This window comes from Magnolia sinica, chromosome 3, assembly GCF_029962835.1.
Source record: "Magnolia sinica isolate HGM2019 chromosome 3, MsV1, whole genome shotgun sequence".
Lineage (NCBI taxonomy): Eukaryota > Viridiplantae > Streptophyta > Magnoliopsida > Magnoliales > Magnoliaceae > Magnolia > Magnolia sinica.
The window spans coordinates 82,292,849-82,364,937 of NC_080575.1; the positions used below are offsets into that span (position 1 = coordinate 82,292,849).

General features: G+C 38.4%; 1 long non-coding RNA gene across 1 annotated transcript; it reads left to right on the plus strand.

Moving 5' to 3' along the window:
• The first annotated feature begins 22,846 nt into the window (after positions 1 to 22,846).
• LOC131238585 (uncharacterized) lies at positions 22,847 to 27,530 on the plus strand. Its single transcript, XR_009167949.1, has 3 exons — positions 22,847 to 23,445; positions 25,760 to 27,210; positions 27,407 to 27,530. It is a non-coding gene; the product is annotated as an uncharacterized LOC131238585 (long non-coding RNA).
• Positions 27,531 to 72,089: the final 44,559 nt, after the last annotated feature.

Genomic DNA, 72,089 nt, shown 5'->3' on the forward strand with positions numbered 1-72,089 from the left:
AGCTGTTAAATATCCTAAAAAGGATAAGACTAAAAGAAAAGACATGATAGCTACTTGGGATGAATCATCAGAGTCGAAAACTAATTCTGAATCTGATGAATCAGACTAAGAAAATACAAACAATTTGAAAGCCTTTATGACGATAGCAAAAGTCACTTCTTCAGACAACTGTGATATGTCTGATTATGAAACTTTAAGAAGTGACCCTGAAAATGATTAAGATACTTTTATTGCACTATACAGAGACAGTTGTAAGATTGCTGTTAAATTAAAAATTCAAAAATAAAATTATGTTAAACTAAAAGTAGAACTTGAAAAAGTTGTTTTAGAAAAGTCTCATTTTCCCGATTGTTTTGAAAAAACAAAATTAGAATTAAGTTTTAAATCTGCTGAATTGCAAAAACTTAAAAAACAGAAAAATGAGAAACTAAAACTTAAAGTTTCTTCCCTTCAGAGTTCAAGGGATATTTCGAAATATGCCCTTGGTGACCAAAAACTTGAAAAATTGTTGACCTCATTAAGGAGATGTGGTGATAAGTTTGGTTTGGTTTATATTAAAATTAACTCTTTGAAAATCATGGATTCTACTGCTATCTTTGTAAGAGGAGAATCCTCGAACTCTAAAAGAAAGACTTTAAGAGATTCAAATTGTAATGATTTCAAAAACTCAAAAACTTTTCCAGTTTCTAAAATAAATAATAATGCCATCAGCTGTAAACATCAAAGATATGATAAACCTCTCTTAGTTGAAAAAATTGTGAACTTGCTTAAAGAGATATTGAAATCCAACTCGGATAAGATAGGGGTATATAGAAAAGGAGAAATGCTAACTCCCAAATACAGCGAAAAATAAGAGATCCTCCTAAACTGGGAACCGTAATGAAATGGGTTCAAAAGGTTAAGTGTCTTGTTGCCCACACAGCTTTCAAAGCTATTAGCCATTCAAGATGGTACCTGGATAGTGTATGTTCGAGAGACATGACAAGTGATAAGGTGATATTGCAAAGGCCGAGCTTAAAGTCCTAGAGAGGGGGAGAGGTGAATAGGATTATGCCAAATTAAAATAAATGCGAAATACAAAGACAGATAACACAATTAAATAGCAACCTCAGATGCACTAGTCTTGAGAGGTTGATACAAATTGAGTTCTAAGGACAACCTTTCACTAAAAACCAAGGTTTATGATAGGACAACTTGATGTCTAGAATGTTGGTAAGTATAAAAAACTCAAACTGAGAATGAGTTGAAGGAAAATAAACTAAATTATTACAACATTTACCATAAGTGCATAAAGAAAATTACAACATTCAGCACTGCACATACATCACAACCATCATCCAAACTCTGAGAATTATAGTGGTTCATGTGTGTACACCAACTATTTGCAAACGGCCACACAACTACTCCACTCCCAATATCCACACCCACAGGATATTGATTTTCACTAAGAAATAAGGTTTTCCAAGGTTCACCTTAAAACCATCACAATTGTGTTTTTCAAATGAGCTTACACAATCACAAAAACCCCACAATGAGATTTTCCTAGCTGAATCTCACAAACTAAAAGTATAGAAAATGAAATTGTACTTATCTGAAGATTTTTCTTCCGATGTAGGCCGGTAGAACCAATTCCATGGAGACGAGGATGTTCAATGTCCAATCTCACAAATGAAAGGGTTCTAAGTCTAAATGATTTTAAAATTAAATCAACCTAGGGCGAGCTTGATTTGATTTTAATCTCAAAAGGGTAAATCAAAATTCCATTTTTAATAGAATAGAATTGAATAAAGAGATCTCAAAATCAAATATAAACAGCTATAAAAGAATCTAAAATGAATAAGTAATAGCTTCACAATTACAGGAACTTATCTCTTAGAGTGATGGCTTAATTAGGCTTGGAATCAATGAATAATTCTGAGAAATGTCCTCTATTCATAGGCAGAAATCATGTTCCCTCGATTGGTCTAAGGTTCGGATCGATTCATTGAAGCACCAACCAATATTTAAAAATTCAGGTGCAATAGGATAAACCCGTTACTCGACTGATCGAGTGACCTGCTCAACTAGTCTAGTGGCCTGCTCGACTGGTTGAGTGGGACAAGAAAAGATTGTTGGACTTTGTGTTAAGCACTACACGACTGGTCGAGCACTGTTCACTTGACTGGTCGAGCAGTGTGCATGACTGGTCGAGAGTCCAATAAAAAATTCAAAAAATCTTCAGCAAAACTTGGATTGGTTGAAAAAATCCTTAGACTGGTCGATCCAGTGCCTGGACTAGTCGAACAAAAGTTAGGACTAGTTGAACAAAAGCCTATAAACTTATACAATGACCCAAATTTAATATGTAATTAACATAACCTAACCCATGGTCAATCTAGGGTCATTCATACCTTAAATGTGAGTTTGAAATATTGAAACATCGATCGCTTCGGTAACTCGATTATCTTGAAGTATGTGAAGCTTGATGTTGTAGTCTTGAACTTGAGTATGAGCTGATCTTGTGTTCTTAAGACATAAGGTGGTGATCTTGAACTTTAACTTGAGCTTTGAATTTCTGTTCTTGTACTTGAGCTTGTGTTCGATCTTTGGAAATGTTCTTCAACTTGAAAATGTAGAAGAGTTGATGATGGTGATCTTGAACTTTCCATCTTATCATAACATGTATTGACTCCAAGTGTTTTGGCACAACAAAATTTAACAATACCGGGTGCTAAAATTACAACATAGCATTTACAATCTCCCCCTTTGTCAAATTTGTGACAAAACTAAGTAAAGATTCATGCACCAGTTTATAGACATTGTAAGGCAATGTTACTATTACTCCCCCTCAATTCAAGCAAGGTGATTTATAGTGTAAGGCCCGTATCCTAGCCCGTACTATTTCAGAGGCTTCCACGATCCTCTAAGTTGAATTCTGGTGACTCGTGACGTGTAGACTGCATTTGCACACAACCCTGAGTTATGTCCCGTATTCCAGAGTCGGCTCAACTCGAGACTTGTATCCTAGTGACCGTGTCGCCACGGTTTCGATGTCGAGTCTTGCGCGTCGAGGAGATACCTATACTAAAAGATGTGGGCCCACGTTCAGTTCGAGAAAAACACAGTGTGTTTGCAATCCCAAGAGAATCTCTACAATATGTCCCATCAATCAATCAATCAATCAATCACCTTATGTCAAGTACAAGAGCAACCCTAAAGTCAACTCTCTCTCACCCTCTCTCATACACACCCATACATGTCAAATACACCTATTAACTCACATCCATCACTCACATCACTCACCTCTCCCTTACAACCACCATTTCTCTCTCTTTCTCAATAAAAAAAATTTCAAGTAAAAGTGGTTAACGTCCAAGCTCTTCCAAGGTGAGAAAAGGTGTTGTGAGTGGCCCACTTTCTACCCCAAGATCCATTATCCTAACCCTTATTTCTCATTATCTTCCATCAAAGAGGGACATAAGGAGATCAGCGTTCCATCGGACCAAGAAGATCGAACGGTGGGTGATTCTATAGGCCGACCAGTCCAAGAATTCCTTGATCAGTCCTAAGTTTATTACTGTTTTCAGAAATTTTTGTTATAGCCTCGACCAGTCCTGGAGACTACTCGATCGGTCGTGTGAACAGTGCTCGACAAGTCCTGTAGGCTCAACTCAAAGTCTAACAACTAAATTGGGTTCCACATGACTAGTCTTAAACAGGACTTGACCGGTCATGGAGACCACTCGACCGATCGAGCAGACCCTATGACTAGTCATGGAACGGCCTTATCTTATCGCGCCTAAATTTTAAAAGTTTGTTGATCCTACGACCAGTCATGTCGACCTCAGGACCAGTCGAGAGTGTGATTTTTGCAATTATAAATAGAGCATGAATTTCAGAGTTTGATATTGAATTCAAGCAAAATCAATACGCCACTCTGAGAGATAAGTTAGTGATATTCTTAAGCTATTTAGTGCTTATTATATATTCTCATTAATTAGCTTTCTTTGCATTTGATTTTGTATTCTACATTTCAATTTTATTTAAAAGAGGGATTAAAGTATTCCCATTTATTGGAATCAAAATCAAATCAAGCTAGCCCAAGGTGATTAATTTATAACCAATCTAGAATAGAACCATTTCATAAGTGAGTGTGGATATTGAACTTCTACGTTGAACTTCTACTCCGATTTGGTTCTTCCGGGCTGCATCAAAAGGAGAATATCCAGGTATTTTATAGCTTTATAAATTCTTTACTTCAGTTTCATTGAGATTGTGCTAGAAAAATCTCTTTATTTTGGTTTGTCTGAGGTGATCCAGAAAACTCAGAGTGTGGGGTTTTTGAATTGTGTAAGCCCACTTAAAAGACACAATTGTGAGGGTTTTAGGTGAATCTTGAAAAACCTATTTTTATAGTGAACGCTAATATCCACTGTATGAGGATATTAGGAGTGGAGTAGTTGTGTGTCTATTGTTTAACAGTTGGTGTACACACAAGTGAACCACTATAATTCTGTGTTTGGTGGATTTGTGGTTTATTTTTCTTTATCTTTTGTGATTTAATATTGTGGGATGTATTTGTGGATGTGAATGTTGTAATCTTTACATTTCAACATTGTGTGGTAAATGTTGTAATAGATTAGTTTCTATTTCTTTCATATCCTCTTCAGTTTGATTTTTTGACACTCACCCACGTTCTAGTAAGGTTGTTCTGCCATAAACCATTGGTTTTTGGTGTTAGGTTGTCCTTAGAACCAAGTTCTCAATACTACATTTTTGAGGTTGTTTTACATTTCCACATTGTGGTTTGTTTAAGTGCTATCTTTACTTAATTGTTTAAATTTTGCTGTTAATTTTTTAATTTGGCATAGTCCTATTCAACCACCCCCCCCTATAAGACTTAATAGCTCGACCTTTTCATAAACCACCACTTGGAACCTTTAACCTATACCAATGAATAGATAAATAATATTTTACTTAGGCTAAATCAGACCCCACATGATCAGGAAGTGGATCCCAAAATGTGCCCAGGCATGGTTGTGTAGGAAATTAAAGTGCCTATGTTTAGCCCTGTACTAAATATTACGTGTGCACAACCAGTTGGTCCTAGCTTATAGTTTTTGAACTACATATATAGTACAACCAAGGGCACCTAATGGGACAATGAAAGGTGGTCTTTTGTGACCATGGGACGCACTCAAGATTGGGCCAAAATTAATTCTGCAGTGTTTCCTACACATTTCCTCCAAGTACCCATATTTGGGACATCACCATAAATTGTATACATCAAACCATTGAGGATCGCCTTATACCTTTTAAAGCCCATACGTAGAGCCACTAGATGGATCCTTCTTTTCACCAGATGTGGGTTCAACATCATCATAAATCTGAATTGAAGATGGCTACAAACTAGCATTTGTGCAAAAATCCGTTTAATGAAAAATTTGTGTGGGGCCACGTCAGTGGGGTCCACCACCTTCCCAAAGCATTTAATGTAAAATCTAAACTCTAAAAAAAAAAAATAACTCTCAGATATTGTAAAATCTAAACCTTAAGTGGGCCATCTAGTTTGGGTTATCTTGTATGGGCCCTACCTTTCATGTAATGAGGTCCACCTACTATGTTTTGTAAATGGGTGTTGTATAATTAGTGCACAAATCTTGCTGTCTAAATGTTCTCTTAAGACATATGTGGCCTTAGGCCCATCTAAATGATGCAACCCTAAGGCCCAGGCGGGCCCAACATTAAGAGAAATCATCGGGGAATGAGAAACCCATAATGGTAACCTTCATTGAGCCTGTTGGGCAAGCCCATTGCCTACTAGGGCAACATGCTTTTCACACTACCTCTACTCAAGTGGACCACGATTAGAGAGACCTATTTTACAATGCTTAAACTGGATAATTGGGCTTTTCCTTGGCTTGTTATGTATGTGGCTAGTAGGCCTAATATGATATCTGGCATGAAAGATGTTAGCATGTTATCCTTTATGTTTGAGATTGTGCATTGTTTTTAGTTGGTGTAATGTGTGGCTCCCACTTAGTTGTGGAACTAGATCCACACCATTGAAAGCGTTGTGGTTGGACATTTATGCCCTTGGGTTGGCCTATTGGTTCACCAAGTGGGACTCACACTTGACCTATACAACCCCATGCCTTGCATGTAGTTCAAGTCTAGTGTGGAAGTCACACTAGGTAGGACACACCTAGTGATGGGTGAGATGATGATACATGTATGGTAACATGATAATGATGATTATGAGTTGTTGGTTGAAATGATAAATATGATTTAATGGATGGTGAATTATGGCATATGTATTGATGATGGATGAGTAATTATTTGCGTTACTTATGACATTGTTTATGTTAATCATGAAGTGAAAATGATCCTCATGGTAATGATGATGATATTATATATTCATATGCATTATTATCACTTAGATATCAAGCATGGTAACCTCATGCATGACAGACAACAAATGCCTAAGGCATGTATGATAGTGATGGATGATGGCCATGATATTGACGATGCCTGTGAATCCTTCCATGATGTCTACTTTATGAACATGCTTTCATGATGTAGGTTGTGATGATGAATTTGATGTTGAATGATGTTATGATAACAATGATGCATGTGAGAACTTGTGTACCACCATAACCTATGCACCTTATGTATGTACATGCTATGTGAGCCCTGGTGCCCATTTGTTAAGTATTCACAAGAGGTATAGGGCCTCAGTGTGCTATTGAAGACACTTAAATATATGGACCCTCACGTCACATTGGCTATTCTTGTATCTAGGCCGATTATTGTTTATATCTGATAGTCATGCTAATGTACCTATTCTAGTAGGACACATTGAGAATATGCTTAATATAACATCATGATACATGCTTATATGCTTATACGCATCATTTGCATGCTTGTTATGAGGAGTGATTGATCATAATATGTGTCATTAGGCTGAGATGTTTATGAGACTACTTGTGAGATGGAGTTGTCTCACATGAGCGCGGTACGTGCACGATTGCTGCATGACTGGATAGTGTAACTCATGCATCTCGCATTTATCTGACATGATTACTATACGCCCTAGCGACATCAAAGCCGTAGCATCCGCAGGCACAACGTGGATAGAAGTATTGAATACCGAAAATACTTGTTCTAGCACGAGGTTGCCATAGATGTACCAGGTTGAAAGTCCCCAACCCTTATAGTACCGGAGGATGCTCCAACTTCGAAACCGAGTGGATACATGAGCGCATGAGGGCCGGATATCAGTTGGCCACATCTCTCACTGTGTCGTGGTCAATTGGAAGGGGGTGTGGCCTTACCCGCCCGAGTGAGGGGGCAATGATTAGGCTGAGTCTGACCCAGCTTGAGGAATGGATCCACTATCGACGAGCCGGGCCCGATATTGGTAGGCGGATTGTGAGGTCTCTTCCACTTATCCAATTGTGTGCTTAGATGGGGCAACAAGCTGGTGTTAAGTGTACTAGACCCTGATGATTATCCAGAGAAGAACTATACTGATATGTGGATTCAGATGAGGCATTACATGCTTGAGCTGCATCTTGGATATGACATTTGGCCAGGTAGGCCTTGCATCACATAGACTTGGCACGGCTGATAGCATTCATGTACAATACTGATATTGTGACATCCCATTATTGTTACACACATGGGCGGGCACACGTGGGCAGACACTAATGTAAGCAGGGCATAAGGGCCTGGGCGAGCTACCAGTGGTTGGCAGGGTACTGTGCTGGTAGGCTATTGTGCATACAGTGGGGCAGAACCTTGTCCCACTTCGGAAGCATTATGGTAGTTATATGTGGACTTGCTAAGTAGGAGTTGCATACTAAGCATTGGACTCATTCATTCAATCATTCACTATCCACTTGGGCTGGTAGTGCGCAACTAAATTATTATGTGAACCTTCGCTATGGCCATAATTTCGTTTAAGTATGCGACCAACCTGAGATCATGAGTTTACCACAATGAGTCTAGCTATCCAAATTTAAGTATGGGCCAAGTTTGGATAGAAGTCCCTTGTGATGGACACCATAGCTTGTGATACCATATACTATCATCCCGACTCCACATGCCAGCTCTATCATTGCCCTTCCATCGTATGTCATATAGTAAAAAATGGAATTTAATTATCTTGTTCATGATGATTGACTATTTTAATGATTCATGGTCGCTTGTTGAGTGACATGCCTATTATTAATGTCATGTTCATGATAACCTATGTAGTTGTACGACATGATTAATTGATAATCAACTCACCTATGATAACATGATTGGTTGATAATATACCTATGGTTATTTTGGGTGTCTTTTTGGGAGCACCCTGATAAGAAGTGTTTTACTCCTGACACGCAGTAGACTCACAAGCTGTGGTTTGCTCCTATGTATGACTTATACATTTTGAGGATGCATACAAGAGCTGTTGGAGTTTGCTATTATTTTCTTCATTACTGTTGAGCTGTTATCTGTGACATGTCGAACAGGTTCGTCGCTTCGATATGCATGGATACCATGTACAAAATGTGTAATCGCTTAAACAGATTAACTGTTCAAAAAAATTCACACTGAAAATCCTCCTTGTAGGACCCCAGAATTGAAATCTGGCATATGGGTGTCGGGAGCCGAGAATGGAATACTATGGAGGCTGTCAGCGCCAGATTCGGTGATCGAGATTTTTGTGAGCTTAATTTCTGAGTTTGGGCCTGACTCATCGATAGCGGACCCATTCCTCAAGCTGGGTCTGACTCAGCATAGTCATTGCCCTCTCATTCGGGCGAGTAAGGCCACACCCCCTTCCAACTGATCACAACACAGTGGGAGACATGGCCAACAGGTATTTATCCCTCATGTGCTGATGCATCCACTCGATATAGACATTGGAGCATCCTCCTAGTACCATAAGGGTTTGGGGACTTTCACCCTGGGACATTTATGATGCCCCCATGCTAGTAATAACTATTTCTAGTATCCAATCTTGCCATCCACGCTATGCCTGCGGAGGCTACGGCCTTGACGTCGCTAGGGCGTATAGTAATCATGTCACACAAATGCGAGATACATGAGTCACACTATCCAGTCATGTAGCAAACCTGCGCACACCGCACACGCATGTGGAGCAACTCCATCTCTCAAGGACTCCCATAAACAACCAGCCCAATAGCATATGTTATGATTAATCACTTCTCATAATAAGCATGCAAATGATGCATATGAGCATGTATCCTGATGTTATACTAAGCATATGTTCAGTGTGTCTTACTAGATTAGGTATACTACCATGACTATTAGATATAAACAATAATCGGCCTAGACACAAGAATAGCCAATGTGACATGAGGGTCCATATATTTAAGTGTCTTTAATAGCACACTGAGGCCCTATACCTCTTGTGAATACTTAACAAATGGCCACCAGGGCTCCTATAACACGCACATACATGAGGTGTATAGGTTATGGTGGTACACAAGTTTTAACATGTATCATCATTATCATAGACAACATTTAACATTAAATTTATCCTCATAACATGTATCATGCAATCATGTGCATAGAGTACATAACATATAAGGATTCACATGCATCGTCAATATCATGGCCATCATCCATCATTATCATACATGACCTAGGCATTAGTTTTCTGTCATGCATGAGGTTATCCTTACATTCACCAACATCATATATTTATCATCATCCATACATCAAGCAAAACATAATTATCTTGTCCACAATATCATTACGAGAATCAATACGTGCATTATTATCACTTGGATATCAAGCATGGTGGTCAACTAGCACGTTTTGTCATCATGCATATGAATATATAATATCATCATCATTACCATGAGGATCATTTTCACTTCATGATTAACATAAGAAATGTCATAAGTATTATAAATAATTACTCATCCATCATCAATGCATATGCTCTAATTCACCATCCATTAAATCATATCTATTATCTCAACCAACAACTCACAAACATCATTATCATGTTACCATACATGTATTTTTATCTCACCCATCACTAGGTGCATCCTACCTAGTGTGACTTCTGCACTAGACTTGAACTACATGCAAGGCATGGGGTCGTATAGGTCAAGTGTGAGTCCCGCTTGGTGAATCAATAGGTCAACCCAAGGGCATAAATGTCCAACCACAATGCTTTCAATGGTGTGGATTTAGTTCCACAACTAAGTGGACTTCATGCATAATGCACAATCTCAAACATAAAGGATAACATGCTAACATCTTTCATGTCATATATCATATTGGGTCCACTAGTCACATACACAACAAACCAAGAAAAATACAATTATCCAGTTTATGCATTGTAAAATAGGTTTCTCTAAGTGTGGTCTACTTGACTAGAGGTAGTGTACAAGGCGCGCTACCCAGTGGGCAATGGGCCTACCCAACGAGCTCAAGGAAGGCTACCATTGTGGGCTTTTATTCCCTAACGATTTCTCTTAGTGTTGGGCCCGCTTGGGCCTTAGGATTGCATCATTTAGATGGGCCCAAGGCCACTTATGTCTTAAGAGAACATTTGGACAACAAGATCTGTCCACTAAATATTTTACAAGTTATATAACACCCATTTACAAAACATGTTAAGTGGACCTCATTACATGAAAAGTAAGGCCCATACAAGATAGCCCATACTAGATAGCCCACTTAAGGTTTTTAAGCCCAACAATATCTAAGAGTTATTTTTTTAGAGTTTAGATACTGCATTAAATGCTTTGGGAAGGTGGTGGACCCAACTGACGTGGCCCCACATAAATTTTACATCAAACAGATTTATGTGCAATGTTGGTTTCTGACCATCTTCAATTCAGAATTATGATCATGTGAGACCTACATCTAGTGAAAGGAAGGATCTAACTAGTAGCTCTATGTATGGGATTCAAAAGGTATAAGGCGATCCTCAATGGTTTGGTGAGTACAATTTACAGTGATGGCCTAAACATGGGTACTAGGAGAAATTGTGCAGGAAATATAGTGAAGAATTAGTTTTGCCCCGATCTTGAGTACGTCCCATGATCATAGGGGACCATCTTTTAATGTCCCATCAAGGGCCCTTGGTTGTACTACATATGTAGTTAAAAAACTATAAGCTGGGACCAACTAATTGTGCACACGTAATATTTGGTATAAGGCCAAACATAGGTACTTTAATTTTATGCACAACCATGCCGGACCACATTTTGGGATCCACTCTCTGATCATGTGGGGTCTGATTTAGCCCGGGTAAAATATTATTTATCTACTCATTGGTATAGGTTAAAGGTTCCAAGTGGTGGCCTACTCATATCTCCAGCGTGTGGTCTACTACAGAGGCCCAAAGTTGGTACGAAACACAAATATCAGACAGTTTTCAGCAATGGGGTCTGTTACAACTTAGGGCCCAATTTCCAAACACTTAGGCAGTCATTCCTAACAAAAAGGTGAGACATCCCAGCTCACTTATATAAGGATTAAACATCCCCCAAAGTAGGACCCTTAACTACAGAGTGTGGGGCTCACTACAAAGTGTCAAAGAGGCCTACATGCAATATAGTCAAGTACTTAGATAATTTCAGCGAACAGAAAGTGCAAAGGAAATGAAATAGATCCAATGGCAAGTGGAGCCCACATGCTAGCAAACCATAGATAAGAGACACACAAAAATATACATGGGTTTCCAGATTGGATGAACTAATAAAATGCATAAATCACAAGTGATCCCACACCCAAGTGGGTCAATAAGAGGATGAATGTTATGTACAACATATATCCAACATACACATCTAGTAGCACACGAAATATATTGATCAAATCTCTATCATCATATTCTCTATTTGAAAATCCAATCCAATGGATGGTTTAGTAATACATCATTTAGGTTGTGTATAGGTTTCCAACCATACAGAGTCTTGAATCCATCTGGAACATACAAAACAATTTAAGATTTATCCTTATAGAAGTATCTATCGGTTCAAAATTTTCTAAATTTTATCATGAAAGAATATGATCATAAGGACCATACATATGATTGTTTACTATCTCAAGTAAGTTAAGAACAAATATTAAATGCATTTGACCATTGATGAAACAGTTGCTGTTATACCGTTGGAAAGCCAGTTCGATTTTCTACGGTTGAGGCTTATTATATACCGTTGGAAAGCTAGTTTGATTTTCTACAATTGAGGCTTATTATATACTATTGGAAAGCTACTTCGATTTTCTATGAATCCAATGGAATGTAAATTTTTAATACATTCACTAAAGGAATTAAAATGGGTCTGTTATTGGCAAATCGGAATCCTGTATGTGCTATTGGACAACATCCAACTAAACTTGATGTTACGGATGATTGGACCAATGGATGTCTACCAAAGTTGGTTCAGAGTTAGTTCATATTGTGTTTCATATTATTCCCAAGTTTCAACTCTGATCTTAATATGTTCAATTTTATATGATTTTTAGAACTTGCTGTCCTTTTTTTTTTATAAAAGGATTACATGTGAAGGTTGTGGATATGATGTTCATCATGGTGGACCATACTGACATGTGCCACTTTGCTGACCACCATAGCCATAAATATATGCACATAAGAACTCCACACCAGTGGGGCCCACACATATCAAGAAAATAAAAAGAGGAAGAAAGAGGAGGATGAGGAGGATGGGAGGAGGGGTGTAAACTCACCTCAATGGATGGATGGTTGGATGATGATGTGTGGTCCACTCCCTCTAGGTTTAATGATGGGTCACACCTTGGCCCCACTCTCTCACTCTCTCTAAAAATCTCAGAATTTTTCTAAGTATAGGAAAAGAATAAGTGCAAGAGAGCTCCTACTCTTATATAGAGAATTGAGGGTTGAGGTGGCAAGATGATGTGGCAAGTTTATGAGATCTTATTGGTGCTAAAAGTGAGGTGGAAGGTGATGTACAGTATCGGTAGTGGATGGATGAAGTGGATGGTGCTAAGCATGCATTGGCCAAGGTGGAAGAAATCTATACATACATTGGCTAATGGATGGATAAGGGTTATGGTTGTAGGTGATGCATGGTTGATGATGAAGTGGAGTGTTTTAATTGGTTGTTTGAAGTGATGTGGTATAAATCAAGACATGCATTGGATGCATATATAGGATGAGGTGGACATGAGTCGTGATTAGTTTCTATGGCATGGGGAGAGAGCTAATGATGAGTTTTGGGATAGAATCCAATTTTGTCTTATTGTGCTGGTCTTATATGTGCTAGCTTCTTATTTTGTCATGTAGCAATTGTCCTCTTTGTTGGTAATTTTCATGTTCTAAAAGTAGGCTTTAGGCCCACATGGGCTTAAGTCAAATGGGCCTAATATAATAAAGGTTGCTTGTATTATAGGATACGTAATTCGGGCCGTGGATTCGATAGGTCATATCTAACTAACGGAGCATTGGATTGATGCGCAGTTTTCACTATTGCGATTGCAACGACGACACAATCCACATGATAGAGGTATAAAGATCATCTAGAACAAATCACTTAGGTGAATTTTCTAAGTGCACTAGGGTGCAGTGTATGGTCTATCAATGGTGCAAGTTGAAACACGTGTGCATATGAGCGATGTTGCAAAAGACCGGGATCCTACATTTTACCCACCTTACAAAAAATTTCATCTTCGAAATTTCTAACTAAGGTCATATTCAATTGTGTTAAACAAATAAACAACTGAATCCCAAAAATCGTCGTATAATCACAATTAATTCATAGCATCTAACAGGGCACAATAATAAAGAATACCTTAATTGAACATCAAACAAGTAAGAATAATAATCAAAGGATGAGAGTTCTACATTTATACTCATGTGTTTTACGTATTGGGATAACTAAGTGTTCCTAGGTTTTCAAACATCAAAGTACACACAGGTTGCCCTAGGATCTATTGTCACGTTGTTTTGGCTACACGAAATTTGATAATGAAAGTGTGTTAAAACAATTTAGCACTTACACGCACAAACGTAAATTCTTACAAGAATTAAATCCACCTAGAATGCACATGATTCATGTTAACTTGGCTATTAATAAATTTGAGAGCTTGATGATCTATGTAGAGAATGAACTCCATCTGAATTAAGTATTGTTGTGAATGGCTTAGTGCCTAGACCACTACATAGAATTTGAGCTCATACGTCAACCACTTTTTATGTGCATCACTAAGCTTTTCAATGTAGAAGGCTACTGGCCCGCCTTCTTGTTACAAATATCTCCCATTTCTGACATATGAAACATCACATTCAACTTCAAACAATTTATCAAGGTAGGAAGTACAAGAACAAGGGTTGTAGATAATTTGTGTTTGATTTCCTTAAAGCTCCTATCATCTTCGTCAGTCCACCGAAATGGTCATTTCTTCATACAATCTATAATTGGTGACATAATGGTGTTAAAATTCTTCACGAACCAATGATAGAATGTCACCAATCCGTGAAAACTCCATACCTCAGGAATGTTTGTTGGAACTAGCCATTCTCTGATGGCTCTCACTTTTTTGTCATCCACTCGGATGCCCGTAGACATTATGACAAAGCCCAAACATAGCAGGCTATCAGTCAAGAAATTGTATTTTGTTTAAAAAATTGAGATACAAGTTGTTTTTAATGAGCCTTTAAAAGACTTGTTTGAGGTGTTCTATATGGCCTACTTCATGTTGATTGTATATCAAAATATCATCGAACTAGACCACTACAAATCGCCCAATGAATGGCTTTCGAACTTAGTTCATCAACCTCATGAACGTACTAGGCGCGTTCAAAAGACAGAAGGACATGACCAACCATTCACACAACCCTTCATTGGTCTTAAAAGATGTCTTCCACTCATCACCTGACCATATCGAACCTGATGGTAGCTGCTCCTTAAATCTAATTTAGAAAATAATTTTGCACCCTCAAGTATATCCAATATATCATCTAGCCGTGGTATGGAAAATCTATATTTTATGGTAATCTTGTTAATTGCTCAGCTGTCGACACACATACGCCAACTTTCATCTTTCTTAGCAGTTAATAGGGCCTGTATGGCACATGGGCTCATGCTTTCTCGGATTAGTCCCTTACGGATCAATTCTTCCACTTGTCCTTGCAGAATATCACACTCCTTCGGACTCATCTGATGTGAGGACGATTGGGTAAGCTGAACCTAGGGACAAGGTCAATATGGTACTGAATATCTCGAATGGGAGGCAATCCATCATGAAGGTTGTTGGGCCAAATTTCTTTGAATTCATTTAGCAAGGGTTTTGGTTTCTCATAAATGATACTGGGATCGAATTCCTTCCCTTTTATAATTAATGCATAGGATTGTCCCGTCTCTTTAGATCCCTCTATTAAGTCACATATGGTTAAGAGAAGACAACCCTCCACTTTAAAAGTTTTGGTGGCTCTTCTGGATCCATAGTAGCTAATATGTTTTCCAGTCATCCTTAACGAAAATGTACAAATGATCTCATCCTTTATGAGTCGCGTCACGATCGGATTGCCATGGTCAACCAAGTAGAATGTGACAAGTCTTCATACCAACAACGTCACATACTACTTAGTCCTTATAATATTTGCTAATTGAAAAAGATATTGTGCATTATTCAGTTACCTTCGTCTCACTGACTTTCTTAATCCAGCCGATTGTATATGAGGGATGCCTCTCTGATTTCAGTTGCAATTTCTCCACCATGACCTTAGAGATGATGTTCTCATTGATCATACTGTGGATGATCGCATCACAAACTTTTCAATTTACCGTACACCTAATTCGGGAGATGTTATATTGTTGTGGTTATACCTCCTTCATTGGTGCATATTATAGTTACCACATGATAATCGCCATAGTCCTAAGGAGCCCAATCTGTCTCATCTGCTTCATCCTCTGCAGTATGCTCTAATCCATCAATATCTACATCTTCATCAACATTTTCAGTACTGACATCATTGATGGAGAGGTTATCAAATTATCATTAGGGCAAGTGTTTGATATGTGATCCGGTTGGCCATAATGATAGCAATGGTCAGGTCTTGGCCGATCATAGGGGTTCGAGATCTTGCTCAGACCAGTAGCACTGGTTACACCCCTTTGAGGCCTAACTTGCTAACTTCTTGGTTTGCAGGTGTAGGAGGTTGAGTGCACCCCATACAGGTTCTTTCCCTTTGACTTGTGAAGCTCCGTAGGAAGGTCCTGCCACGACGACCCTAGTGATAGGATAAGTCCGTGTATTAGGAGCCTTCAAGCTAAACTTCTACTTGGGTAGCCAACTTGATTGCGTCATTCATCTTCCACATGGGTTACATCTGAACCTAATCCTGGATCGCAACACGCAACCTACCATTGAATCGGACAACTTATTGTAGTTTAATTTTGACTAAATCATTCTGTGCCGCCTAGTGGTAGAATTCTTCTACATAATCTCTCATTGACTGACTACCCTGGCGACAATTTTAGTATTGTTGGAACAATACCCGATCCTAGTCACTAGGGAGGAATCGCGTGCACAGCAACTGTTTCATCAACTACCATGTGCGGATTGGTGCTTTCATATGTCTCGTCCGTGCAAGCTAAAGTTAATCCCACCAAGCTGAATCTTCACTCTTTAACTTGTAGGTAACAAGCTTAACCTTCTTCGCTTCAAGAATTTTCATATAGTTGAAGAATCATTCAACCTTAGAAAGCCAATCGAGGAAATCCTCATTGTGAAGTTGGCCATTGAAGCTAAAAAGATTGACTCGTATCTTGAATTCTTGATCTGCTCGATCGTCGCCTTGTCCAGCATATTGGAGGATCATGTCTTCGACTTCCTTGACGATGGATCCCTCCTCCTTAGGATTGATCCTATGGTACACTGCTGGCATCGATTTGTGATTTGTGCAATTACGATCCAACGCCTATCGGGGCGGATCACTACCATGAACACGGAACTGCCCTATGGCATTCTTCATGCATTCAATGGCAGTTGTAGCCGCTACATGACTTGTCGATTCTCTTGCTACATCACGTCGAAAGCTGTCATTGTTAAAGATAAATTTTCTGGAGTACCATCCATGGGAATATTGCCCGACTTGTCGCTAGAAGCTATAAATCCAAGGAGAAAGTCTCCCTCTAATACCAACTGACTCAGGGAAGGACGTGATGAAGTCGATCACCGCCTTCCTCAAGGGATAACTACTCTGAATCCACAAAGCTCTCTAGACTCCTCACAGAGCTTTCTCGAATTTACAAGGGATAAATTAGAAATAATTTCTAATAAATTCAAAATAAATTAATTGATGAATAAAAACAAAATTATAATCCTTTAAATAATAAGCTCAAACTTAGTATGGAGTTTTCGACTCAAACTCTCTAAAAACATGACTTACTATAAATAGTGAACTTGCTATTTATAAACTGTCACCATTCCTACTAGACATCATTGTTTTTGTCGAAAATAGTAAGTGCCCAATTTAGCCTAACCATGTTGTTTTCCTAACTTTTCTAAGTCCTTTTCATGTTGAGCACGACTCTTACAACTCAAGGAATTAGAAGTTATATGACAGCTAAAACTTACATTTTACAGTAAAGATAAAAATAAAATGGACTTTTAACCATAGATCTGATGGAATCTCACAAATCAAGAGTGGGCAACCTGGCATACAGGGTTGGTTAGCTAAAGTAGCTTCTCATACCCCAAAATCATACATGATATGTCCAAAAATTTATTCTAGTTTGTGAGATTCGATTGTTTTAAGGTTGTACGGTCCTAATCATTTCCAATTTCGATCGGGCCTTCTCTGGTCCATCTTTGCCATGAAAGTGTCTGCGACCCGCTCTACATCAGTTTGCAATATCATAGCTCACCCGTCACCTACTGAATGGACCACATTAATCTTTTGGCAGTAACATATATATGAGGAGTCCACCTAATTAGTCGGTGTCTCAGATGTTATACATGTATTCCATATGTGGTGGGGAAGCCCATTGCGTCCGGCAACGCCTGGACAATAATCCGTCCAGGCAGGGGATCTGTGGGGTTCACTGTGATGTATGGTTTCATCCACTCCGTCCAACCATCTTTCCAGATCATTTTAAGCTGTTATATAATAAATGAGGCAGATCTAAAAGTGAAGTGGATCATACCATAAAAACCAGTGGGAACAATAACGCCCACCATTGAAATCATTATAGAGCTACCATGATGTTTATTTATCATCCAACCTATTAATAAGTTCTTAGATAAATGAAAAACACAACTACTTAAGCAGCTCTCAAAAAGTTTGTAACGGGCAGAAGCTTGAATTTGTCTATTTTTAGGCTCGTTCCCTAAAATAATTTGAAAAATGTACCTATAACATGGATAAAAATCAATACATCACGGTGGGGCCCACAGAGTCCGCAAGGACACGGATTGCCTACTGATGCTGTGACTATCCAGTAGCTCCACCATGATGTATTTTTTTATCAGCGCCATCCATCACTTTTATTCATATTATTTTAGGTCACGAGGTCAAAGAAGAAATAGATCCAAATCTCATCTGGACCATACTACATGAAACAATGGTGATCGAACCCTTACCATTAAAATTTCGTTTCATCCAGGTTTTTGTGTCCTAATCAATAGCTTGGATGTGAAATTAAAAATAAAAAAAATAAAAAAACATTGGGCTTAGGAAGTTTTTAATGGTGTGCGTTCAATCACAATTGTTTGTGAGATGGTCCACTTGAGATTTGTACCTGTCTCATTTTTTGGCCTCATGCCTGAAAATGATATTTTAAAATAGATGGTGTGATGTGGTACACTAGAGATTTGTACATGTCTCATTTTTTTGGCCTCGTGCCTTAAAATAATCTCTAAAGATAGATAGGCGTAGTGGATAAAGCATGTACATCGTGGTGGGGCTTACACAGCACTGTCCAGTAGCCACCTCCTACTGGGAGCATCAGTAGGCAATCCGCCTCCGGGACGTAATCCGCTTCCATGAGGTGGAGTGTGCAATAGCTGACATGTAGCTGACTTGTACACGTGCATGCGAGAGAGGATTATGTGATATCCCGATCTACCCATGTGGGTGGGCCCCCTGACTCTGAGGCTCACAGTGATTTATGTGCCTTAAATCCACACCGTCCAACCATTTTGAAAGTTCAATTTAAGCCATAATTCCAAAAAAGGAGTTAACTCAAATCTTAGGTGGACGACACCAGTGTAATAGTGGTGACTGAATCCCCACCATTAAAAACTTCATGGATTCCACCGGAATGTTTATTTTCAATACAACTTCTTATAAGATCACAAACACCTAGAAGAAGGGATCGCACAGATATCATCTCGATCCAAAGCTTGTGTGGTGCACAATAAGTTTTAACGGTCAATCACCATGTTTCCTATACTATAGTCCATTTAGGTTTGGAACTTTTTCGTTTTTTCTACCATGCCCTAAAATGAGCTTTCCAAATGGTTGGACGGTGCAGATTTAAGACACATGCATCACTATAAGCCCACCATGAGGGGTGCCACCTACCTCAGTGGATGGGGGTCTCACCATATGAGAAAATTAATTAAAATAACTCCTAATTATCACATAATAAATGCACTGATCTTAGCGTCTGATGCCATTATTTATTTGTTCTTTTAGGCCTTCTTTTTTTTTTTTTTTTTTTTTTTTTGCATTTTTGGAAGACGAAAAAGCCTCTCTGTCAGTTGTCCCTTTATACGGCAGTAGCTTTTCACAGAAGTCGAGAGGGTCTTTTGAGGATGGCGGTGTGGGCCCACTAAATCAACGATTGGGGCCATCCCTCAGCCAATCTCAACCATTCACTTTATTCAGAAAGTTGTGAATCCATATTAGGATCATTTAAAAATTTCTTATGGAGTTGTTTGTGGCCCACAACTACATTAACATTATGAGTTACTTCCGAACTGTTTCTTTTGATGTGGTCCATCCGTGATAAGTTTTTCCCTCAAACTTAGGAAGATTGCATGAAATTAAAGCTGATTTCATGTGGATGATTTGGATCTAGTACAAGATGATCTAGTGGGCCTGACACAAGATGTGGGATGGGTTTAATAGGTAAGTCCCTAGCATGAGAAGTCCATTTAACATTTTCTTTCTCTTTCTTCTTCATTTTTTTCACGGGAGGGGACCATTTGGTCATTAGATCCATTGCTACATCTGTAGGACCCTCTCCAGTGAGCTTTCGATGTCATTCCCCTCCATTATGATGAACTTTTAAGTGCTTTAAAAAAAGTTTTTGTCCACACTCTCTGACCTAGAACGTATGATGGCCAAACATAGCTTTAAGTTAGGATAATAGTGGCGTTTATGTGTTTTTTAGGGTATCAGTGATGATATTTTGTGAAAGGGAGGAGGGTGTGTTAGTACCCATTAGTAGACAGCCCACCCCAGGCTAATAGGCTGATGGAGTTTAAACCAGTGGATGGTCAACTAAAACCCCAATCCCAAACCATAAACTTAACTCAGTCAACCTAATCCTCAACCCTGGGAACCTAAAACCCTATAACCTTGAGTTAGCTTGACGAGTCAACTCACCTACTCAACTCGCTGAGTCAACTCATCCTGTCAACCTACTCAGTCTAACAATCCAATCAGCTCACCAAGTTAAGCCTAGAACTAAGACTAAACCAAAGCCCAAAAGTAAGCCCAATTGGAGTATCATGTAAAACCTTAATGCAAACCTTCCTAGCAGATCCTTCACACGAGTGAGGGAGGCTTCCTGCGAAAGCAGGGACTCTAAGTAGGTATCAGTGGCAGGCAACTTGCCGCCCATCACATGACACTTCTCATCTTTGGGGTAGCGTCCCTCGAGCATGCGTGATCTCCCTTTTCCAGACCTTAAGTGTTCGGTTGAGGTGTATTTACTCCGATGCCCGTCTCCTTACCCAAAATTATCCTTTTATCACCTCATCCAACATATGAGATGATGCCATGTGGCAATCTCCAATCCTAACCTTTTAACTACCTTTTACTCATGTACTTTGTGAAAAGGAGAGCTTACGATGTCCTAGAGGGGGGTACAAAGATCTCAATTGCTTGAGTATTGAAACTTCTATTCTAAATAATTCGTAGGACAACCTTATTTCACGAATATCTTTAAAATCAAAACTTCAAACTTACAGGAGTAAATTAAAGAATTATAACATTCGCCACACGACTAAAATTAAATACATCCAATCCATAAAAAAAATAAAATAAGGCATTCACCACATGGCACAAAGCATTATAGTGGTTTGGTGCTTTAAAAACAGCTACACCTACTCCACTCCCAAAATTACTACCCTTATAATTTTGGCTTTTACTATGAAAAGGTTTTCACATGGTCACCTTAATAACCTGATACAATTCCTTATGATTTTCACACGCTATCATAATAAAAACCTAAACTGAGATTTACCAGGCTATCTCAAAGAAAACCTTAACTGATATTTTCACAGGAGATCTTAGAAAAATCTAAAAAGAGTTTTAGAAGGTATACTTATCTTCACCATAGAAGATGGAGCAGAAGGACCTCTTGCTTGAATGTAGATGGTTCCGTGTTTAATCAGATAGAAAAGATCTAGGGTTCTATTGATTTTAATTACGTTAAACCAAAAAGCTACATAATTCAATTCTCTTAGATTTCAAATAAGAGTATAATTTACTCTCTTAGATTTAACCTTGAAAGATCTGAGACTAAAAGGAATTGAAAAAACTATTTAAATAAATTATAAGTACTGTCCAATAGCTTGCTAATAACTTGAGCTTCTCTCTCTGTTGCAGAAGAATTTTGATAATTAACTTGTGTAATTCGAAATGAGAGAATAACTCAATTTATAGGCAAAGAAGTTAGAACTTCGGTTAGCTTGAGATAGGCTTCGACTAGCCTAAGTTCAATGGAATTCGGATTGCGTAGGGTAAGAATTATCGAAAATTCAACTGGCCAAATAGCACAATTCGGCTAGCCGAATTTGACCTTCGGCTGGCCGAATTCCCCCAAATTTCAAAAGTCAAAGCTGCTAGAATTTGACTTCAACTTTCTCAGGTTGGCTGAATTTCAAGTTCGGGCTAGCCAAATTTTTTTAAAAAAGTTGTTATTTGGTTCGTGCTTGAAGTTAGGCTGGCTAAGCAAGCTTAGGCTTGTCGAATTCCAGGCAAAAACGAGTGAAAAAAACTTGTAATTAAATAATTTTGAATGCACCTAGTCCTAAGGTCTTTCTAGGGTTTTATACCACTTGGGATATATTAAATATCTGATTCTCTTTGGCTTGAACTTAGTCTCAGACTTCATATTGAATTTGAGCTCGATCTTGTTCTCGGACTTCATCTTGAATATCAGACTTTTTTTAGCTTGATCTTTTCTTGAACATAGACTGATCTTGAGCTTGATCTTCTCTTGAATAAAAACTGATCTTGAGCTTGATCTTCTTTTGAACATAGACCGATCTTTGAAGATCTACTTTAAGGTAGTTTTGTCTTAGGAATTTGACAACCTAAGTGTGCTCAATATCCTAGCACTTACAATCTTCCCCTTTGTCAATTTTGTGACAAACAATACAAAAAAAAATGGGCAAAGGCTACGAACTATAAGGATCTTTTGCTACGGATTTAAACCGTAGCTACAATACTACGGTTTTAATCCGTAGCTGAAAGCTTCTACCCCACCTTTAGAGCTAGATAGACCTGTGAAGCCCAATTTATCTAAGCCGTCCATCCATTTTGAAACCTCATTACTGACATAAACCTAAAAAATGAGGCAAATCGAAGGCTCAAGTGGACCACATCGTAGGAAACAATGTACATTAAGTGCCTGTCGTTGATTTGTGGTGTGGTCCACTTGGGCTTTTGATCTACCTTATTTTTGGTATTATGCCCTAAAAATAACTCGTAAAATGCATGGATGGCATGGATAAACCACATACATCATGATGGGCCACACGGAGTGCCTGCTAGCACCGTCCGTCTCCAACTTCATCTCGTGCACAAAAGAGAGATGCCCGCACCCAAAAAAATAGCCCCCCACGCCCAAATCAGAGAAACCCTAACCTTCGAATGCCCTCTCTCTCACGCCTCTTCCTCCCTCTCAATCTCTTTCTCACGCCTTTTCCTCCATCTCAATCTCTCTCAGCCTCTTCCTGCCTCTCAATCTCTCTCCCGCCTCTCCCTTTCTCTCCAATACCAGTAACAACCCTTGCTTCCTATTACGTCCATCTATCTTTAATTTTTTTTCTTTGATTTTTTCTTTTTCTCTTCTCATTTTAGGTTTTTTGATGCCCTAATCAATTTCTTTTTCTCTTCTCATTTCAGGTTTTCTGATGCCCTATTAACGACCTTATTTTTGTACATAGAGAAGCAGAGACAAGCATTACGCTTATCCAATTTCAACAACCTCTAATCGAATCCCATGGGATTTCTATGTATTTTTCTAGAAAGAGCCTTGAAATTTTCACAAGGTATGAGATTTCATCGATTCTGATTACTATCTCTCTTCATTTCTTCAATCTTAGATCCATTTTGTGATATTTCTCTTCAGATTTGCTTATGTGATTTGATTAGTTGTTGGTATTTCATTCATTTTTGTTTTTTTTTTTTCTTGAATTTTGTTGAGATGGTTAGCTTTGGATTCTCAATTGAATAAACTTCCCTAGATCTGTTCATTTGATTGGGCTTTCCCTTCTGATTCTTCTGATATATATTTTTTTCTAGATTTTTCTTCTCCTTTTATGAATGTGTGTTTTGTTGGATTTGGAGAGATGGGTGTCTCTGGATTTATTTATTTATTTATTATTATTTTAGATTTTAGGGAATTGATGCTTTCCATTAACATGAGGGCCATTTCTTAACTTAGAAAGCTATAACATGTTGTTGTCTTATCGTTCATATATTGCATGTCGGTGTTTCTCTGAACATATGTATGTAATGCAACTGGTCATAAATCGACCTTCAGTTAAATTTGTGCAGCAAGTGATAGATGAAGATGGCTCTATCAAAGACTCTGTGGTGTGTTCTCTACCAGAGTATAGAACTGAATTACAATCCATTTAGTTCAAGGTTGTTGCAGCTTCATCTTCCCATGAATCAATACATTTTTTTTATTTTTCTATTTTAGGTTCTGCTTATTCAAAGTAAGTTCTTTCAACAAGTACTGTATCAATTTAAAAAAATCTTACTCCACAACATGTTTTCTTCTTCTTTTGTTGGTCCTAATAAAATTTGAAGATCTCGTTGAACTTTAATCAAGCTTTTAGGTGTCTAGTAGAAAATGAATTACCATCTTTAAATTGAGTTGACTCAGCAAGTTCTCCAAGTAAACATTTTTAAATGCTTAATTCAAATAAGTTTTATGAAGTGCCATCACCTTCTCACATGTGCCAAACATGCAAGGTGATTGGCATTGTTGATCAACTGGGTCATTACATGATGTATTTTAGTCCAAAAGTTGGTGGTTGTACATCATTCATTATATAAGTTGCAGTTCCTTTCTCATTGATATGTTTCAGAGCTAAGAAATAACCATATATAGATCATTAAGAAGTTGCTAAGATGAAATATGTAGTAGTTTTGCCTATCCAAACTACAGAAAAGGATTGATTTGTCCAAAGAGGTAACCATTTCCAAGTATTTACTCGTTAGTCAATCAACTTAAAGAGCTTTCTTTAGTTGTAGATATAAAGCTTGTTTGGTTGCAATTATGTTATGGCATGGCTTTTGTATAAGTTGCATTCCAGATTAGTTTCATTTAAGATGTGTTTGGAGATGTGCCACACATGAACGAAAACAATGGATGAGCTAAAAATATTAGCAATTTTTCTAGAACTTTTATTTGTTTGTGTGCATGTGTGGCCTACATGATATTCAATCAGCCTGTCAACAGAACTGTCTACACGGGTCTCAATGGATACATGACTCAGATAGTATTATGTATGTGTGTAGGCATTCTCCATCTTTCCAAGACCTTGACACTTCATCTTTCCATATCATCCCAACAGTCATCTAGAAAAGTAGCAGAGAATGCTATTCGGCTTCCTCATGTAGATGAGTGAGTAAACATGGCGGTTATGGCAATGAATCGGGCTGTCACTGCTGCTAGAGTTGCTGCAATCAACTTTTGCTTGACTTCTATTTGGTGTGGGTTGCATGATGAGTGAAATCAGGTGTCCTTCTTGAGTGGAACACGTTCCATTTTTAAGTGCTACCTGCAGTCTATGGTGTGGGTCGCATGATGGTTCGGGTCTTTCCAGGCCTAGATCTTCAACACCCAGACCAAAAATACAATCAGCAGGAGTGATTTCTAGATATTACCTATAATTAGAAATATTAATGCTTAATTCTCAACAATCAGTTTGCAGTTTGGAGCCCATGGAATCAATCTTGTGGTCTTCAATTTCATTGGTGTTTACTTGTTTATTAGTCTTTAGGGTGAGAATGAGTCATGATATCTTTAAATGTTTTTGCTGCAGAGGCTGCTGATTTTCTATATTTTTCTTTTGTTTCTGCCTGGTCTGGAATGACATTGTTAACTCTTATTGCACAAAATCACTAATAAATTGTCCTCTTTTTCCTTTCTATGCATGCTTTCTCTATTCGATTCAAGGTTGTTGTAGATATTAGTCTTTTCTTTGTTGTTTACTTTTTGAAGATGATGTAGTTGATTGTCTGATAGTATTAGGTTTTGATTCTAGTATTAGATATTTACTTTCTTGATTATATGGTTCATGCAATTGAATGGCTTCTCTATATCTTTTTTTTCTTTTTTCTTTTTGGCAGGGTGTATTGGAGAGCAGAACCTGGAGATAAGAAGTTGAAACTGAATTAAGGTACATGGTTGATCAAGGCACATTGACTAAGATGAACCCATTTCTTGAAGATGCATTTAATTCATCATGCGAAGGAATCGTGGTAAAATCTCTATATATTGATGTTGGGTACATGGCATCAAAGCGCATAGAAACATGGTTAAAGGTATTTTAGTTTGATACCAGATTCAAGAATCTTTAGAAACTAAATAATGGTGTTATTTGCAATGGTAATCTCTTAAATTCTAATACAAGATTTCCCATTTAGGTGAAATGGGATTATTTGGATGGTTTGAATGACACTCTTGATTTAGTCCCTATTGGTGCTTGTCATGGAAATGGGAGAAAGGCAGGATGGTATGGATCTGAGAACCATTTTAGTTGATTCTCTCTCATCATGACTCCCGCCACTCTCTTCCATTCCTAAGATGCTGATTTTTAGGGTTTCTATATATATGTTTCCTTATCATTTTAGATGGTTTGATTGATGGATTTGTTCATTTTCTAGTCTGGTGCTATTTTGATGTACCTCCTTCAGTCCACTCAATGTGGAAAGGGGTTTCTGAATTTTCAAAACAAAATTCCTTTGATCTTTTGATGATGTGTACTCCTCGTAATAGCTTTGTGCTTTACTTGAAAAGAAACAGAAATATGGTTTGTAGATGGGTCCTTGTAAGAATATAAAGGATTCTGGTTCTGTTTCTTACTCCCACTAGAGTTAGCTGTATATTGTAATCTGTAGGACAATATGTTCAGGAACTCTAAATTGACCATTGCATATAGGCAATCATTTAACTAGTTGCATTACTTTCAACTTTTTTGTTTCTCCGTTTAATAGTTTTTGACAATAGTAAAGGTGTACAGTGTTTAATGTAAAATACTGAACAACAGAACTCGGCACCACTGCCAAAGAAAGTGTACATATGTCCTCCATGCTGTCCGTCAGGTGTGCACTGTGCTGCCTCATCTATTCAGAAACCAAATATTGGGTCAGTCCAAAACTCCAGTAGGCCATTCCATAAGGAAGAGTAGAGATGGAATGCATAGCGTTAGTTGTAAATGGGCCCACCCAATCTATTCATATGATTCTTCTCACCAAGATGAAGGTACTCTCCAAAAATCACAATATTATGAAAATCAGGTGGATCCCATCACGTGAATTTACAGGTTTTAGGCAGGTTTTACACTCTTGCAATGGTGAGACTCACCTGAGTTTTGTCGACTTCTGGTGAAAAGTTGTGAAATGATCAGCATAATTCTGTTTATTTGGTTTAGAATAGACGGAAGCGTGAAATTAGGATTTCCTTAGTTGTAGGAGCAACGGCATCGCTATGGGCCATCTTTGCACAACCTTACCAATATGGTGCTTTCAATTCGGTTGTTTCTTCTTCTTTCGTGGAGGCATTTCAAGGCAAGAAAATTGTGAGGTATCTTTCTTCACTTGAATTTAACTTTGTAAAGATAGAATCTTAGATCTTGAATTTTCTTTATGGTCTTCAAATTCTTTATTAGGGTCAGAGTTTTAAAACACTGGTTTCAACCTCTCTGACCGGTTTCTAGCAATTGTTTTAATTTGTTTCTAGGATGTTGATATTGTAGTTATTTGACTACATTGTAGGTTCCATGAATTGGCAAAGTTTGATGAGAAAAAGTGAAGCTGCCGCAGGCGTCTATCTGATCACAATGCACAATGTTACAAGCTGATTGCATGAAGGATTGTAATTAATTCATTATTGAATGAATGAGTGATTGTAATTGAATGAATGAATGTAATTTGAATGAATGAATGATTATGCAAGTGGTGATTGAATGAATGAATGATTATATATATATTTTTAAATATAGGAAATAGCTATGGATATTGACTGTAACTGGTAATCTAACAACCGTAGCTGTTATTAAATTCGGCATATTGCTACGGATCCAGCACTACTTTTAGCTACAAATACTATCTGTAGCTGTACGTACTTTTTGCTACAGAAATAGTTTCTATGGATTATATCTGTAGCTATTATAATCTATGGCTACGGATCAAATCTGTAGTCATAGGTTTTGTACCTATTGTTATGGCACCTACGACTATGGTCGTGCTACGGACTAAAACCGTAGCCATAGGTCTTTAGCTACGGATTTTATCCATAGCCTTTGCCCAGTTTTCTGGTAGTGAAAACACTTAATATTACAAATATGCAATCATACACATCTTTATAAATGTTGAAAGTCTTTGTAACTCGTACTCTTCAATTCACCAACTGATGATGCTCAACTGGCACTCCCCCTGTGAAATAGACATGTAGCATTCCATACACATAACATCCATGCATTCATTCCATACATTCTCTCCTACATTTTCATTTACTCTCCCCCATACTATATAGCATTGCATATTGCTACCATCTCTCTTCCCCTTTTTGTCACAATTTGACAAAGGAATAATAGAAGAAATAAGATGAATAGGAGCATGTAGTAAGATAATAAGGGTAACCATAGGAAATCTCCAACCATATGAAAAAAAGGTAAGCATATGAAATCTTCAATAAAAAGGCAAGTTTTAGTAAAAGCATCTAAAGTACCAAGACAAACATAAAATAAGTTTTAAGTGCAAAACCAGCATAAGCCTGAAAAATAAAGAAAATCTAGCTTTATCCGACCCAAAGGAAGAAGGAGCAGGCATCGAGGGATCATTTAGCTGAAAACTCTGGTTGATGCGATGGAAGTACTTTTTCATATACTTCATAGTAGACTTTTGGGTTTGGGCCAATGAAGCCTGCAATACAAGTAAAGACTCCACTTTCTCCTCCAGTATAGAAAGTCTCTCATCAAACTGAGAGGGATTGTAACGCCCCGAAAATCGGGGGTCAAGCAGAAGCTCAACTCCTGAGTTTCAATGCATCACTTATGCAACATAGATAATAATGTTTAAATGTTGTTCATATTAGTGCATTAAACATGAGTAGGATTATATACTAAAACAACATATCATACTCTAGAGATAATTAATTTAAGCAAGCGGAAGATTGAGATAGGTATATAATGTATAGAAGTGTTTCTCAATCCTCAGATTATGAGTATGTTACCAGGCTGAATATATACATGTGTTATTCCAAAATTTATAAAATACAAAATGTAAATGTCCAACTAATCCTTATAGTCCTTGTAATCCCATTGATCAGTACATGGTCTACATAGACCCGCCTGATAGCTGAACGTAGGAGAATTCTTCCTCCTCGTCTATGAAATCCCAATCAGCAGCATACACATCGTCGCCACCTGCCTCTACAACATATTATGGTTGGTGTTTTAAAACACCATCCCAGAGTGGGAGTGAGTGATCAACTCAGTGGTACTATAAGGCGAAGGTTAACATGCTATCAATTCAGTCAAGCAGTAATGATAAAGCAATACAACAAACCTTTCCTAACTACTCTAGTTAATGCAAAGATGATATGTGGTAATGATGCATGCCCTCGCCTACACTCCCTCAGCGACACCATCTCATGGTCACACATGCTACTCCTACTGTACCTTCATCACTAAAGCACATGCAGTGCAGTGTATGTATGTGTTAGCTGAGTTCTTAATTAGGTTTATTCATACAGCAGATTCAGGAAGCTAAGGTACCTCCCTTTATATTATTTACCCAAACAATGATCCATATAGGGTCATCAATCTTGGTTAATCACATACAATAAGCAATTTATAGGGCAACATCACCCCTAATTTGAAAGCAGTGGATAGGTAAGTTCGCGAGTTTACACTCGAGGTCACTACGAGAGGCTCGTCACCATCCACGTAGGCTTATTTTATACTCGAGATCACTTCGAGAGGCTTGTCACCTAATCGTAGGCCGATAACTCGAATACAGTGTCTCATATCATCGTATTCAACTCATGAGTTTGGGTTGCTCACTGGTCACTGCGGGGAGGCTCGTCACCCCAGCGTAGGTTGGCAGCTTAACCACGGTGTACTATACCACTATGTCCAGCTCATGAGTCTTAGCGGATCATGGTACCAAGGTTAAATAGGCTTTACGTTGGTAAGTGGTACCTTAGATTCAAGCAGTAGCGTCCATACATGGTAAACACACATTAGGCTAATCGGGTTACTTGATAAGTTCGATTGGTATGAGCGCACACTAAATTAACCAACATGGAGTGCATACACACTCCTCGTAGCCTAACCACTGTCGATAATCACCGTATGACTCAGATTCATCGAACGTATCCACTGTGGCGAAACTAGTTTGGCCACTTGATTAGAAACTGTTACCGATTGCCTGAACTACGTATTAGTCCCAATCATACTCAAATACAATAGGCATTCATATGTGATAGTTAAAACAATATTTAATAACCAATTCAAAAACAATTCTCACTCGGGCATTTTAACAACCATATTTCACATGTTATCATACATAGGCATTTCATCCATAAATCACGTAGTAGCAAGATAGGTTGCATGAAGGAAACTGTAATTATAAATAAGGTAATTGAGAATCATATCTCAACACCCTCATAAAATACATTTCAACGGGCAATTTCTCATTTAGAAATTTTATCAAATGCTTAGACTACACATTTCAACATACATGTAATAAATTAGCTATAACATATATTATGGTAAATCCTTTCACAAAGGAGTTGTCATATGTACAACAAACATGAATTCTAGATTAATATTCCTGGGAAGCATAAATCATAATTTCCTATTCATTCAAACATTTCAACAAATATATGGAATGCATTTTAATATACAACCTAGTTTACACATACATGATATATCGAAAACGCCGTAACTAAGATCATATGGCAACAATTAAGTCAGACATAAATCATCGCTAACATTAAAAGCCTTGAAAACTATAACCTAAATGTTTATAGTCCGCACCTTTCATCGGTTTGCTCATTATGAACTCAGTTCGTACACTACGCTTCCGTCTACAGCACAATGGCTACCTAAATCATGAAATAGGTTAACTATTTCATCATTTTCTCTATTTGGATTTCTAAAATGAGATTAGGGTTAGGATTTCTTACCCAAATCGAAGTCAGAATTGACGGTGTAGTGACGGTGGGGTGGCGATTCGCCGTGCGGAGTCGTGGGAAAGGATCCCAACAACGATCTCCCTATCTCACTCTCTTCTCCTCACTCTTTCCTCCTCTTTTCTCTCTTCTCTCTCCTAGGGTTAGGGAAAATCGTCTGGAATGAGAGAGGGGTGGGTTAAGGGCATTATATAGGCCCAAAGTTGATGTCAATGGCCCCAGGGCCATGGTATACTTAGGTTATAGCCAAAAGGCAGCTGTTTAGGGCTAACAGAGCTTATCTGGAGGTCCATTGCTCGCATACGGTCTGAAGAAAGTTTCATGACAATGGATCTATGCCAGGTTAAGATTTCGGTCTGATCGGATTAGTGGATCGATCATGGAGGACCTGTTTCAGTTCAACGGTCATCGTCACTCGATCAGGGCCACAAGTATACCAATGGGTGTAGGGAAATTTCCCTAATCTAAGGGTGTAGTTGGCTCAGAATCTGATAGTCTGAAACCTTAAATTTGGCCTACAAGCGAACGGCCCAATTTACTTAAGTTTGAGTTCATTTTCTAAAGATATTTGCGTTTCTCACACACTTCGCTCCAGGATTAAGTTGTGTGTTTCTCGATACTATTTGGATTTGATTCCCGCAATGGTTGTCAAGACCAGTATGGTAGTCTTTACCTTATAGTTTTGTGGTAATTGAACTTTCGACGCGCGGTCCAGGTCCGATACAAAGTTTCAATGTGATCTCGTGAGCAACTGGGTTTTAATATTGCTACTAGGTTTTTAGGTAATGTTGAACTAGCGACTCTAATGGTTTTGGGTCTTGCAGTTCATATAAAAAGTGGTTCGAACTAATTCTCTGATTTAAATTAGTTTAGTACTTAATTAAACTTCACCTAAATTCTAAAGAATTTGGTCCTTAGTGATTTCTGCCTGAGGTGGTACTCGGTTCTTTGTACGGATTTTTTCGAGACGTTACAGGGATGATAGTCGGAATTAGCTGAATCATCTGAATCATCCAACTCATTAAAAATATCCTCCATGGTTGTCTACGTAGCTAGTTGTGGTTCCTCTTCGTCTTCATTTTGTCCAGGAAGAGGAGTGAGGTTCATCATATTCAAATTTGAGTTGTTAATTAGGAGTTTGGATTCCAGTGCCTCATATGTCAAAATTTGAACAATGTAGTGAAATGCAATGCAAGTCATGAGATGAACAAAGGGAATTGAACCTTGCCTGGGATGCAAGTGAAACTGAATATTGACGAAACAGATTAAGGAAGGCAGACAGACATGAATACCTTATACAACGGAGTGAAATACTCTAAGCATGAAGGGAGTAAGTCAATATTATTCCCAGCTCGAGGATATATGTTAGACGTAAAAGTCCTATATAATACGCGGTATTTTGGGAGCATTTGGTTTGCGTGAAGGGCATTACTTGATCGCCATTCAACATTGAAGCGACATAATTTATGAGTGATGGTTTGTTTTTCAAAGTTCGACATCTTCTCTGACAATGTGGGGATTGGTATACCATCATCCACACAAACTATATCCATCAATGCAAAAATAACATGCGGCATTATTGTGAATGTTTCTTTAACAAATTTAACTAAGAATGTCAAATTCTCAAGTGAAACATCACATATGGATGCATACATGCCCTTCACTATGGACCGGTAAGCCATTCCACCCGAACTCAAGATGCGTTCCCATCCAACCTCGGAGAGAATCGGAACAAGACCAAACCTAGCAATATGGTCTAAGTTGATAGATTTTTCTATGATTATGTCTCTTGTATGAAAGTCCCAAACATAATCTGGATCATCCTCTAGTGTTCGTAGGGTCTGTACACCAAGAGGAGTCAATCTAGAAGATGAATGGACATGATTCTTGCGAGCCATTTTCTTAGTTCTATGCTCCATATCAGATTGTACAAGAAAAATATCAAAGAAAAGAAAAAGAAAAAGAGTAGATTAGATTTGAATCAAAACCCACAACAAAAAGGTTTCAAATGATGAAAAATCTAGTCAAATATAGTTATCTAGCATGAGACCACTAAATACTAGAAGGAATTTGAAAATAAATCATTTACAAGTGAGTTTGGAAGATGGGTTGGTTGAATGGGGCACCGGCTAGCTGAAGAAGAAGATGTAGAATGAAATGAATTTGAGGATTTTCTCTTTTTTGAGTTAAATCCGCGCGATCTTCGGCTAGCTCAAGCCCGTGCTTGGCTGGTCGAAAAATTTCAAAAATTTTAATTTCTGATTTTAAATTTTTATTAAAATTTTATTTTCAATTCATGCATTTAAAAAATAAACATAAACATAAATGCATAAAATGAAATAAAGTAATTATATGATGACACATAATCCAATATCATGCTTTAAATTTAAAATTTTAACTTTATCAAGCAGCTTAGTCAGTATATCTGTAAGCTGCTTCTCAGTTTGAATGTATTTCAGCATGATAGATTTGTCTTCAACTAATTCTCGAATATAATGATATTGTATGTTGATATGCTTCGTACGGGAATGTAGAATTGGATTTTTTTATATTAATTGCACTTGAATTATCGCTATATAAAGTCATCGTATCTTTTGTAATTCCATAGTCAGCTAGAATTCTTTTCATCCATATTAGCTGAGTACAAGCATTTTCTACTACAATATATTCAGCTTCAGTAGTAGAGAGTGTAAGTGCTATAGTTTATATCCCTGTCTGTTGTCAAATTTATGGTGCCAAAATCACTGTTATATATAACTTGCATAAGTGAAGCTCTCTCAAGGATCAACATTCATGAACAAGCTAAGCTCACAACAAGCAAAGCTCACAAGTACAAGAATCAATCTTGAATGAAAGAACTGCTCACAAGACAAGACTCAAGCTGCAAGACTTCAAGAAGAGTACAAGGCAGTTTGTAAAGAACTCAAGACACTTTCAAGATTGAGCTACATCAAGATTTCAACTACATCAACACTTGAAGGCTCATACTTCAAGGTCACTTGTTCCTAATGTTTCAATGTCCTCACTTCATAGTTGAGGTTTGACTGACCTTAGGTTGACCTTAGAAGTAGGTCATTCTGGATACATAAATCAAATGTTTATTTTACATTAGTTTGGTCTGTTCTTCGACTAGTCCTAGGCCTTCTTCGACTAGTCCTAGAGTTGCTTCGACCAGTTTAAGAAATTCCTCGATCAGTCATGAGTTTGTTACAAATTTCGGATAAAATCTGTTAGGCTTCGACTAATCCAGGAATCTGTTCGACCAGTCGTAGGAACAGTGTCGACTGCATCTACGACCAGTCAAAAATCTTCGACTCGAAATCCAGCGAGGTTTTACAGGTTCTTCGACCAGTCGAAGGAGATCTTCGACCAGTCGTAGGTGACCTACGACCAGTCGAAGGAGACCTTCGACCAGTCGTAAAACGGTCAGAGCTTATCCCGCCGGATCTTTCAAATATCTGTTATTGCTTCGACTAGTCGAAGAGCTCCCTAGACCAGTCGAAGACGCAATCTGCTCACCTATAAATAGTGCACGAATCTCAGAAGAAATTATTGAATTAATTAATCCATTCAAGCCAATCTTCGTCGAACTTCTAAGAGATAATTCTGTGCTCCATCTAAGCTAAGTGTGCTTATTTAATATTCTCTTTCCTTAGCTTTATTTAATTGATTTTGTTTCTGTTATTCCAATCTAATTTGATAAGAGGAATTGTTATTCCCTTTCTTTAGAATCAAAATCAATTAAGGCAAGCCCTATTTGGTTTAATTTAAAATCTATTAGAATTAGAACCATTGTAATTGAGTACTGGACATTGAACTTGGACATTTAATCATCTACTCTGATTTGGTTCTACCGGGCTGCTACAACGAAGGAGATAATCAAGTATTTTACATTTAATTATAAATTCCTTTCTGTTTTGGTTTCTTTCAAGATTTGCCAGAAAAATCTTGTTGTATTGGTTATCTGAGGAGAGCCAGGAAAACTCAAAAGTGGTTTTTTTTTTTAATTGTGTAAGCCCACGGACAAAGACACAATTGTAAAGGTTTTGGGTGAACCTTGGAAAACCTATTTTGTTAGTGAACGCTAATATCCCCTGTGTGAGGATATTAGGAGTGGAGTAGCATTCTGTGTGGCTGTTGTTTAACAGTTGGTGAACACACAGGCGAACCATTATAATCCCTTGTATTGTGGTTGAATGATTTATACTTCTGATCTTTAATTATTCTTTTGTGGGATGTATGTATGGTGGTGAATGTTGTAATAGTTTAGAATTTATTTTCTGCTATTCCTTTATCAGCTTGATATTTAATTTCTTTTAAAAGTTGTTCTAGCAAGGTTGCCCTGCCATTTTTATGGTGTATGGCTGTCCCTAGAACAATACATTTGTGATTACAATTTATTTCAATACAGTTTGTATTTATTTCTGTATTCCTCTTTGGTTTGAGATTTGATACAAAGATCTTTCTAGAAATAAGGTTGTCCTACCATAAACTCTGGTTTTTGGTGTAAGGTTGTCCTTAGAACAACATTTGTATCAACCTCTCATGATCTGAATTTTGAGGTTATTTAACTTTCTTGCATTGTAATTTATTTTGGCTATCATATTCTTTTTAATTCCGCTGTTATAAGTTTTATTTGGCATTGTCCTATTCACCCCCCCCTCTAGGACATATAGCTAGGCCTTTTCAAGTGGTATCAGAGCCTAATAGCTCTTTTTTATTCTTGGATTTAATTCCTGAGCTAATGATTTAAGCTATTTAAGATGTCAAATTTTGATAGCCTTTCAGTCACTAGGCCTTCACCCTTTGATGGCTCCAACTATGCCTATTGGAAAGCCAAAATGAGGATCTTCCTCAAATCAATGGATGAAAATGTGTGGCAAGCCACAGTGACTGAATGGAATCCTCCTATCATGGAATTTACTGGGGTTGATGGTTCAAAATCTATGAAAGTCACACCATATTACCAATGGACCACTCTTCAGAAAAGTGAGAGTAGTGCAAATGCTAAAGCACTAAATGCAATTACTTACGCACTATCACTGGATGAGTTCAAAAGAATCATTTCCTGTGATACTGCAAAGCAAGCTTGGGATATATTAGAAATGACACACGAGGGTACTGCAATTGTCAAAAAATCTAAGTCCAACTCCTCACAACTAAATTTGAAGAAATTCATATGGAGGAAAATGAAATGTTTATGGACTTTTACACTAGATTGAATGACATTGTAAACTCAATGTGGGGTCTTGGCGATAAAATCCCAGAAAGTAAAGTGTGTGCAAAAATATTATGCTCACTTCCTGAACGGTTCAATTCTAAAGTAACCGCAATCCAGGAACTTCGTGATATGGATAATATTAGGGTAGAAGAACTAGTTGGTTCTCTACAAACCTACGAGTTAAACTTTAAAGCTCCTAAAGGTAAATCTATCGCACTAAAATCTTCTAAATGTAATTCAGAAGAAAATTCTGATTCAGAAGATGATATGGCTCTTTTAGCTAAGAAATTTTACAAGATTTTCAAAAGCAAGAAAAGGGTTGATTTTCAAAAATCAAATGATAAAAAGAAGTTTAGACCCAAATCTCGAAAATCTTTGAAAGATAGTCAATGTTACAACTGTCAAGAATATGGGCACTTAGCAAATAGATGTCCTAAAAGGGACAAACCTAAGAAGAAGGGTATGTTGGCTACATGGGATGAATCATCTGATTCTGAAGGTTCTTCTGAATCAGAAGATTCTGAAACTGAGTTGGGCAATGAGGTTAAAGCTTTTATGACTCTAGCCAAATTCACATTTTCAGATAATGATTCAACAAGTGAAGAAAATCTGATAGTGAATGTGAAAATGAAGATGATCTTCAAGACGCTTACAATGCCCTATATAAGGAAAGTTGTAAAATTGCTGTCAAACTTAAACTTCAAAAAGAAAAGTTTTCTAAACTCAAAAATTGTTTTGAATCACTTGTCTTAGAAAAATCACAAATTTCAGATTGTTTTGAAAAATCAAAATGCGATTTAGAATTCAAAAACTCCCTAATTATTGATTTAAAATCTGAAATTGAGAAACTTAAAACTAAAGTATCTTCTCTTCTGAGTCTAAAGGACACATGGAAATATGCCCAAGGTGATCCAAAGTTAGAAAAACTGTTATCCGGATCTAGAAAATGTGGCGATCGATCTGGGTTGGGCTATGATAAAAATCTACCTACTAAACAAAAGTATACTCCTTCTATGTTTGTTAAAGGAGAGTCCTCAAACTCAAAAGGGAAAAGTACTTATCATGATTTTTCTAGAAATTCAAAAACTTTTCAAAAACTTAGAAGCAGCCATGTCAACTTTAATCAGAAACGAAATCCACTAGCTGAAAAGATAGTTAATTTACTCAAGGAGCTCTTAAAATCTAACTCCATAGGTCATTCCTACAAATATACACAAAAGAAGACCAACTATGTTCCTAAACCCAAAACAGTTATGAAATGGGTTCCTAAAGTTACCTGCTTGGTTGCTCACACTTCTTTCAAAGCAACAAGTTATTCAAAGTGGTACCTCGACAGTGGATGTTCCAGGCATATGACAGGTGACAAAGCTTTATTCACGGATTTGAAAGATATGACTGATGGTTCAGTCACATTTGGTGATGGTAGCAACTGCAAGATTATAGGCCAAGGTACGGTTCAACTTTTTAATCTTCCTATATTTAAAAATGTTTTATATGTTGAAGGCTTTAAACATAACTTGCTTAGTATATCTCAAATATGTGATAATAACCATAATGTTCAGTTTTCTAATCAAAGCTGTGAGATACTAAACAATAAGGGTTCTGTAATATTAATTGGACGTAGAACGTCTGAAAATTGCTATGTTATTAGCGAATCCAGCTCATCTAATTAAACATGCTACATGGTCCATACAGACGAGACTGATTTATGGCACAAACGTCTTGGACATGTACATTATCAAAATTTATATAGATTGAGCAAACAAGAACTTATAAGAGGTTTACCCAAACTTCAGAAATTAGATAAAATATGTGGTGAGTGCCAGATAGGCAAACAAACAAGAAACTCACACAAAAAGGTGATTTCAAATACCACATCAAGACCACTCGAACTTCTCCACATGGATCTAATAGGACCTACCAGAACAAAAAGTCGTGGTGGGAAAAAGTATATCCTGATAATAGTTGATGATTTTACCAGATTCACTTGGGTAGTCTTCTTAAGGGATAAATCTGAAACCCTTGAAGAAGTAAGAAAAGTTTTCAAAAGGATTCAAACTAAAAAATCTTCTCAAATCAGTAAAATTCGTAGTGATCATGGATCTGAATTTGAGAATAGGAATTTTGAGAAGTTCTGTACCGACCAAGGAATATTACATGAATTCTCTGCTCCCAAAACTCCACAACAAAATGGAATTGTAGAAAGAAAGAATAGGGTGCTTCAAGAAATGGCTAATGTCATGTTGAATAGCATGAAGCTCTCTAAAAATCTTTGGGCTGAAGCAGTGAACATGACTTGCTATATTATTAACCAGTCGAAGGTGACCTACGACTTGTCGAAGGAGACCTTCGACCAGTCGTAGAACGGTCAAAGCTTATCACGCCTCGATCAGTCGAAGTGCTATATTTTACGTGATCGTGAAAATTTGGAAAAATTCGATACGAAGAGTGATGAAGGTATTTTTCTAGGATATTCCTTAAATAGTCGAGCTTATAGGGTTCTGAACAAAAGGAATGACGTGATTCAAGAATCCATTAATGTTGTGATTGATGATCACTTAAATACGCCAATTTCTAATTCAGATAATGATGAAGTACTAATCATTGATAAACCTGATACTTCATCGAATTAGACTGATTCTGAGTTGAGGACTGTTAAAGATCATCCAACCACACAAATTCTTGGAAACCCTCTCACCGGTGTTCGCACCCATAGACAACTTGAGGATATATGTAATTATGTATGTTTTACATCCCAAATAGAACCATCTAATGTAAAAGAAGATCTTGCTGATGAGAACTGGATTGTTGCGATACAAGAAGAACTCAACCAATTCGTAAGAAATGATGTTTGGTATCTTGTACCAAGACCTAAAGGTAAACACATCATTGGAACAAAATGAATTTTCAAAAATAAGTCTGACGAGTGTGGAAATATAATTAGAAATAAGGCTAGACTAGTGGTACAAGGTTATACTCAAATTGAAGGGATTGATTTCGATGAAACTTTTGCACCAGTAGCACGTCTTGAATCTATCAGACTATTTATATCCATTGCATATTTTAGAAAGATAAAGATCTATCAGATGGATGTGAAAAGTGCTTTTCTAAATGGCGATTTACATGAAGAAGTCTATGTTGAACAGCTAATGGGTTTTGAAGATTCCAAAAATATTGATTATGTATATCGACTTAAAAAAGCACTTTATGGATTAAAACAAGCACCTAGGGCATGGTATGAGAAACTAACGAAATTTCTTTTAAGTCATAATTTTCAAATGGGATCTATTGATAAAACTCTGTTTGTTAAAAAACATAATGATCATATCTTAATGGTACAGATTTATGTTGATGATATCATTTATGGATCAACTTGTACTGATTTGACTACTGAGTTTGCAGATTTGATGAAATCACAGTTCGAAGTGAGCATGGTTGGGGAATTGACTTATTTCCTTGGATTGCAAGTAAAGCAACAACCTGAAGGAATATTCATTTCTCAATCTAAATATGCTTTGAATCTAATCAAGAGATTTGGATTTGAGAATGGCAAGAATTTCGATACTCCTATGAGTACTACCCTGAAACTCTCAAAAGACTCTAATGGTAAAAATGTTGACTCGAAACTTTATCGGAATATGATTGGTAGTTTGTTATATTTAACTGCTAGTAGACCTGATATTTCTCTAAGTGTTGGTATTTGCGCAAGATATCAATCTGATCCAAAAGAATCTCACTTGATTGCTGTCAAGCGAATTATTAGATATGTCGCAAGTAGTGTAAATCTCGGTCTTTGGTATCCTCTTGAGACCAGTGTCCAATTAGCTGGGTACTCGGATGCTGACTGGGCTGGTAATCTAGATTATAGAAAATCAACCAGTGGTAGTTGTTTTTACATTGAAAATTGTCTAGTTTCCTGGTTTAGTAAGAAACAAAATTCTATATCACTTTCAACAGCTGAAGCTGAGTATATCGCAGCTGGTAATGCATGTACACAGCTTGTTTGGATGCAACGAATGCTAAGTGATTATGGAATTAAACAGGATTCTATGTTATTACAATGTGATAATTCCAGTGCGATAAATATTTTAAAAAATTTTATTTAGCATTCTCGTACTAAGTACATTGACATTAGATTTCATTATATAAGGGAATTAGTAGAAGAAAAAGTTATATCTCTAGAATATATTCCTACCGAAGATCAACAAGCTGACATTTTCACAAAACCTCTCGATAAAAGCAGGTTCAAAAAGATGAAATTTGATCTTGGCATGTGCATTTTAAATTGATTATTTATGCCTACTTGTATTATAGTGAATATATTTGCTAGATTGAATTTCAATTTTTGTATAATTTGCAAGAAATATGAATTTTTGGGCATTCTTCGACCTGTCGACCTACGATCGGTCGTAGATATCCACGACCAGTCGTAGAACTCGTGAATCACTTAAAATTGGGGATTTTTGCTTTCTTCCTCATTTCGGTTTTCTTCTCTAAGGAGCTGAGCTTCGACTTGTCGAACCCATCTTTCATGTTCTTCAAGGTTAGTGTTCCAAATCACTTTTTTCTTACAGATTTGTGTCTAGATTGTTTTCTTTTCAAGCTTTAAGCTTTCTATTTTGCATTTCATTGGGATTTGGGGTTTGGATTTTAAAAAATCTGTGTTGAGTAAACCCACTTCTCAATCCTTTGCAACTTCTTAATTCCTTGATATCCTTGTTGCAAATGGCTTCTAGAGGTAGAAAAACTACTTCCCGTGGTCCTTCTTCTTCCTCTAGATCGACCGTTATCACTAACCATCATCTTCTTGTTCCCAATGATGATCCATCCTATGTTAGGGACATTAGATTACGTAATGTTATTGTTGAACATCCTGTTGATGTTAATCATATTGCACCTTTTGACATCCTTCCTATACTTGAAGCTGTAGGTTGGGTTAACTTATTACATTGGGGTGGGCCTGCATACCGGTCCATTGCCCAATCCATGTTTACATGTATTAGTGCTTTCTCACAAGATAATTTAACTTTTAAAATATCTACTAGAGAAGGGCCTTTTGACGTTGATCGTCATTTAATTTCAGCCCTTATGGACATTCCTGTGAATGATGAGGGTATTCCTATCCATAACTTAACTGATAAACCCTCAATGTCTGAAAAACGCATGCTCACTGGAGACTTGTGCAACATGGATGTTCAATGGACTCAAAAAGGGAATGCACTTCCCACAAGGTATTTGTTACCCAAGTACAGAATTCTCCACAAAATCTTTGTGTCTAATCTATATCCTCGTTCGGATAATAAATCTGACTTGACTTCGTTTATGGTTCGTGTTATCCATGCTATTTCCAATGGTACTCAGATTTGTTTACCATCCTTAATCTGTCATTTCATTCTTCAGTTAGACTCCATCCTGGTCATAGTGACATTCCTTTTGCCTATTTAATGACTGTATTGGCTACACATATGTTAGTCGATATGCCGGTTGATGAGGCACCAATCCATCATCTGATCTTCAACGATACTAATATCAATAAGATGAAGCTGGATTTACTTCCTTAACAAGATGGTGGTGGTGGTGGTGGTCATGAAGAAGCTGGTGATGACATTAATATGGATGACATTTTTGAGGAACTGGATTCTGACTCAACAAATGATCCAGATTTTGAACCATCTAATGTTGATGCTCATCTAAGTGCATTAGAGGATAAAGTTGAGAATATAAATGTAAAGATGGAAACCATGTCTGTTGCTCATGATTTACAATTCAAGTACATGCGCAAATATCTTAGGTGATTGAACAACGGCATGCACCAACTTGATCCCTCTATTCCTGCTCCGTCATCTAGTTCTGGTTCTGACTAGTTTATATGAGACTTCTGATCTGTAATAACTTTATAACTTAGCACTTGGTTGACTGATTTTGAGTTGGATACTATCTATGTTTTATGCTGGATATTTATTCTATATGCAGCTATGCTGAGTATCTCTATCTCTGTTTTACTATTCTCTTATAACTCCTTATGTTTACTCTCATATATCCCTTTATTTAGTTTTCCTTTATTGTTGTTTCCTTTGTCATATTGTGACAAAAAGGGGGAGAATGGTTTGTTCTTAACAATGTGATTGTGAGAGGAGTAGCATTGGTTATGTTACTCAGGGGGAGTATGTTTGAACTAGTTGAATGAAACTGGTTGAATGTTGAATGTTGAATATTGAATATTGATTTACAGGTAAGCCAGTTGATATGACCTGGTTCATAACTCTTTTACCAGTTGTTTTACTTTATGTTTATCTTGGTTATGTGTATTGTCACTAATTTCACAAAGGGGGAGATTGTAAGTGCTATAGTTTATATCCCTGTCTGTTGTCAAATTTGTGGTGCCAAAATCACTGTTATATGTAACTTGCATAAGTGAATCTCTCTCAAGGATCAACATTCATGAACAAGCTAAGCTCACAACAAGGAAAGCTCACAAGTACAAGAATCAATCTTGAATGAAAGAACTGCTCATAAGACAAGACTCAAGCTGTAAGACTTCAAGAAGAGTACAAGGCAGTTTGTAAAGAACTCAAGACACTTTCAAGATTGAGCTACATCAAGATTTCAACTACATCAAGACTTGAAGGCTCATACTTCAAGGTCACTTGTTCCTAATGTTTCAATGTCCTTACTTCATGGTTGAGGTTTGACTGACTTTAGGTTGACCTTAGAAGTAGGTCATTCTAAATACATAAATCGAATGTTTATTTTACATTAGTTTGGTCTGTTCTTCGACTAGTCCTAGGCCTTCTTCGACTAGTCCTAGAGTTGCTTCGACCAGTCTAAGAAATTCCTCGATCAGTCATGAGTTTGTTACAAATTCCGGATAAAATTTGTTAGGCTTCGACTAGTCCAAGAATCTGTTCGACTAGTCATAGGAACAGTGTCGACTGCATCTACGACCAGTCGAAAATCTTCGACTCGAAGTGAGGTTTTACAGGTTCTTTGACCAGTCGAAGAGATCTTCGACTAGTCGTAGGTGACCTTCGACCAGTCGTAGAACGGTCAGAGCTTATCCCGCCGGATCTTTCAAATATTTGTTATTGCTTCGACTAGTCGAAGAGCTCCCTAGACCAGTCGAAGACGCTATCTGCTCACCTATAAATAGTGCACGAATCTCAGAAGAAATTATTGAATTAATTAATCCATTCAAGCCAATGTTCGTCGAACTTCTGAGAGATAATTCTGTGTTCCATCTAAGCTAAGTGTGCTTATTTAATATTCTCTTTCCTTAGCTTTATTTAATTGATTTTGTTTCTGCTATTCCAATCTAATTTGATAAGAGGAATTGTTATTCCCTTTCTTTGGAATCAAAATCAATTAAGGCAAGCCCTATTTGGTTTAATTTAAAATCTATTAGAATTAGAACCATTGTAATTGAGTACTAGACATTGAACTTGGACATTCAATCATCTACTCTGATTTGGTTCTACCGGGCTGCTACAACGAAGGAGATAATCAAGTATTTTACATTTAATTGTAAATTCCTTTCTGTTTTGGTTTCTTTCAAGATTTGCCAGAAAAATCTTGTTGTATTGGTTATCTGAGGAGAGCTAGGAAAACTCAGATGTGGTTTTTTTTAATTGTGTAAGCCCATGGACAAAGACACAATTGTAAAGGTTTTGGGTGAACCTGGAAAAACCTATTTTGTTAATGAACGCTAATATCCCCTGTGTGAGGATATTAGGAGTGGAGTAGCATTCTGTGTGGCTGTTGTTTAACAGTTGGTGAACACACAAGCGAACCACTATAATCCCTTGTGTTGTGGTTGAATGATTTATACTTCTGATCTTTAATTATTCTTTTATGGGATGTATGTATGGTGGTGAATGTTGTAATCATTTAATTCAAGCATTGTGAGAATGTTGTAATAGTTTAGAATTTATTTTCTGCTATTCCTTTATCAGCTTGATATTTAATTTCTTTTAAAAGTTTTTCCGACAAGGTTGCCCTGCCATTTTTATGGTGTATGGCTGTCCCTAGAACAATACATTTGTGATTACAATTTATTTCAATACAGTTTGTATTTATTTCTGTATTCCTCTTCAGTTTGAGATTTGATACAAAGATCTTTCTAGAAATAAGGTTGTCCTACAATAAACTCTGGTTTTTGGTGTAAGGTTGTCCTTAGAATAACATTTGTATCAACCTCTCATGATCTGAATTTTGAGGTTATTTAACTTTCTTGCATTGTAATTTATTTTGGCTATCATATTCTTTTTAATTCCGCTGTTATAAGTTTTATTTGGCATTGTCCTATTCACCCCCCCTCTAGGACATATAGCTAGGCCTTTTCAGAGAGAGATACGAATTTTTTTATTCTTACTGAGCCAAGATATTAAGTAGTTTCCAACATATAAACATCCACCATTGGTAGATTTTCTATCATCAACATTTCCTGCACAGTTTTCATCTGTATAACCGGCAATTTGTACAAACGTATCATGTGGATACCATAGACCTATGTTCGCAAAAATTGTGACATATTTAATTATCCGTTTAACAGTAGTTTAAGTATGATTCTTTAGGACTAGATTGATATCTAACACATATTTCAATACTAAATGCAATATTAGGTCTACTAGCAGTTAAGTACAGAAGACTACCATTCATACTTCAGTATATTCGAGAGTCTACACTTTTACCTAATTCATCTTTTAAGAGTTTAAGAGATGTACTCATTGGAGTATCAAACTTCTTACCATTCACAAAGTTAAACCTTTTTATAAGGTTCAATAAATATTTGGTCCGTGAGATAAACATTCCATCTTCAAGTTGTTTGACTTATAATCCAAGGAAATAGTTTAGTTCGCCGACCATACTCATTTCAAACTTGGATTTCAATAGATCTGTAAACTCAGTAGATAGGTTAGCACACATAGATCCATAAATAATATCGTCAACATAGATTTGAACTATTATGATATGTTCATTATATTTCTTGACGAATATGTTTTATCAACACTACCCATAACAAAATTATGACTAACTAAGAATTTAGTCAATTTTTCATACCATGCTCTGAGAGTTTGTTTTAACCCACAAAGAGCCCTTCTAAGATGGTAAACATGATTTACAAGTTTAGGATCTTCGAAACCCTTTGGTTGTTCAACATATACTTCCTCATTCAAATCACCGTTTAAAAGCACACTTTTTACATCCATTTGATAAATTTTAAATTTTTTACGGCATGCAATCGAAATAAATAATCTAATTAATTTAAAGGGCGTAACTAGTGCAAAAGTTTCATTGTAATCAATACCTTCTATTTTAGTATACCCTTGTACAACCAGTCATGCCTTATTTCTGATAATGTTTCCTATTTCACTAGCTTTATTCTTAAAAATTCACTTGGTTCCAATCACATGTTTATCAGTAGGTCTAGAAACTAAATACCATACATCATTTCTAATGAATTGATTTAATTCTTCTTGTATAGCATTAATCCAACTTTCCTAAGCGCGTGCTTTATTTCCATTGCCCAGTTAAATTTGGGAAGTAAAGCAGACATGATTACATATATTTTGTAGTTGTCTTCTTGTCTAAACGCCAGTGCGAGGGTTACCAAGCATTTGATTAGCCGGATGGCCTTTGACTAACCTCAACTCAGTATTGTCTGATTTAAATGAAGAGTCGGGTATATTAATCAAATTGACATCATCATCATTATCTTGATTAGGACTGAGTGTGATCTGTTGATCATCTATCACTACATTTATAGATTCTTCTATCACCCTAGTTCTTTTGTTAAGAACACAATATGCCCGACTATTTATATCATAACTTATAAATATTCTTTCATCGCTCTTGGCTTCAAATTTTTTTAAATTTTCTCGATCACTTAAAATAAAATATGTGCTTCTAAAATTTTGAAAATATTTAACTATAGGCTTTTTATTAAACCATAATTCATAAGCTGTTTTATTCTTAGCTTTTCTAATATGAACACAAATAATTATATAGCATATAGTACTAATAGCTTCAGCCTATAAATTTTTGGTAGGTTCATGTTATTTAGCATTACACTAGCCATCTCTTGAAGATTTCTATTTTTTCTTTCAACAATTCCATTTTGTTGAGGTGTTTTTAGAGCAAAAAATTCATGCGATATACCGTGGTCAATGCAATATATCTCAAAATTGCTATTTTCAAATTCGGTACTATGATCACTTCTAATTTTGAATACAAATAACTCTTTTTCAGTCTGAATATGTTTTAAATTTTTTCTGACTTCATCAAGAGTATATAATTTTTCTCTTAGAAAGGCTACCCAAGTGTATCTAGTGTAGTCATCAACGACGACCAGAAAATATTTCTTTCCACCTCTACTCTCCATTCTAGTTGGTAAAATTAAATCCATATGGAGAAGTTCTAGAGGTCAAGTTGTGGTTAAGGAGTTCACTTTTTTGTGACTACTCCTAATTTGCTAGCCTATTTGACATGCACCTCAAACTTTTTCTATATTTTTCAGTTTGGGTAGGCCACGTAGGTGATCTCTTTTGCTCAATTTATATAGATCTCTATAATTTATATGTCTAAGACATTTATGCCATAATTTTGTCTCATTTATTTGGACCATGTAACATGAATAGTTTGTCAAGCAAGAGTTATCAATTATATAACAACTTTTAGACGTTCTGCGACCAATTTATATTACACTTCCTTTCTCATTTATAATCTCACATCCATGATCTGAAAATTTTACACTATGCTTATTATCACAGATCTGGGATATGCTAAGAAGATTATGTTTTAATCCTTCAACATATATAACATTTTTGAAGAGAGGTAAGTTAGGAAGTTGTATATTACTTTGGCCAATTATCTTGTAGTTACGACTGTAAGGCCTATATCCTAGTCTGTATCGTTCCTTAGACTTTTACGATCCTTCCTGTCGAATTCTAGCAACCTACGACCTGTAACCGGCATTTGCACGTGACCCTAAGTTACATCTCGTATATCTGAGTCGAATCAACTTGAGACTTGTACCCTTGTGACCATGCCATCATCACAGTTCCAACGCCGCGTGTCGCACGCCGATGCGATACCTAAGCCAAAAGTTGTGAGCCTGCGTTTATTTCGAGGAAAACGCCGCGCGTTGTGAATCTGAAGAGAATCTCTACCAAATCTATTAAATCAATCAATCAATCACAAGTCAAGTACAACCCATCCCTCTCTTACCAATAAAGCATGACATACATCTCTCTCCCATTCCCAAAGTCAACTAAGCCCATCCCTTCCTTACACACACCAATTCCCCTCATCCCATCCCTCTTACAACACCCTCTCATCTCCCATTCTCTCTACCATTTCCCAAGCTCCCATGAGAGAAAAGCTCTAAGGAGAGAATAGACAAGTGTGGCCCACTTCCTACCCCCTCATCTCTCATCCTAGCCCTTCAATCTTCATCATCCTCTATCAAAATCGAAGCCAAGGAGCTTAGCATTCTAAGAAGCCAAGAAGGAGATCCAACGGTGGGTGATCTAGGATTTCCACCATGGGTTTGTATGATTTGAGGGCCCACGTATGGTGGGACTCATTTGATGTATACCTTGTATCTTGTAAAGGGAGCTCATAATGGCGGAGCTCCCTTCACCACTCTCTCTCTCTCTCTCTCTCTCTCTCTCTCTCTCCCTCCCTCTCTCTCCCCTATTTGCTGCTCACCATCTAGTGGGATAGCATTGCTGTCCACCGAGTGGACCACCTATCTGCCCTTTTTCAGGCCTACATGACTAGCTGGTCACACGAGCGTGGATAAAGGGAAATCACAAATATCAGCTTTATCCAGACGGTGGGCCACGCCGACGTGGACCCACCGTGATCTATGTATCTTATCCACACCGTCCACTGTCTAGATGGTGGGACCCACCCGGCACATGTGGTGTCCACACTATCCAGTAGATGGGACGGTGGAACTCCACCATGTTGCATGTGTTTTATCAAGGCCGTCTAAATCATGGGACTTCACCATGTTCCATGTGTTTTATCCTAGCCGTCCTACCTGGACAGACCCCAAATGAAGGGAAATAACAAAAATTAGCTTGATTCAGATCTTGTGGCTCACCCACGTGGCGCCACCTTAATGAATGTATTCTATGCCCACCGTCAAAACTAGCCAGGATGGTGGGTCTACTGTGATGTATGTGGTCATCCACACCGTCCAGACAGATGGGACGATGGGACCACATGATATATGTGTTATATCAAACCATCCATCCATCAATAAATAGTCATTGTTCTGACATCAGCAGCTCTGTGGGTACCGCATGATGTATGCGTTACATCCAAACCGACCATTTGTGGACCCCACAGGCAATATAGCTGCTGTGTTAACGTCAACAAGTTCTGCAGCCCTAATCTTGAGGGATGTGTTAATCCAGACCATCCATCTATGCACATAGCAGCAAATAGCTATTGTGTTAATGTCAGGAAATTCTGTGGGCCTGATCACTAGTTATGTGTTATATCCATTCGTCCATCTATGTGGGGACCACACGTGTGGGGCCTACCATGTTGCATGGGTTTCATCCCCACAATCTAGCTACTGGACGGTGGGAATCCACCATGATATATGTATTTTATCAACGTTGTCCGTCCCTTTTTCTAGGACATGGGACCCGCCCCACACGTGCTGCACTTGTGGGGGTGGGGCCCACCTTGATGATGTGTGTATGTTCGCACCGTCCATCCCTGGACAGTGCTATGTGGGGTCAACCATGATGAATGGGTCTTATCCACACCGTCCAGCACCCTGGATGGTGGGACCCACCCCAATATATGTGTTGAATACTCATGCCATCCATCTACAGGGCCCACCGTTCATGTGTGTACCAACATTATCCAGCAGGGCCTAGATGGTGGGCCTTGACATGATGCAGGTGTTGTATTAGCACCATCTAGGCCATGGGGCTCGCTGTGATATATGTGCTCTATCCACCCTGTCTGTCCATGGGACCCACATGATGTATCTATTTTATCCATACCATCCAGTCCAGCTGGACGTGGACCCCATCTGCGTGGCTCATCATGATTTACATATTATATCGGCACCGTCCATCCTTGGATGATGGTGCGTGGGTCCACTATATTGTACGTGTTTTATCCAAGCTGTCCATTTAGTGGGGCCGATTTGAATTGTGTAGGCCCACCATGATATATGTGTGGCCCAATGTGATGTAATTGATGCCCATATGATGAGGCCCAATGTGATGTATGTGAGGCCCGTATGATGATGTCCATTGAGAAGTATATTAGACCCTTGTGCGAGGCCCATTGTGATGTATATTGGGCTCTTGTGTGAGGCCCATTATATTGTATGTGAGGTCATGGGCCCCACTATATGTTAGGCTCTATGTGGGCCACTTCTTAGGAGCAATGTTGGTTAAATGGGCAGTGATGGTTAAATGTCCACATTGTGACCTTCCCTTAGGCCTTTGTTAGGCACATTCTCATCCTTCTCTAAGTGGGTTGACCCTCATCATTGGGCCCCATTGATAATTGCATGATCCATCTATTCTTATTGGGCTAACCCAAAATATTGGGCCCCCCATTGGTTACTAGTAGGGTTATTTATCTTGGAGTCCATCTAGGACTTATTTGAGCCCCCTAGGGCATCTAGCAGGCCATATGATAGTACAGTGAAAGAAGTCCATTCTGGATCCTTAGGATTATAGGTAGGCTACCTAGGCCCAAACTTGATATGAGGAGAGTTCATCATCATCGTAGACGAAAAGATCCGTGCTATCAGATTTGGTATATCCACAGTCGAGGATTAACCCTCATGTTATGGATCTATTGTCCATCTACGGACCTCACCTTATGTATAGGCCGATTATCGATGCCAACTATGAGTACATGCTAGTATAACATCATGATACAAGCCATTGAGATGGTATGAGGCCCATTATGATTGTATCAAGCTCATTCTCATTTTCCCTTAGTGGGCTAACCCAAATTGATGGGCCTTTTATTATTAGTATGATCCATCTTACCTTATTAGGATATATCAATTCTTTAGGTCCCCATTGATGCTAGTAGAAGTAACCAAACCTGGAAGCCCACTTTTAGGCCTATGAGTAGGCCATCTAGATCCATCCTTGTTATAAGGAGGATGCATCATCACCTCTGGTCATAGGTAGAAGAATCTGTAGTATTAGATTTGGTATATCAAGTGTTGAGGACTGATCCTCATGTTATGGATTAGATCTGTTGTCCTTCTATGAACCCTGCCATATATAGGCTGACTATTGATTATGATTATGTTAGTATATGCACTGAGTATGTGTTAGTATAGCATTATGATTGTATAAGGTTATTGCAAGGTTAATTGTTATATGAGGCCCATTGTGACCATGTGAGGCCCGTTGTAATTGTATAAGGCCCATTGTGATTATATAAGGCCCATTGTGATTGTATAAGACTCGTTATTATTGTATGAGATCCATTTTGACGGTACGAGGCTCGTTTTGATTGTATGATGCTCATTATGATTGTATAAGCCTCATTATGATTGTATGAGGCCCAATTGTAATGTAGGAGGCCCATCATATGTGTGAGGAACATTATATGCGTGAGGCCCATTGTATGTGTGAGACCCACCATGTGTATGTGATTGTTGCACACCACCCATTCACCTATACCGGCCATGGACCGTCTTATACTAGCCCACTATGATGTATGTGATTATAATCATGCTTAGTATACTTCATCATATACTTCATGATACATGCCCATACGCATCATCCGCATGCTTGTTATGAGGAGTGATTGAGCATAGCATGTGCCATTGGGCTAATTGTTTTTGAAACTCCCTGAGAGACGGAGTTGCCCCATATGAGCGCATGGTATGCGCAGGTTTGATGCATGACTAGATGGTATGGCTCATGCATCTCACATTTTGTGATATAACTACCATACGCCCTAGTGACATCAGGGCTGTGGCCTCCACAAGCATACCGTGGATGGCCAGATGGGACACTGAAAATGTTTAGTTTTAGCATACGGGCACGATAGATGTCCCTGAGTGAAAATCCCTAAACACACACCCCAACTTCTAGACCGAGTGGATATATATGAGCGCATGAGGGTCGTATGCCATTAGGTCGCATCTCCCACTTTATCATGGTGGATTGAGAGGGAGTGTAGCCTTACCTGCCTGAGGGAGTAGGCAATGTTAGGTTGAGTCTGACCAGCTCATAAATGGGTCCGTTATCGACGAGCTGAGCCGATATTAGTAGGCGGATAGTGAGGTCTCTTCCACTTACTCAGTTGTGCGCTTGATGGGGCAACAAGCTGGTGTAGAGTGTACGAGACCCTGGTGATGATCCAAGAGATGTACGGTACTGATATGTGGACTCATTAAGTAGGAGTTGTATACTCAACGTTTTACTCATTCATTCATTCATTATCCACTCGGTCTAGTGGTGTGCAACTAATTTGTTATGTGTATCTTCATAATGGACAGGATTTCGGTTGGGGCACGCGACCAACCTGAGATCAGGAGTTTACCACATTGAGTCTATCTATTCAAATTTAGGTATAAGACTGGTTTGGATAGAAGTCCCTTGTGATGGACCCCACAGCTTACGATACTACGTCCTATCATCCTAACTTCACACTCCAGTTTGGTCATTTCTTTCACACTGCATATTGCATTACATCCTCAACACTTAGCATTTGGTTTACTATGCTTCTATATTGCATAGCCTGAATGAGGTTGATGGTATTATGGACTTTACATGATCTGTATATTGCATTACATCCGCAGCATATAGCATTTAGGTTGCTATGTTTCTGCATTTATATGGCCTAGATAAGGCTGATGGTATTCGTGGCTCTTCAGAATTGCATATTGTATTACATCCTCAGTATCTGATATTTGGCTCATTATGACTCTGCATTACCTACTCTGATATTGAATGACTTATAGCCTTGCCAATATTCCACTTACATTGATACTTGTGTGCTTGGCACTTCTCTTGCGCACACATGTACACCACCCTCTAAGCTTTATATAAGCTTATGCATAATAGATGCGTGTAGGTGATGACAAGGCATTTATCTTGTATTTTCCCTTCATGTATTATACTCAAGTCTTTGATATTAGTGGATATATGATGATGATGTTACCTTTGTGATTTGGGTACACTTGTGGTTATGCTTATCTATAAAGAAATTCATGTTGAAAATCCTCCTTGTAGGATCCCAGGATCAGAATCTGGTGTATAGGCGATGGAAGTCGAGAATCAGGTACTATGGAGGCTGTCGACACCAGATTTGGCGATCGAAAATTTTGTGAGACCGGTTTCCAAGTTTGGGGCATGATAGCTACCATCTCCGAATGTAATTGAGCCGCCATTTACTTCGTTGATGATTAAGAATATAGCCTTATCACCTGTCATGTGTCTCGAACATCCACTATCCAGGTACCATCTTTAATGCCTAATAGTTTTAAAAGTTGTGTGGGTAACAAGACACTTAACCTTCGGAACCCACTTCATTACGGTTCTAGGTTTAGGAGGATCTCTTGTTTTTTGTTGTGTTTGGGACTTAGGATTTTTCCTTTTTCTATATACTCCAATTTTATCAGAGTTGGATTTTAATACCTCTTTAATCAAGTCTACAATTTTTTCAGCTAAAGGAGGTTTATTATTCCTTTGATATTTATATCTGATGGCATTATTATTTATTTTAGAGGCTTGAAAAGATTTTAAAATTTTGAAGTTATTCCTTTTATAGTTAGAATCTCTTAGAGTCTTACCTTTATAGTTTGAGGATTCTCCTTTTACAAAGGTAGGAGCAGAATCCTTAGATTTCAAGGTGTTATCTTTAATATAACCCAGACTAGACTTGTCACCACATCGCCTTGATGAGGTTAACAAATTTTCAAGTTTTTGGTCACCAAGGGCATATTTCCAAGTGTCCTTTGAACTCTGAAGGGAAGAAACTTCAAGTTTTAGTTTCTGATTTTCAGTTTTGAGTTTTTACAATTCAGAAAACTTAAAACTCAAATCTAATTTTGTTTTTTCTCAAAATAATCGGAAAAATGAGATTTTTCTAAAACAACTGTTTCAAGTTCTAATTTTAGTTTAGCATAAGTTTCTTTTTTAAATTTCAATTTGACAACAATTTTATAACTTTCTCTGTATAGGCCATTATAAGCATCTTGAAGATCATCTTCATTTTCAGGGTCACTTCTTAGAGTTTCATAGTTAGACATATTATAGCTATCTGAAGAAGTGATTCTAACTATCATCATAAAGGCTTTCAAATCGTTTGCATTTTCTTGGTCTGATTAATCAGATTCAAAATTAGTTTCAGACTCTAATGATTCATCCCAAGTAGTTATCATACCTTTTCTTTTAGATTTATCCATTTTAGGACATTTAAGGCTAAATGCACATATTCATAACAGTTGAAACATTGACTGTCTTTTGTTTTAGATTTTCAAAATTTTAATTTTCCTTTTCTTTCATTAGATGGATTTTGAAACATTAACTGATATTCAAATACACAAGAATATCATTAAGTCTATCTTAGAAAAGAATTGTGCACCCTACTACTGGTCAAACAAATCATCTATATAGGGAGGCAGCTATCGGTTCTTGATAGTGACTCTGTTGAGCTCGCGGTAATCCACACAGAGCCTCAACAAGCCATCCTTCTTCTTTACGAACAATACAGGGGCTCCCCAAGGTGAACTGTTGGGATGAATAAAACCCAACTCCTGGAGCTCATCCAACTACTCCTGCAGTTTTCTCAACTCCATTGGTGCCATCCGGTAGGGGGCCTTCAAGATAGGCAAGTTACCGGGCACCAAATCAATATGAAACTGAACCTGCCAATGCAGCAGAAAACCTGAGATCTCCTAGAATACATCAGGGTACTCACAAACAACTAGCAACTGCTCAATACACCCTGCCATGGAATCCTCGACAGCACAAGCCAATAAAATGGACAACGACTCTCCTCTAGGCTTAGCAACGAACTAGAACACTAGCAAGCCAGGAATATGAAATGCGATTGTCTTCGCGGCATAGTCCAAGACGGCGTAATACTCCATAAGCCAGTCCATACCCAGGATAACATTAAACTCCGCCATTAACATCATGAACAAATCGGTGGGCAGGAACATCTTGCCAACCAACACTGGGCAAGAAGAACAATGACGGCTTAAAACAACAGACTTCCCCAAGGGAGTCGAAACGGTCAAGGCTTCAGACACAGACTCCGACGGGATACCGATCGATCGGCAAAACTGCTCGACCATGAAGGAATGGGAAGCACCAGAATCAAACAAAACATTGTCAATATAAGAAAAAATAAGAACAATACCCTCGACGACACAACCGGTCGAAGACTGTGGATCTTGCTGGGCTGCATAAAATCTGCCCTGCGCTGGCGAAGGAAGTAAGCCGGAAGACTGCGAGTCCTGACTTTGCACCTGTTGTGTAGCGATATATACTCGGCCCAGGGACTGGGGAGGTACATGTCCCCTCGGCTGCTGCTGTCTCTGCTGCTACGGCCACTGTGGAGGCCTGCCTGGCTGCCTCTACAACTGGAGAGGAGGTCTCGGAGTGGGAGCCTGATGTTGCACTCGCTACTAAGGAGGATAGGGAGGAGGCAATTGTGGTGGCCTCTGCTATTGCAAGGGAAGAGGGAAATCACACTTCCAATGCCTTGTCTGCCCACATCCATAACATACACCGGTAAATGGACCAAAGGAAGAAGTGGTTGGCTACGCTGATGATGATGCTACCGACTGCGCTGCGGGATGCCTGAACTCAAATCTGCCTCTCCACCTCTGCTGACGGTGCTGTCAGGAACTGCCGGCTGGTGCCCTCCTCTTTCAGAACTCTGATCACGGGTCCTCTGGGTCATAGCCCAATCCTCCTCATATACCAATGCTCGATGGATGACCTTATTGAACGTCTCCAAGCAATGGCCAACTACTTGATTGCAGAGAGCGGGAGGCAAGTCGTTTTGGAAATGGCAGGCCTCTATAGCCCTTTGTTGCTGAACATGCTCGAGGATGAACTTCTGGTCGAAACGGACCACGAATTCCCCCCAAGTCCAAACAAACTGAGGCCCGGCCATCCTCGACACTGATGACCACCAATGCCGGGCCTCGCCCTGAAGAAGAAAGGTAACTAGGGAAACTCTCTGATCGGCCGGACACTGCATAGTGTCGAAAAACCTCTAAATCTCAGTGAGCCATAACTCAGCAGCAGAAGGGTCAGGCTCACCTCTAAACCTCGGGGGATCATGCTGCTGGAACTCATGAAAGATCACGCTCACACGTGGCAGGTCAGACTGCACAGGAACCTCGGCAGCAGGCTGACGGTACTGAAGGACCGCAGTGACAGCATGCATCATCTGCTGAAAATGCTCAACCCCAACCGAAACAGTCAGGAAAACAGGAGCTGCACTCGCCTCAAGAGGAGGCACGGGTGTGGCAGAAGGAGCTGGAGCCTCTGAACTGCAACAGCAGGCTCGGGCAGGGGAACAGGCGCCACAGGGGGCGGAATCGAGACCTCAAGAGTTGAGTCCTCAATAGTGGGGGCTAGATGCGCTCGGGTAAAATGGGTCACTGGAGTAGGATGAGAACCACGGCCAGGGGTACCACGACCATGAGTGCCCCGCTTAGGCGGCATCGTCTACAGAAGAACAAGGATGACAATGCATAGGGTCAGAATATTGCAGGCTCAAACGAAAGGAATGCTTTTGGGACACTACTTATCCTAAGCTCGGAGCAGATATGCAATGTTATCGCAAGACATTTCAAAATTACTTGCTATGCTCTGATAGCAACTCATGTCACGCCCCATAGTCGGTGATCAGATTCATAATGAACCTGATAGCCGGTTCAGGCCAAAACAGCCTCCGTAGTACCCCATTCTCGACTCCTTAGGTAGGATTTCGATCCTGGGATCCTATAAGGAGGATTTTCATATCATAATTCCAAACCAAGTTGAGCACACCCTGATCTATACCTCAAGTGGTAGACTGAGTGAAAGATACCTCGTTTCAACACTGAGGTCTTGGTTTATTTCTGAGATTTACTTGTTATGATCTTGGGTATGCTCGATTTGGTTTGGAATTGTGATATGGAAATCCTCCTTATAGGATCCCAAGATCGGAATCATCCCTCAGGAGTCGAGAATGGGGTACTACGGAGGCTATTGTGGCCGGAACTGGCTATCGAGTTCCTTGTGAATCCGATCACTGAGTCTGGGGCGTGACATCCTAAACCCCATAAGGAATTTACTATATCATTTAGTTTCCTATAGAAATCCATAAAGGTTTTATTTTCTTCCATACGAATTTCCTCAAATTTTGTAGTGAGGATTTAAACTTTAGATTTCTTGGCTATAGTAGTTCCTTCATGTGTCATTTCAAGAATATCCCAGGCTTGTTTAGTTGTATCACATGAAATAATTCTTTTAAATTCATCAGGTGATAGAGTATAAGTAATGGCAATTAAGGCCTTAGCATTAGCACTATTTTCTCTTTTCTGAGCTGTAATCCATAAAATGAATGCAATTTCTCTCAAAGTTTTAGTTCCATCACTGCCTAATACTTTAAACATACGTGGTTTCCATTTGGTAATAGTTGCTTACCACACGCTTTCATCTGGCTTTCTAGTATGCATAATTAGAGCCATTAAAAGGTGGTAGCCTAGTAATAGACGAGCTATCGAAATTTGACATAATGGAAACTCTAGTTCTTTAAACTCAAGGAACTTAATCCAAAAAATATGAGCAACTTAGCTCTGATACCACTTGAAAAAGGCGAGCTAATAGTCCTAAAGGTGGGGGGGGGGGGGGGGTGAATAGGACTATGCCAAATAAAAACTCAAAGTACTAAAATAATAAATAAATCAGAACAAATCACATATCTCAATAGCAGTAGTATTGAGAAATTTATTCAAACTTAGTTCGTAGTACAACTTTACACCAAAAACAAAGTTTTAGGTAGGACAACCTGATTTCACGAACGTTTGTAACAATCAAGATCACAAACTAAGTAAGAAATAAGAGAGCTATCTATTATAAGCATTCACCACATATACATAAACAAATTACACTCAGTCACCATAGATACAAAACTTAAATCATTCACCTCAAACACCAGGAGTTATAGTGGTTCGGTGTGTACGATAACTATTCTCAAATAGCCACACCTACTCCACTCCTAATAATCACAACCCACGTGATATTGGCGTTCACTAATAAATAAGGTTTTCGCAGGTTCACCTTAAAACTTATACAATTGTGATTTTATAAGGGCTATCACAAATAAAACCTCGCGCTGAGATTTTCTGGCTATCTCAGTCAAAACCAATACAAGAAATTTTCTAGATATCTTAAAGAAACTATATATATATATATATATATAATACCTATCTTCTCTTTGAAGACATTCTTGATGTAGCCAATAGATCCGCTTCGCTTGAAGTAGAATGTTCAATGTCCAGTAACAGAACAAGGGTTCTAGGTTTTAGATTGATTTTACAATAATTCAAACCATAGGCTACTTGTTTGAATTCCTTAGATCTTAAAAGAAGATTGATTACACTCTTTAAAACATATGATTCATAAAAAGAGATCAATGAATTAAAAATAAAAGCTATATAATTAAAATATAAAATACAGTGCAATAGCTGATGATAGTGGGGACTTCTCTCTTTCTAAGTGAAAGCTTTTCTTAGCTTGGATGAGTAAATTTGGATTGACAGAAGGCCTCTATTTATAGACTGAAATCTTGTTGCTTCGACTCGTCTAAGGTCTTCTTCAACTCGTCTATGATCTAACCAAATTTCAATTTCTGGGCGCGATCGGATAAAACAGACTTTCAACTGGTCGAAGGCCCTGCTCGAATGGTTAAGGGCCCTCTTCGACTGGTCAAGCACAGGCTTCGACGAGTCGAGAGTGATAAAAAATAGTTGATGGACTTCGAGTCGAGCACCCCTTGACTGGTCGAAGGTGCCTCTTCGATTGGTCAAGCACCCATCGACTGGTCGAAGGTGCCGCTTCAACTGGTCACGCAGTCTGCTCAACTAATTGTCAAACCACCAGAAATATCCATTTTTTGAGTTTCAAATTTGGACTACCCGAAGATAATCTTAGATTGGTTAAGCCACGGCTTAGACTAGTCGAGCCAAGGCTTAGACTAATCAAACTAAATCCTACCCAAAGTATAAAAACCCATATAAGTTTATCATTTGAAAGCACCTTAGTCTAAGGTCTTTCTAGGGTCAATTATACTTGATAAAACTAGACATTGAAGTCTAAAGCTCAAATCTTCTACTTGAATCTTCAATAGTGCTCAATTGATCGTCTATTTGAAGTGCACTCGAAGGTGGAGCTTGATCTTCTAATAGAAGTGCAGTAGAACTTGAATGCATTTTAGCTTGAACTATCCGTCTTCATGACTTGTGCTTATGCTTGCACTATCCAACTTTATGGTTTGTTCTTGAAGGTAAACTTTCCATCTTGATTCACTTGAAGGTGAACTTTCCATCACATTGTGTGAATCACATCATAAGTTGTTTTGTCCCATCAAAATTTGATAAATTAGAGTGCTTTATAAAATATAACACTAACAAATAGGACAGTGCCAAATAATCAAAATAGGTGTGAATATGTCAATAATACAAAGATCTCAATTGCTTGAGTATTAAAACCTTGATTCCAAATAATTCGTAGGACAACCTTATTTCACTAATATCTTTAAAATCAAAACTTCAAACTAGCATAAGTAAATTAAAAATTACAACATTCACCACACAATTGCAATTAAATATATCCAATCCACCAAAAATAAAAATAAGGCATTCACCACATGGCACAAAGAATTATAGTGGTTCGGTGCTTTAAAAACAGCCACACGTACTCCACTCCCAAAATTACTTCCCTTGTAATTTTGGCTTTCTCTATGAAAAGGTTTTAACAGGGTCACCTTAATAACATGATATAATTCTTTGTGATTTTCATGGGCTATCACAATAAAAACCCAAACTGAGATTTTACCAGGTCATCTCATATAAAACCTTAACTGAGATTTTCACAGGAGATCTCAGAAAAATCTTAAAAGAGTTATGGAATGCATACTTATCTTCACCATAGAAAATGTAGCAGAATGACTTCTTTCTTGAATGTAGATGATTCCATGTTCAGTCAGATAGAAAGGGTCTAGGGTTCTATTAATTTTAATTATGTTAAATCTAAAAGCTACATAATTTAATTCTCTCAGATCTCAAAGAGGAGAATAATTTACTCTCTTAGATTTAAACTTCAAAGATCTGAGACTAAAAGGAATTGAAAAGCTATGTAAATAAATTATACATACCGTTCAATAGCTTGCTAATAACTTGAGCTTCTCTCTCTATTGTAAAAGAATTCTGATAATTAACTTGTGTAATTTGGAATGAGAGAAGAACTCAATTTATAGGGAAAGAAGTTAAAACTTTGGCTAGCCCAAGATAGGCTTCGACTAGCCTAAGTCCAGCGGATTTTATTCAACGGATTTCGGATTGCAAGGGGTAAGAATTATCCAAATTTTGGCTGGCTCAAGGTCAACTTTAGCTAGCCAAACTACACAATTCGGCTAGCCAAATTTGACCTTCAACTGGCCAAATTCCCCCGAATTCTAAAAGTTGAAGCTGTTGGAAATAACCCGAACTTTCTCAGGCTAGCCGAACTAAAACTCAGGCTAGCTGAATTTACAACAAAAGTTATTATTCGGTTCGGGCTCGAAGTTGGGCTGACCGAGGAAGCTTAGGTTGGCCGAACCAAAAGTTAGGCTGCCGAATTCCAAGCAAAAATAAGTGAAAAAACCCATAATTAAATAATTTTGAAAGCACCTAATCCTAAGGTCTTTCTACGGTTTTATACCACCTGAGATATATCAAATATCTTATTCTTTTTATCTTGAACTTAGTCTCGGACTTCATCTTGAATTTGAGCTCGAACTTAGTCTCAGACTTTATCTTGAATATCAAACAATTTTGAGGTCGATCTTTTCTTGAACATAAAACGATCTTGATCTTGATCTTCTCTTGAACAAAATCTAATCTTGAGCCTGATATTCTCTTGAACATAAATCGATCTTTAAAGATTTACTTTGAAGTAGTTTTGTCTTACGAAATTTGACAACCTAAGTATGCTCAACATCGTAGCACTTATACTTTGCATGAATTACAAGAAAATCAAGTTTGGAGACTATAAATAGCCCCCTCCCATTCCCATTTGAAGCATCAGAGACATTTAGAGAGCATCCACTCACATTTCAAAGCCTCCTCATCTCTTAAGGCCTCGGTCATTTAGTCATCCCATCTCTCCACCGAGGAGAGTAAGAGAGAGAGAGAGAGAGAGAGAGAGTCCAGCCTTGGTATAGCCTAGCCTAGCGAGAATCTGAGTCTCCTAATCCACCCAAGTTCAAATGTAAGTCACTTGATTTAGCCTTTCGATATTACCATTCATCCTACTGTTTAAGTTTCAATCAGTTTCATCAAATTAGAGCATTAACATCGTGCAACATTCATTCTCTTCTCAACCCCCTTACTCATCGCATACATCATCACTGCATTGCATTTCATCATTTTCTCATTTCTAACTAGCGAGCATATGCTTTGTGGCTTGCTGATATAATCAGACCTGACCCACTAGAAACCTTTGCTAGTTAGCAATCATTTTGTTATATACATCAACATTACATCACATTTCATCATTTTCTCGCATCTAACTAGTGGGCCTGTGTTCTGTGGCTTGCCGATACAGTCGGAACTGGCCCACCATAAACCTTAGCTAGTAAGCCGTCATTTTATGTTAAGCATAAATACAGTATCAAGTATCTCATACATAACATTTTTACATACTTTGCACCATTCACTTGATCGGTATAGACATATGCTCAACGGCTTGCCAATGTAATTAAATCTTACCCATTAGAAATTTAGAACAATTACCCGCCATCATTGCCATTGCATTGCATTACATCTTATGCATGTGAGAACTAATCTTATTTCTCACAAATTAGTCAAAATTTGTGAAGTAGAGACCATATATTTGTACAAGCAGAGTGGGTGTCTAACACCTTCCCTCTCTGTAACAACGATCCTTTACTCAGAATCTTTAGAACATAAACTCGAGAGTTATCTTAGGATTAAGGATCTTCAGGTTCTCAGTCCTAAGCATTTCTACATGATCTAACCAATTATAAGATTAAAACAATTGGGTAGTGGCGACCCTAATCAAATATAACACACTCTTACCCCACAAACGACATCCCTCGAGCATCCACACCTTTATAATTATTTTTTTATAACTATGAACGGTGGGAGTTTGTTAAAGAGAAGAATTTTGTAATGGATAAATTTTGAAATGGAAAATTGTTATGATGGATGAATGTGACAAATTTTGAAATGGATGAATGTTATGCAAAAGTAGGCCTAAAAGGGGCCAAAGTTACTGTGGATCACTGATACCCATTGTGGATCACCGATACCCGATGTGGATTATTGGTCCCACAGAATCGGTCATAACTCCCTCATTATATGTCTGATCTGGGTGATCTTATACTCATTGGAAATGTAATTTGATAACATTTCAAATGGATTTATAATCACATAATTTGGATACCATTTGATTGACCAAAAGTGGGCCTAATGTTACTATGGATTGTCGATACTCACTATCGATCGAAGATCACACGAAAATGGTCATAACTCCCTTATTACATCTTCGATTTGGGTGATCTTGTACTTGTTGGAAAGATAATTTGATGAAATTTCAAACGAATTTAGAATTATCTCGTTTGGATTAAATTTGATTACCCAAAAGTGGCCTCAAATTTCATTTATCTTGAGACTTAGGTGATAAATAGCAAAATTCATAATGGCATTTATTAAAATAACTTCGGAGATAAATGAACTTGGAGCCACTTTTGGGTAGTCAAATGACATCCAAATAAGTTAATTCAAAATACATTTTAAAGTTAATTAACTTATTTTTCCAACAAGTACAAGATCACACACATCAGACATGTAATGAGAGAGTTATGACCGTTTTTTTGGGATCGGCGATCCATACTGTGTATTGGTGATGCATGGTAACTTTAGACCCACTTTTGGGAAACCAAATGGTGTGCAAATGAGGTGATTCTAAATTTATTTGAACGTTAATCAAACTACCTTTCTAGCGATTATAAGATCACATAAATTAGACATGTAACGAGGGAGTTTTGACTGTTTGCGTGGAACCAACCATCCATAATGAGTACCGACGATCTAGAGTGAGTATCAACAATCCATAGTAATTTTAGGCCCACTTTTGTGCAATCAAATGGTGTCCATATGATGTTATTATAAAGCCATTTAAAAGTTCATCAATTTATATTTCCAATGAGTCCAAGATTACTTAATAGGTGATGTAACAGGAGAGTTATGACCATTTTCGTGGGACTGGCGATCTGTAGTGAGTACCAGCGATCCACAATAACTTTAGGCCCACTTTTAAGAATCATTCATCCATTTCAACATTTATCATATTGATCCATTACAACATTCTTCCATTTTTAAATTAATCCATTGCAACATTCTTTCATTAAGAAATCTATCCTTTTCACAAACTCCTATCATTAATACCCACAAAAAACATAAAAAAATAATAATAAATAAATCACTATTATCCTAACTTAAACCTACCTTTGGCCATCACAGCTTCTACATCGAAGAGTGTAGCTGAAATTATTTAAAGAAAACACATAGAAGCTTACTATAATGGAGGAAATGATGCTAAAAGCTTACAGGAGTGGGTCCCACGGAAGTGGAATAGTCTTAACAGCCAAATGGGCCCCTCCTGTGATAAAAAATGAAGAATAAAGATAAAGAAAATATTTAATGGCCTTCTCGTGCAAGGGACCCATTTATTGAACTCATCCAACATCTTGTGTGGGGTTCACTTGAACGTCTTATGGTAGATTCAAGCCATCCACACGGAATGGGTTTTAATTTTATGCCATCAATCCAAGTTTGAGGGCATAACTCATCACGGGTGGACCACACCAAAGGAAATAATTCATAATTAACTCACAACATGAATGCAGTTGTAGGCCACAGATAACTCCTTTTAAAAAAATGACTCTACTATAGGTTCATGGCTGTCTGATTAATGTGAACATATCAAATCAGCTAAGATGTGACCTCACTTGTTGATTTAGTGGGGCTCAAACTGCCATTTTCAAAAGGCTCTATCGACTTTTACGAAAAGCTACCACCATATGAGGAGACTGCTATGGTGGGCAAAGGGGCATTTTTATCCTAAAAAATATTTTTTTAAAAATGCTCAGAGAGTTAAATAAATAATGACTTCAAATATTAATTTCAACCCCTTTATTACATCATTAGTAAGAGTTATTTTAATTAATTTTTCACTAGCTGCGAACACTGTGGGATCTTGACTATGGCCCATTGTAATGTATTTTCATTACATCCACACTATCAACACACTTGGAAAACTTATTTTCTGGCAGGATCCCAAAAATGAAGCAGATCTAAATGTTAGGTGGACTACACTACAGGAAATCGTGGTGATTGACCTTCATTGTAAGGCTCGTATCCTAGTCCATACTGTTCTTTAGATTTCCTCGATCCTCCCCGTCAAATTCCAGCAACCCATGACCTATAATCGACATTTGCGCTTGACCCTAAGTCGCATCCTGTAGATCAATATTGACTCGACCCGAGACTTATACCATTGTAACCACGCCATTGCCACTATTCCAACGCTGCGTCTTGCGCACCGATGCGATACCCAGCCCAGGAGATGTGGGCCTGCATTTATCTCGAAGAAATGTCGCTCATTTGTGAATCCTAAGAGAATCTCTACCACCCATCATATCAATCAATCACAAGTCAAGTACACAATCCATACTTATCCCATCCTTTTTCTCACCAACTAGGCATGACACCCATTCCTCTCTCATCCATAAGTCAACTAAGCCCATACCCTCCATCCCATCTCTCTTACACAACATCATCCCTCTCTCCCATCAATCACTCTATCTCATCCCATTTCTCTACCATTTCCAAGCAACAAAGAGAGAAAAGTCCTAAGGAGAGAAAAGAAGCCAAGAGAGGACCCATCCTTCTACCACCAAATCTTCTCATCCAACCATCCAAACTTCATCATCAACCCTTAAAGAGAGAGATAGCTTAGGAGACAAGGATTCCATGGAGCTAAAGAAGAAGACCATCAATGGGTGTTTGTAGGATTAGATTCTGATTTTAGTGTTGGGACAAGTGGGACCTATCGATTGATGGTATGAATCCTATTTAGGACTCAAGGTTTGGCCAATGGCCCACCATGATTCATATATGTAGATCCATGATAAGGACATTCTCCATGGACCCCATCATGAAGTTTATTTGATGCCCAATTTGTAAAAGGTCACATAGACCTTGATTCTTTGGTGGGAATGACATTTTCACCTTGATTTTGATTTGAGTACCCACATGAGGATGGGACCCATCTTAATGTATGCGTTGTATATCATCCCTAGGAGGGCTCATAGTGGTGGAGCCCTCCCATCACATGCGTCTCTCTCTCTCTCTCTCTCTCTCTCTCTCTCTCTCTCTCTCTTCCCTATTTGCAGCCCACCATGATGCATGAATTTTATCTGCGCCATCCAAGTGATGGGCCCACCTTGCTGGACTGTCCAGCAGACGAGCTTGCCCAGATGAAGAGAAAACATAAATATCAGCTTAAATCCAAAGCTGGTGGGCCCCACACGTGTGAAGCCACCTTAATGTATGTGACGTATACCCACACCGTCCAGGCTCTAGACAGTGGGTCCCCTTCACAATGTATACATTATATCCACCCCTGTCGGTCCGTGGACCCCATCTACCTGGCCCACCATATGGACGTGGGACATTCAGTCCATCCAGAGCATGGGACCGGTCGTGATGTAAGTGTTTAATCCATATCGTTTAGTCCTTGGGCGAGGACTGAACCCCACATTGATGTATGTATTATATCCATACCGTCCATTTTTGGGACGTGTGGACCCCAGTCATGATGTATGGGTTTTATCCCAGCCGTCCGTCCATCTGGATTGACGTCAGAAGTTTTGCAGCCCTGATCATAAGGTATGCGTTAAATCCAAACCGTCCATCTATGCACCCCACTAGTAGCAGATGGCTGCTGGATTGACGTCAACAAGTTCTGTGGGTTTGATCAGGAGGTATGTGTTAGATCCAAACCGTCCATCTGTCATGATGTCAGCAAGTTCTGTGGGTCCATCATGAGATATGTGTTATACCCTTACCATCTGTCCACTTGGCAGCTGTGGGGCCCACCCCACATGTGCAGCACGTGTGGGGATGGGGCCCACCTTGCGTATATGTAATCTATATCCAGGTCGTCCGTCAACAGACGTCTAGGGCCTGGATGTTTAAAAAAATTATTATTATTATTATTATAATACATAACAAATAATATATATATATATATATATATCTGATGGGCCCCATGTGGGACCCACCTCTGTAGAAGAGGATTGGCTAGTGTACATTTACACCAGCTATATAGTCATTGTATTTATGTCAGTAAGTCTATGGGTATGATCGTGAGGTATGTGTATATCCACACCTTCCATTGATGGTGGGACCCACCTTTGATGTACATGTTATATCCACTGTCCATCTTTGGGTGGTGGGAACTAATGTTATATATGTGTTTTATCCCTGCCATCAAGAGGTTTGGGACGGTGGGGCCTAATGTGTGGTGTGCCAGCTGTCCACACATGGACAGTGGGACTCACATGATGTAGGTGTTATATCCACACCGTCCACCCTATTTCCTGATCATTTTGAGGCCCACCATGATATGTATGTTTTATCCTTGTCGTCCATTAGTTTTCATGCCCATTTGCTGATTGGCATGGTCCAAATGTGATGTATTTAAGGCCCATGTTCGAGGCCCAAATGTGATGTATTTGGGGCCCATGTTTGAGGCCCAAATGAGATGTATTTGAGGCCCATGAGTGAGGCCCATTGTGATGTATTTGAGGCCCATGTGATGCGGCCCATTGTGACGAGTATTAGGCCCATGTGATGCGACCCATTGTTATGTGTATGAGGCCCATATGATGAGGCCCAATATGATGTGTATGAGGCTCATACGATGAGGCCCGATGTGATGTATTTATGGCCCATTGATGAGGCCGAATATGATGTATTTGTGGCCCATATAATGAGGCCCAATGTGATGTATTTATGGCCCTTGAGTGAGGCCCATTGTGATGTATGTTAGGGCCTTATGTGAGGCCATGGGCCCAATATATATTTGGCCCTATGAAAGCCACTCCTTGGGGGTAATGTTGGCTGAATGTCCACATTGATAGGCAATGATGGTTAAATGTCCACATTATGACCTTCAATTAGGCCTTGTTAGGCCCATTCTCATCTTTCTCTAAGTGGGTTGACCCTAATCATTGGGCCCCCATTGATAATGATGTTTTCCACCATACCTTGTAGGACCACCTAAGCCTTAAGTCCCACCTTGTTCATACCAGGCCTCCTTAGGGAAGGCCAATCCATGCGAAGGTGGTAAGAGTCACCTTCTGAGCATCCATACACTATAACGGCTCCATCAATTTTAGCATACGTTTCAGTCAGTGATCGGCTACCATGGGATAAGTCGTCCCAGCAAAGGTCGGGGGCCTCATCTTCTAGAACCTCTCAAATACGTCGACATTTCCTCCTGCAATGGAGCGTGGAGCCGACCCGCATGGTCTCTAATTTATGGCCTCTACTGTGGCCACAATGGATGCCCGCTGGTCCCGCATAAAGGCCTGTGTTGGCCCAGCCAGGCAACCATTTGTTCCCATGCATTTGGTGTCGGAATCCCTAACTGGGCCTCATATGATGAAGTCCTCTCTGCGTGAGTTGGGTGGGGTGTTGGGATGGCCCTTGCTCTTGACTCCGAGTCGGGCTCCTCAGATTGCACCGGGAGTGCCGGGGTGTATTTAGGACTCTCCTCCCTTTCAGACCTCCCTGTATTTTGTGGCATCGCTAGAGACTCCTGTACTTGCTAGGATTTCTTCTTAGGGGCATCGTATGCTGCAACGTTAGGGTGTAGTATTCTATCATTATCGCACTATAAGACAGGTAGTTCTGTCATATGGATTATACATTGCAAGGGATTCTATACCCTCAATTCCTTCCTAACCCAAAGGAATTTCCAAAAAAATAAATAGTGTTATAAATGAATTCTATAGAGAGAACTGCATTTTTAGGTATGTGATAGTCAGAAATGGGGGCCTAAGTTTAGATTCTATGTTCAGACAACCAAACAGGTTAGCATTTATTAGACAGTTGTTATGTACAATCTAAAACATGCATGGTGGTCCCTATTTCAAATGGTATATATATATATATATATATATATATATATATATATATATATATATATATATATATATATATATATATATATATATATATATATATTAGAAAGGAATCATCAATTAATTAGTTAAAATCAAGTGAGTAATTCTCTTGAATTGAAACTAACAGTTCATGCTCAATATTTACAGATTCATAAATTATAGATTACGAGCATTCAATTAACGATATTCTCAGTTTATGCTTTAAGAAAGATGTTATAATAGAATTCAACTGTGTGGCAACATGGAATCAATGTATCTATTAGAATTGAAAATCAAGTTTTATGGGATGGCTACTAAATTAGTAACACTATCATGGATAACCACATTAGATAGCTAAAGAACAAGTTTTTTTACAGTCAAGTGTAGTTGACATACAGATGTTGACCTAAGTGAGTATGTATCTAAGAAATCTAATGTTATTATGGGATTCAGTGATGGGAACCTAAATTTGGATCTTTATGTCCTTAAAACCGTCTAAGGCTAGGGGAAATTTTTACCTATGTTTAACTTTCTAGTTCAAGTGTATATCTATGAATTTCTATACCTAACTTTGCACAAACTCTTTCCCATAGGAAAGGTTTGTCTAAACTCTCTCTCTAATGCCAACTTGTAACACCCTGAGTCTCATAACACGAGGACGATCGCTCGGGTTATGTCATGAAATAAAGTTATCATTTATCTAATTACCAACACATTTCTTAACATCGGAATATAACCACTGTATAAACTAATAAAAGGAGTTCAACATACGTGAATAGAAGTAAAGAAGTAAAGCAAGATCCCACAACAGGGGATTTTTAATTATAATTCTCAAACTAAGCAAAATGAAGATAATGTCTGCAAACATGAAAGTGAATAGGTCATATATCCTCAGTTGAGCTCCAACGGCTCAACCATATCAGCATACTGTCCTTCCTCTCCATATTCCTCATCAGCTACGCCAGGGGTCCCATCAAAGGCGCCACCTTCCTCCATCATACCCGTATCTATTTGGTGCAACCGCACTATTGGGTGAGTGAAAACTCAATGGGGATTTCCCGCAAGGATTCATGCATACCATATCATTCCAAAATAGCTTAAACCCAACGTAATCAATTAGATTGAGGATGAAGTGAACTTAAATGCAAATGTACGGATGTATGAATGTATGCTCAAGATACAGATCTGGGGATGCACATCCAGCTGTGAAAATAAAGGGATCACCTAAGGAGAACTAATCATCTGGAAAAATACTCAAAGGTATGCCTAAGGAGAACTAGCCACCCGAAAAAGACCATGCAGGTGAGTGCACCCAAGGATATCTCCTGAAAAAGTACACGGGGTATGCCCGAGAAGTGTCTAATCCCAGAAAAGTGTCATGAAAAAAAAGTGCCCACATGCTCTATGAGTTTAACTGAAGTGAAAGGACTCACAGCTAATCAGACAGAGTGTGAGTTACATTGAGCACTCGGAAAGCCCATATGTTATGCGTGGATGTCATGTACCATGATACTCATATACATTTAACAAGATTGCTTTCATAAGTATGATCAAAGTTCACGGTCTTTTAATAGAGTATCAAACGTCCACATGTGAGCCCAATATAAGTCCATTCACTTTCTCTATTCCCAATGAGGGCCCATAATTATAATATTTCAAGTATGTAAGGTTAATACAAATTTGTTCAACATTTCTCATGAAAGACAACATTCCACACCTAACTTGACATTGACCTAAAATATCATGACCCTTATCACTACTAGTAGGACTATGCTAAATCAAGCCTCTACTAAAATATCATAAAGTCACATTCCAATGTTATAGTTATCAACCGTGGGACTTGAGTAAAGGAATTTAATGTACTAATACATGTCCATCACATTCTTATGATAAAACTAAAGAGTTAACCTAATATTAATGTCACTTTAAAACTTGGTTAGAATCAAAGTATAACAAAACTACCTTACATGATGAGTATTTTGGCAATTTATCAGTGGAATGGAAACAAGGATTCTTACGTCCAATGTAATTAGTGGGCGTGTACATGCATTTAAGACAGTTTCATATGTGGCAAAACGAATATGCTAATATCCTTATGAGATGGATTATAGTGACCAAATCCAGGTATTTCGACATAATATTTCATTAAAATTAAAGGAACAACACTACAATTTGCACAGTTACAATGTCTTTAAACAACTAATTTAGAACTCCATGAAATGTTGAAACCGTGTGGGATATCCCTCACCTTGGTTGAATGAGGTGAGTCTATGAGTTCCTGGTTTGAGATTGATTAAAGGAAAATGTCTTTCAAGTATATGAGTTGCAAACAACCCCCGAACAAGGTATTATAGAATCCTAGTGAGTCAATACCAAGTTTACTCGGTTGGGTACCTAGTTAGAAGAGTGGGTGAATGACAGGGATACCTGGAGTCTTCCTTAGGTTCCTTCAGTTGGTAGCGGTCTTGAAACCCTTTTCAAATGGTTCCAGACATTGGACCTTGAAGGTAAAATGAGTCGAATTCGGTTAGTAGTCCACTGAGTCAACTTACTAACTAGTTGAGTGAAAGACTAGTTGAAACAAAAAGGGGGTTGAGTGATATTACCAAACTGAGACTGGCTCCAGCTGATGGCTTGGATGAAATTAAGGCATGACTTATGGCAAGTCGGATTGCTGACGTTGAGAACACAACTCGGTTGGTCGGATCAGGACATTGAGTTCGGGAACCTAACCAGGTCATGAACTCAACCAGCGTTACAGATTCAGCACTGGGTAGCTCGGGTTAGAGCTGGTTCGATCCGATTGCAACGGAGCCAGATTTATCCCAAGATCGGACAGACTGTAGGTCAAAGGAGCTTTCTCCTTCCCACCCCTCACTCTCCCAGTAATGGACGAGTCAGACCTGATCGATCCACTATCTAGTGTGGCTGGGTCGAGTTGCAACAGAAATTTGTAACTCAAACGAAAGCCGATCCACTTTCCTACTCTAATTCCCTCTTACACCTCTCACACATCCTCTCACGATTAGCACTCAGCAATGAATGGCCCAAACCGAGTCGAGTTACAACCAGGCCTGCGACTTGCCTTAACAGCACCAAAACTAACACCCTCTCATTATTCTTCTTATTTACTTCTATTCCTATCTCATCTGGTCTTGGGATTTTCCCTAATAAGCCAGATATTTATAGTTGCTCCTGCTTCTGGGTCCTTCTACTGCTAATCACAACGATTAGTGTGTTGTTAACACAAGCCAGCCGAGAATAGGTTGCCATCAGGGCCCCACCTGCACATTAGATCTTGTGCAAGGGTCACTGATCTAAGCTCAGATAGGCATTATAGGGTGTAGGCCACAAAATAGACGACTCAGATTGACCTCATGACCCTAATTACAAGAAGTGGGTTCCACAGTCGATTTCGGGGAAGATGGTCGGCTGAAAATGGCGTTTTCATATTAGATGGGTGATTCATCGATCTAAGACATTCAGACGGTCCTGATGGGGTCCATCAAGCTTGTGGGGTCCATTCAACGATGGGTGTAGAGGGTACTGATGATAGTTGTCTTAAAACGAAGGCGGTGCGAGATGAGGTCGTGACTCGCCAAAATCTCATCCTTCCTTACGACAATTTTGGCCAGCCCTAGATTGGACACTCCGGATTGCTCGGATGAAGCTTCTAGAAGGTGAGAGAAGGTTGGGATTCATACTTGTTAAGAATGGAAAGGATTCTTTCTGCCTTTCGACAGGTAGGGGAGCATTTTTTGGAAACAGTAGGGCTGACGAGGCTTTTCTCTATGTGCGTGGCCTCCATCCGACGGTTTCCAACGGTCAGATTGGTCAGAGGTGTGGCGGACATGGATATATCGTCTTCGTCAATGACATCCTTGTGCGTTGTTTGTTGGGTTGTTAACAGAGGCGGTGCGGGTGGTTTTGAATTTGGAATCTCATCATGGTCGTGGTCGGTGGGACCCTACAAATCAGATGGATGGTGTGAATTTCGTTCTTGCATTCGGATGGATGGTGATTGCATCATCAAATGGGGCCTACTTTGAACAAGTGACGGGCGGGAGGAAATTTCAAAATTTTTTCTTCTTGCGAATTCCTTCGGGTCAAAGCCTCTTTGACCCATGGCTTGGTCTCGCGCACCACGCGAGCACACCCTCCGAGCACACGCACGACTCAGACGTGGTGTCAACATTGTGTTCACGGCCAATCCACATCGTCCATTGGTCTTAGTAGGTCTTTTAATGGCTATAGATTAACATTGTTAGGTTCAGGTGGTCAAGTATTTACACTATCAAGAGTTTAAGACTCTTATTTGTGGATTATCATGAGCCCCGATTATTAGTGGGTGAGATCTAAGTCGTACGTTCCTCGTACTAGGTTCATTAATTGTTTTGGACTAAAGATCAATCCGATTCTATTCTAGCAAAGAGTTGTACTCAGAGATTTAGTTAGTTCTAAGTGGAGGTGGTCGTTCTTGTTTTCAAGTTTAAATTTACGATGAAAATTGAGGGTCGTTACAATCTCCCCTCCTTAAAAAAATTCGTCCTCGAAATTATACCTGA